The following is a 72,089-nucleotide window of genomic DNA, read 5'->3' as shown; positions in this document are numbered from 1 at the left end:
GAATAGCCAGGACCTCCAAAATAGAAATGGGTTCCATAGCCTCCATTAGTATTATTTGCAACTTCTACATTATAGCAAGATGGTTTTGTCGCATATTTTTTCAGACTTTGAGCCTCCACGTCTTTGAACTTGCCACTGTTATCCATGTATCCAATATTTCGAAAATAACTTGCTTTTCCATAGCCTTCATTCCCAAAATGGCCACTCCCCATTTGAGTCCTTGTATGATGATCGCCCAGTTCCGCATTGTAAACCTCTCCACCCCATTCAATACTGCTAGCACTACTCACTAAATAGTTGAAGATGGTGCCGGGCCAATATCCAAGCACCTGATCCTGAACTTGGAACCACCATTTTCCATTCTCCTGAAGCATAATAAGTTAAAGAATTTAGTGAACATGGCATGTACACAAAATTTTGTGGACTACTAAAACTCCTCTAGACATTGCCGGTTTTTCTTGGTAATGATTGGAATGAGATAATGGCTAATCATCAAAACGGTTTTACAAAGAGTCAAATTATTTTCCGTAAACTCCTTGGCTTAGCATGTACATAAGATATTTCAGAAAGAGTACTACTACTACTACTAGGAAATAATTTTTTTAGAAAAATATAATAACATATATATATATATATATATATATATATATATATATATATATATAAAGAGAGAGAGAGAGAGAGAGAGAGAGAGAGAGAGAGAGAGAGAGAGAGGGGAAAGCGGTCTGATTTTTTATTCACCTTATAATATTGTTCTACCCATCATAATTACATATACACCATAATCCCTTTAAATATTAGAACATATAATTACATATACAAATACAATCATAATAAATGCCTTATTTAGGATATATAGTTCCATATAATAAAGGTTTTTTTTTTTGAAATGACAAAGTTTGGCCACAAATTTGATTATAGACTAAGGTTACAACTCCACTCAAATATTTTTTTTATTGGATGTGAAATTTAACAAATCCACTATTGGATTACATTTTCTTCTTATATCCTCTTTACTTACAAAAATTTCTAAAAGATTAAAAAAATTATTAGCTATGGCATCAATTTTATGTTTAAATTTCAAGTTTTGTAATTTAAAATTATACATTAAAAAAAAATATGAATCAAATAATAAAAAACATTTTCTTGACTTTTTGATACGTGTGTTAAGAACATAAAGAATATGAAACCAAATGACTATATTTTCAAAATATGTAGTTCTATTAATTTTTTAAATGAGAGTTATAGCATTAGGCTATAACTAAACTTCGTCATTTTTTGAATACCTAGTTTCATATAAAGACTTGATCATTATAAATGTTTATTAATAACAATCATAATTATCAAATTTCATATTTAAGCACAAACAAAAAAGAATAGAAATCAAATTTATGTACATTCAATGTCTTATCAACTAGTTATTTTTATAAATATTGACTTGGTAACTTTTTATTGGAGTAATATAATTTTCATATAGTCCACACCATTGACATCACTTTATATTAATCATTGTATATCCTCTTTAAATAAATAAAAAATCTTTGTATCTCATTTTTATAATAGAAAAAATTGTTATTTTTTATATATATTAGAATATTTGTTTTAGGAAATAAATATATGTATTACCTTGTATATGGTTATCCCTATATCGAATTGCTGTGCAGAGTACCTGGAAACAGGTTCTATGGGAGAATCAAGGGAAAAATTCTTGTTTACTTGTACGAAACCAGGACATTCTAGATTGAAGCATCCCGTGCTTTGGTAACCATCACTCTTAATTACAAGGACAAGAATAAGTTAGTTCATGAAACACTTGCACGAAATATTTTATTTCTTACCAATTTTAAACATTGAAGGTAACTGACTTGATTTAAAAAGCCTGCACTTGATGATAGTAGGTGGATAGACTAGTTTTAAAATTCTAATGCAAATTTAATCTTTTTTTGGAAAAGAGTAATAAGTAAGCAAATTAACTTACAGTCCAAAATGTGAACAACTTTGTCTTGTTTTCTGGTGAAGTAACCTGAAACAATGAAATGAAATGCTTGTCAATATATTATTTATACCGCAAACTTCAATTTTCAAAACTAATACTAGTTTTATTAGGTACATTCAAATAGCACCAAGTTTCTAATCATATCAAAGTTGTTGGTTTTAATTCATTCAAAAAAATGGTTTTAAAATTTCACTTTTGTTCATTTTCTCTTGTACTCGTGAAGGAACAAACTCGCTTGCTACTTGGACCTTCTATTGTAATCGTGAAGGAACCATCCCTATCTCTTTAATTTTGCATTATGTGTTGGGGTCTTGTGCAGTAGATGATAACAGTTCGTATCTCATTTTGCCTTTTGTGTAATATGTCTTGTTTCATTGCCCAAAAAAGAAAAAACCTTATTTTCTGAAACTTACCTTCCATCCAGCTTCGATAGTGTTTAATTCTTCATCAGGACCTGCTAAAACCCATATTTGAGCAAGACTAAATTCTCCATCATCAACGAAAGGGTTCCATACATTTAATGATGCATGTGCGCCATAGATTTCGCCAAGCCCGAAACTAACAATGGCATGCTAGTTCAAAATAGAGTAATTCGAGTGTAATTAGTTTAAAGCGTACGATGCATCTTGATTATATATGTACAAATATCACGTCATTTGATAAAAATGATATACCTCATGATTACTGATATCATAAAAGCTGTGATTAAGTTGTGTTCTACGTGGTATCCATTTGACACCACGAGTGTATTCATCTGCTTGTGTTCGTCTTATGGGGACTGTTCCTTCTGGGCATTGTCCATTTTTATGCCAATTTTGGAATAGCTCAGCTTGATATGAATTCTCTTTTGGACTGCTTGGGATTGAGTTGGGTTTCATCTGATCAACCAAAGTGAAATTTACTAGTTTTAATCCTCAGTAATCGTAATGAAAAGCTAAAGCAAAGAATCATATATATGACCTAAGAAATAAGAAATTGCAATGTGCAGTTAGTACTTCTCTTCAGCTTCTGCTTTAATTTTCTTTCTTTATTATTTCGTTTCTTTTCTTTTTTAATAATCTCGCTCCCATAACTTATATCAAAGAAATGAAAAAATATATAAAGGAAATAATTAACTATCTGGTTTTTTTCACCCTTAATATTTAGCAAGGATGGCTATTTTAAAAGAGAACTATAAAAAAAGGCAAGATGAAATGTGTATGATATGCAAATCCATGTAAAATATATTTTTTGCTATGGATTTTCTTTTTCTTTTCTTTTCTTTGGGAAGCCGGGGGTGGTGGGGAAATAGTGGCAAATTCACCACGATACTATTGTTTTGAAATTTAGACTATTCAAATGACTGATAAAGTGAAAAGTTTAAAATTTTTGAAATTGGACCAAGATTCAATGAGGTTAAACCATAATGTATTATTTTTTTTTAGTAAGTATAATTCATAAATTGTCTTTATATACAATAATTTTTCAATTTTGACCAACACAAAGCTTGTGGCCCAATGGTTGACACATCAAACATGATATTGGCTACAAGAATGCAACTTCAAGCCGTGTACATTTGATAGAGGCCCTATTGTTCAGTTGTGTTTTCATTATTGGGAATAACTATTTTTAAAATGATAAATAATTATTCCTTATCAAAAGTTTTGAATTCCAAAAAGCCCTCGGTTAGTTGCTACTATCTCTCATCCTAGCTTCTTCTTCTTCTTCTTCTTCTCTCTCTCTCTCTCTCTCTCTCTCTCTCTCTCTCTCTCTCTCTCTCTATATATATATATATATATATACTGTGAATTCTACCACTTGCTGCAATCTAAAATTGTTTGCTACCCATGAATAAGGATTTTAGATTGGCATATTTTCTACAACCCCAGTAATATTTGTCCCTAATTTTTTGCAATCGATTTTTTCTGCTTTATTGTCTCTGCTTTAGCCATAATAGTAAATATCAAAATTTGAGCACATTTGAGGTCCTAAAGCCTATTGCTCTGATGCTTCGGTGATATTATATTGCTTTTAAAAATCATGATGAGTTACAGTGATATTGGAAATTATAATATATATTAGAATCAAGATAGGAATAAGATGTTAAACTAGACCCACAAAGTTTAATATAATTTCATAAGTGAGGGTGTTATAGGAAATTTGGTTTAAGCATGCTTTCATTCTACCTATTGAATACTGACCCAAAGTCCTACATTTTTACCAATCAATTGAATAGTAATATTGTATCAAAGTCCTATGCTTTCATAGGATGAAACTCTCTAAAAAAAAATTGAATAGTAATATTTATTCAATTACACCTCTTATATATTACTTGTAATATTTAGTTATATTCCTATATAATCACCGTTACAACGTATCAAACATAGTCTCAGTTTTCAGCCTCAACTTTTCCAAGATCCCAATTAAACTTAACATTATGTTTGGCAAAATGGAGGGTGGGAGAAAGGAAAAGAAATTGAGAGAGGGCAAAGAGAGGAAATGGAAGAAAAGAGAAAATTTTCATCCTTCATGTTGTTTGATTTCATTTTTTGAAAAAGTTAAATTTAAACTATCTATTTCATTCTTTTTCCCATTTCTTTCCAATTTGGAAGAAAATTAAATAGTGGATTTTGAGTGAAACAAAATCCTTCGGTTTCATTTATCTCCCCTTCATTTCCATCCAACCAAGCAATGAAAAGATTTCTTTTCCCTCATTTGTCCTTCAATCCCTTTCCCTTCTCCCCCTCTTCCCTTGAACCAAATATAGTAAAAAAGTCTTGAAGTGGTCCTCATTCCTCAACGACTTTGTTTTTATTCTTTCTTTCTTTTTTCTTTTTTTTAAATTACAAGAAAATTACGTGAAAATTGAAATAACCCTAAAAAAAGAACTAAAAAATTACAAGTTATATGAAATGTTTCAGTGAACAACAACAGTGACAGAATTAATTAAAATACTGAATAAATTAATTAAAAATCAAGTAAAGAAACCTGTATAATATGATTTTTGAGAAATGGATGATCAAAAGCAGGTTGTTGGTAAATATCAACACAATCAATGGTATCACCATCCTCGCCCTGTAAATTCATTAAACCTTAAATAAGATTGGAATATATGTATATATTGAATCAAAATAAAAGGAAATAGAAAGAAAGAATTATTTTGTATTCATTATAACCTCAATGGTTTTGACGATTCCTTTTTGCTTAATGAAGCCTTTATTTTTCATAGTTTCAATCCTTCTTCCATCAACAAAGCTATCACCTAACACAAAAGATAAAGCAAACAAAAAACACATGAAGCATTCTAGTTTATTGTTAACGACGGAAGCCATGGCAATCAAAGCTGCAAAAGTCACTTATTTTTTAATAACACTTCTGTCTAAAATTTGATACTTCCACATATGATACAAAATATTATGGAAATTAGGCTTTGAATAAACCACATGTGTGCGTGCTCACACGTCTATATATAATAATCTAGGATCTGTTGAGTGGTTTATGCCTTACCAAAACATGCTGATTCTCTTCAATTATGCCGATATATTAAATTATTATCATCTATTAATTATCTAAATTCATTTATTTTCATGTATTTCTTCTCCATATGTGGTGCACTAATGATTTATATAAAATGAACTTCAATGATTTTCTTTTTAAACGTCTATATATAATAGTTTAGGATTCTGCCAACGGGTACATTCCTTACAAAAACATGCAGATTCTCTTCATATAACTTTCCACCTCATTAACATCAAATATATCAATTTATGTCAATATATTAATTTATTATTATGCATTAATTAGCTTTCCTCCATACTTGCGAAATTTCAAGATGATCAATGTTCATATTTCAACTTTTTGAATTTAAATTTTGCATATAATTAATATGAGTTTGAATTGTAAATAACATTTGATTGATATAAAATTTAACATGGGCTTCTTTTTTTTTTTGGAAATTTGATACTTACATTGAGGGTAGGAGTATTTGAGTCCTTCATGTTTCTGTTGGAAAGGTTAGGAGGGGCCTGTTGAGCAACAAGACTCTTTGAAATTTCATGTGTGTTAAGAACCTAATAAACATGTCATTTTTTTATTGGTGGTTAAAGCCCAAGGCTACAACATGTTTGTAGCAAAACCTTTTCTTATTAAAAGAACAAAGTTTGACACCAAACATATTTGTAGTCAAACTATTCCATATATTAATTAATTATCATGCATTATTTATAAGTAATTAATTATCATGTATTATTATTTTTTATATAAGTAATTAATTATCATGCATTCATTAGGTAAATGCATTTTTTTTTTTCCATTTTTACCTTCCATTTATTTTCATATATTAATTTTTCATAAATGGTGCACTAATGATTTATATAAAAGTAACTTCAATGATTATTTTTAATAAAATTTTATAAGAACACTTATGTTTAATAAAATTCTATCATATTTAAGTCAAAAATAAAAGAAATAAAATTTATTTTATTTGAAATATGACATTTTTCTCATGTTTAATTGCTTTAGCAATAATTAAAATGATAACCATCATAACGAGACAAGTGCCATTTTCCTATTAGTCATTGAACTACAAAGCTCGTTAATTTAGAGTCAAATTATTTCCTTATATTTATTAATTATCATTCTTTTTTTTTTTCTCACAAAAAACTTTGTCCTTATTTTTTTTATATGTAATTAATTATCATGAATTACTATTTTTATATAAGTAATTAATTAGCATGCATTCATTAGGTAAATGCATTTATTTTCATTTGTTTACCTACCATTTATTTTCATATATTAACTCTCCATAAATGTTGCATTGATGATTTGAAATTATATACACACATATAAACTTAACTAATGTTATGCCACTCACTATGTCATCAATCAAATATTCATATTTCAAGTTTTTTTCTTTTTTTGGTAAACTACATATTTGATCCTTATCTTTTACAACATATTTCAATTTGGTCTCTAACCTTTCAATGGTGTCAATTTGGTTCCTAATCTTTTATTGTCGTGTCAATTTAGTCCATATTGTTATATCATAGATGAAAATTAATGACATTTCAAATGGCCAAAATAAAATTTTAGTGTATTGTCACCTCAACAAAAGCTGATTTTTTATTTAGGTCATTAAACGCGTCATCAATTTTCATCCAAAAAATAATAGTAATGACTAAATTGACACTGTACTAAAAGGTTAGGGACCAAATTAACATAACTGAAAGATTATGACCAAATTAAAACATGGTGCATAGAATACGCAGTTTACCCTTTTTTTTAATTTAAATTATGCATACAATATTTTAAATGCATATATTTTCATGTACTGATTATTTATAGGTAGTATACCAAATATTTATGTAAAATGAGTTTTTATGATTATTTTGTAAGATTTATATAAGAAAATATTGATTTAGAATAAAACATTATTCCTAAAATTTCGCTTCTTTGGCAAATATTAAAACCAAAAAAGAAGAAGATAAAAGCATTTTTTATTACATTCAATCTAGAATTTAAAAGATATATTTTTATAAGGAATTTTTTCCCATAATCATTTTTCAAAGGATTAGATAAAAGATAAGTGTACACTTAAATTAATGGAGTTAATTAAATCATTTTTAATTTACTGAGGCAATTGGTTCATATACCTTTTTTGTTTTTTAGCAAAATGGGGATTCATATACTTGATTATTATGTATGTGTGCGTGTGTGATTAGTTTACTTTTTTGGGTAGTTAACAAAGAATTTTTTAGAATAGACTTGCTTTCAGTTGTTTTTTGATTTAATTAGTTTTTAGCAAGAGATGCTTTACTCTTGACTGCTCTAAAATAATTTCCACTATAATGAGACTATTTAAAATATTGAATTGTGATACAAAAGGGTAGGTGCAAATAACCTGGTGGTGAATTTCCTAATACCAAAAAATCAGGCTATATATTTGAGATTGAGGAGGAGGCATATTCTCTATTATATATGTAATCAAGCCATCGAACAAAAAATAAATAAATGATATAAAAACCACTTTTGTAAATATATATATATATATATATATATATATATATATATAATTTATTTAGGATCTTCCAGAAGTAATCTACCTTGTATGGTTTGACCGCAGTATAATTGCTGATTTTGTATCTTAATTGATATAAAAAATAGGATGGACTTAGACAACATTAAGAAATTGTTTCTTTATTTGTATCAATTGTTGGAGTTGTGTCCGCCTATCCGATAAAGACATAGTTTTAGAGGAAATAGTATAGATTGGGAAGTGTTTTTTTTGTTGTATATATAGGTATATACATGAATAGGTTGTAATAATGATATTTGAGTTTGAAAAATGTTTTTTCATAAAAATGATAAAGTGAAAATTCAAGTTTTGAAATTTTCTAAGCGAAAATTCGAAATTCAGTATTTTTGATCGGTCGAATCTTTTGCTCGATTGATTGAAATGGTAAGGAAATATATCTTGGAATCTCTGCCTGTTTCAATTAATGCTCAAGTTTTGTTCGATCGATTGAAAAGAGCATTCAATCGATCAAAAGGAACTCTCAATAGATCGAGACTCGTAAAACTAAATTTTTTGCAGAATTTTCGATAACTATTCTGAACGTTTGAAAATGTTTCAAGCATTGTGAATGATTTTATAAAACATTTTAACTCTTCATATGTGTCTACCCTATGGGTATAAATAGAGGTTTATGTTCACTTAAAAAACACAAGAGATCATGTAGTCATTCTCCAGAATTACTATCCGTAGAAGTCAATAACTTGGTTGTATCCTAGGGACAAGTTTGCAATAACCCTTTAACAACAATAATGTGGAAGCAAATATTGCCTAAGGAAAACTATATTATGCCTTCAAGTTATCTATATTCTGTTTATATTTTTTATTGACATTGTTCTTCCATCATTACTTTGTGTAATATCCTCAACAATCTGAGACAATTTTCTTTTTAGTAGTAATTGCTCAGTTATGTGGAGCATAGTTTGTATTTGATCTGATTTGTGACCCGACCTGACATGAAAGCGTAAGGTACTTTATGATTTTAAATGAGAGATTTTATTAGGTTTAGTCCATGGAGTAGAAGATTAAGCCAACAGGGATAAAATAAGAAGGTGACAAACATGAATGAGACTATTCTAGAAGCCCGCACTGCACTTCTACATAATCTCCACCACGAATGAACTCATCTGCGCCAAACTTAAAACTTAGGCAATTCAGTTAATTCACTGACACAAGGTGACAAACTATGTGGCTTCCATGAACTTTGGCTCACAAATAAGGTTCTTCAATACTTAATCAACATTGGTGGGATTTTCTGTTTTTGTCTATCATGGGAAGGCTCTCTAGATCTAATTTGTATAGCACTTTCTTAAATAGAAAATCGTAATGGCCAATTTGGGCTGGAGCAATTTGTAAGAAGAACTAAGAAAGTAAGAAGGATGTCAAAGGAAGAATTGAGAACAGAAGAGATATCAAATCTAAATGATGTTCTTTGCTACAAGTGCTTATGCTTGCTGGTAGAAGAAAGTGTTAAAAAGTCAGATTCATTCCTTCATTAACTCTATCTTGCTGGTAAAAGGAATAGTTTTTTTCTGTTCTCGTTCACTCAGTTAACCTAATGAGGCTTCAATTTGGTTACTTTTTTTTTGGTTCCGACAGCAATTCCGGCAGTTTTGTTAATTTTGGTGCTTCTCAGTAGTCCAGAATTTGACTAGTCTGAAAATTTTGCCCCGAGCATATTAGTGAAAATATAATTGGACCACAAATAAAAATATTAAGTGATGACTGTGTAAACCAAAACGTTTTCACCATTCTGAGATCTCTCCAATATGTGAATTATTATTATTATTTTTTTTATGGGAACATGTGAATTATTATTGTTATCACAATGACTTTCTTTTCACCCACATGCTATTTTGCACATTGTGTTGAATACCCAGGACCCCCGAAATAGAAATGGGTTCCAAAGACTCCATTGGTATTTATTGCTACTTTTACATTATAGCAAGATGGTCTTGTTGCAAATGTATTCAGACTTTGAGCCTCCACATCTCTGAACTTGCCACTGTTATCGGTATGTCCAATATTTCGATAAAAAACTTGCTTTTCCACAACATCCTTTACTGCCGAAATGGCCATTACCCATTTGAGTCCTTCTGTGATTACCATTCGGTTCCGAGTTGTAAACCTCTCCACCCCAATTAATTTTGATAGCATTACTCGCTAAGTAGTTGAAGATGGAGCCAGGCCAATACCCAAGTACCTGATCTTGCACTTGGAGCCACCAATTTCCATTCTCCTAAAGCATATAATAAGTTTAGGAATTTAGTGAGCAAGGCATGTACCCCAATATTACATAGACTACAAAATCTCCCCTAGGCAATGTCAGTCTCTTTTTGGTTATGATTGGAATTATATAATGGCTGAGTATGAAAACGGTTTTATGTACATAGAGTCAGAAGCATTTTCCCCAAAGTCTTGTCTTAGCATGTACATAAGCTATTTTAGAAAGAGTAATGCTATGAAATAATTTTATTTAGAAAACTATGATAATATATATCGAACTAAGACCGTTTGATTTTTAACTCAGCGCATAATATTGTGCCACAGTCACATAAACTTTTGAGACAAATTTACTCATCACTATTCTATTATATATTTTTCAATTCAATTAAATTTATATTCTATATTTAAATTGTCCATTAAAATATTACTACAACATAATTTCTTTAAATAGTTGAACATATAATAATTATATGGAAAAAATTTGGCTCTAACCACCAATCCTAAATCCTTGTAATATGAATTGCAAATGATGGGACACATGTCATCTTTCTATTAGTGGTTGAAGTTAAGCACTTTCCTAATTAAATATAAAAACATAATCATAATAAATGTATTATTCTAGGATGTATAGTTGCATATAAGGATTTAATCATTACCATTTTTTTTTAATAAAACAATAATTATCAAATTTCATATTTAAGTGCAAACAAAGAGGAATAGAAATTATATTATGTTAATCACTGCGCACTCTTGGTGCAATGTTCACTTTACAAGTATAAATGTTTATTGCGTGTGAGAGTAAGAGTTGAGGTTCAAGTAAATCCTTATAATGTGAATTGCACATGATGGGACACATGTTATCTTTCTATTAGTGGTTGAAGCTAGGCACTTTCCTAATTACATATACAAACACAATCATAATAAATGTATTATTCGAGGATGTATAGTTGCATATAAAGATTTAATCATTATTCATTTTTATCCATAGCACATCCTTGGAGTGATGGTTACTCTACAAGTATCAGTACTTGTTGGGTGTCGAGGGTAAGGGTTAGAGTTCAAATTTCCAAGAAAGAGCTTCACACACGTATATTTACACTCTGTTTGTTTCGACAAATATTTGTAGAGGTAAAATATTTTACATGTAAAATATTTGCAAAAAATATTTCATTTTATAGTGTTTGGCTATATACATGAAAATACTGTGTAAAATATTTGCAGAGGTAAAATATTTTACATGTAAAATATTTGCAAGAAAATATTTTCATTTTACAGTGTTTGACTGTATACATGAAAATGCTGTGTAAAATATTATGTGCTTGGAACAACGTAAAATAGAAGAAAAAAAATATACTAAAATTTTAAAACATTTTCTTTAACTTCCAAAAAATTACATATCTTGGATAAATATAAAGCATCCATAACGTAGATAATACATCTATAATATAGATATATTCCTTCAAAGAATATATTCAATGCACCTGTAAACATATATATTTGCGGACCTGTAAACATATAATCTGAATAACAAAAAGACACCCATCATGCCCAAAAAAAAAATAACAAAGCATCGTAGGAATATATATTCAATGCACCTATAAACATAAATAACAAATCAACCCAAACATTTTTGTGCTTTGCATGACTTATTAACTAGTCATTTTTATAAATATTATCTTGGTAATTTTAAATGGAGTAATCTTATTTTCATATAATCCCTACCAATTTCATATATTCTCTTTAAAAAAAATCATTGAATATCAATTTAGTAGTCACGAAAAAATTGTGAATTTGTTTTATGTTAGAATAACTATTTTAGGAAATAAATTTATGTATTACCTTGTAGATGGTTATCCCTACATCAAATGAAAGGGTAGCACTGGAAACAGGTTCTAAGGAAGAACCAAGGACAAAATTTTGGTTTACTTCCATGAAACCAGGACATTCAAGTGAAGCATCCTTCATTTTGGTAGCCATCGCTCTTAATTAGAAGAACAACAATAAGTTAGTTCAATAAACACTTGCATGAAATATATCATTTTCTAACTGCTGTTAAATGGTAAATAAAGGTAACTATAATGATTTATAAAACATGCACTTGATGATAGGGAATAAGCAAATTTAACTTACAGTCCAATATGTGAAAAGTCTTGTTTTGTTGTCACGTGAAGTAACCTGGAACTAGGAAATGAAATGTTTATCAATTTATTAATTATATATACCGTAAATTCTTATTTTCGAAATTTATATCAATTTTCTTAGATACATTTGAATAGCACAAATTTCTAATCACATCAAATATTTTGGTTTTAATTCTCTTTAAAAAAAAAGTTTTTGGTTTTAAACTTTCATTTTTTGGTCATATCAGTTTTGTATCTTGTGTAATATGTCTAGTTTAAGAACCAAAAAAATATAAATTTTAGTTTATTGATATTTAACAATTTTGTAAAGAAAACCTTATTTTCACAAACTTACCCTCCATCCTGCTTCCACTATGTTTAATTCTCCAGAAGGACCTGATGCAAGCAAGACTAAATTCTCCATAAGAGACAAAAGGGCTCCATACGTTTAATGATGCTCGTGCTCCATAATATTGGCCACCCTCCAATTTGACAACGGCATACTACCTTGCTAGTTCAAAATATCAATCTCATATGTAAGAAAGAATTTTTAATTTATAAATGAAATAGATTAATTTCACTATACACACACACATATATATATATATAAAGCTTCATCTTCTAGCGTCCGTTTCTAATGATTGCACTTTTTATCATCAAATTAAAACACCAAATCGTTTTTAATGTAAGCGAGAATTAAATCCCAAATCTCTTATTTAACTATCAGAGATTTTATAAGTTAAACTAATTGGAACCCATAATTCGACTGTAATTAGTTTAAAGAATAAAAATATAACATAATTTTACGTATGTAAAAATATAATGTCATTTGATAAAAAAGGACTATTCCTCATGACCACTGGAATCATAAAAGCTATGATTAAGTTGTGTTCTTCTATGTGGTATCCATTCATCTTCTTGTGTTCGTCTTATGGGGACTGTTCCTTCTGGACATTGTCCATTTTTATGCCAATTTTTAGATAGCTCAGCTTGATGTGAATTCTCCTTTGGACTACTTGGGATTGAGTTGGGTTTCATCTGACCAACCAAAGTCAAATTACTAGTTTTAATCATCAGTAATCCTAATTAAAAGCTAAAAAAAATCATATTACCTAAGAAATAAGAAATTGCATTGTGGAGTTTTTTTTTGTGGAAAAGGACACTGTGGAGTTAGTGCTGCTCTTTAGCTTAAGCTTTTAATCTTCATTATTATTTCATTTTTTTATAATCTCACCCTTATAACTGATATGAACGTAATGACAAAAAATAGAAAGGAAATAATTAACTCTGATTTTTTCATCCTTTAAATTTAGCAAGTATGGTTATATTAAAAGAGGATTATAACAAGGGAAAGAAGAAATGTGTGTATGATATACAAATGCATGTAATATATATATTTAGTTGTAGATTTTTTCTTTTTTCAGAAGTTAGTTTTCGGCCTCAACTTTCACAAGAGCCTAATTGAGCCCAACACTATATTTGGCAAAATAGAGGGTAAGAGAAAGGAAAATAAATGGAGAGAGGGCAAGGAGAGAAAATGGATGAAAAGAGAAAAATCTCATCCCTCGTGTTGTTTGGTTAAGAGGAAAAAGAGGGAAGGAAATTATTTCATTTTTTTTAAAAGTAAAATTTAAACTATCTATTTCACTATTTTCTCCATTTAAATCCAATTTTGAAGGAAATTGAATGGTAGATTTGGAGTAAAAAAAAATCCTTCAATTTCCTTTCTCTCCCATTCATTTCCATCCATTCAAACAATGAAAAGACTTCTTTTCCCTCATTTTCCCCTCACACTCTTTCCCTTCTACCTCTGTACGTGCCCATGAACCTAATATAGTGAAAAAGTTTCGAAGTGGTACGGTCCTCATTCCTCAGCTGCTTTGTTTTGATTATTTCTTTTCATTAAATTACAAGAGCATTACATAAACATTGAAATAAAAGTCCAAAAGAAGAACTATCAAATTACAAATTATATGAATAAATGAATAAACAACAATGGTAACAAAATAAATTAATTAAAAATCAAGTAAAGAAACCTGTATAATATGATTTTTCAAAAATGGATGGTCAAAAGCAGGTTGTTGATAAATATCAACACAATCAATCTTATCACCATCCTCGCCCTGTTATGATTCACTAAAACCTTAAATAAGCTTGGAATAAAAAATAAATAAATAAAGGAAAAGAAAAAAAAGAAAGAAATATGTATTTAGTATTCATCATAACCTCAATGGTTTTGATGCTTCCTTTTTGCTTAATCAAACCTTTTTTTTTTTTTCCTAAGTCTCAATCCTTCTTCCATCAACAAATTTATCACCTAACACATAAGATAAAGCAAATAAAAAATATATATATGGAACATTCTAGTTTGTCGTTAACTATGTAAGCCATGGAGAAACAAAACTTCAAAAGTCACTCTTTTTTTTTTTTTTTTTGAATAAAACTTCTATCTAAAACTTAATACTTCCATAGAAAACGTGATAAAAAACTATTGTGGAAATTAGGTGTTGAAAAAACCACGTGTGCATGCTCACACGTCTAAATATAGAGATTAAATTCTATAAAGATGTGGTGTAAAACTTAAGTTACACCCTCTAATCTCAACATATCATATCATCATATCACACATTGAAGAATATGCATAATTACACCTAATCAATTCTAATACTTGTTTGAAAATCCAAACCAACTAGGATTTTATTAAGTCTATGGTAGAATATATTGAGTTTTAAATAATAATAAAAAGTCGATGTGACACCCCCTCTTTACCAAATGTAGACTCTCCTATATATAATAGTCTAAGATCCAGGTGGTTTATGCCTTGCAAAAAAAATGAGTGTAGGGAATTACCACGAAATTCCCAACTTGTGAAAAACAAAATATAGAGAAAAACACACGCCAATGAAAAAATAATCACACGCACAAGACAATATTTATGTAATTCGGCAATTTGCCTACGTCCACGGAGTTGCAGGGATTTCACTATTATCAAGGAAATATACAAAGTGCAGCTACAGTCTTTTTTCTCTCTCTAAAAAACGACAACAACAAATCCTAATCACAAAACAGCGTTTTCTACATCCTGCGCTCCGGCTTGGGCCTGTCGGCCCAAGCCTCCACTCCATGGACTAAGCCTCAGAAAATCTCTCATTAAAAACCATGCAGCATTATTTGGGTCGGGTCGGGTCGGGTCGGGTCATCAACCGGATCAAACACAACTAGGCTCCACAAAGCCCAACAATGAGCACTCTCTTCATTTAGTTTTCCACCTCATTAACATCAAATATATCAATTTATGTAAATAAATTAATCTATTATCATGCATTAATTAGGTAAATGCATTTATTTTCATATTAATTTTTGAAAAATGAAGGTATCCAAATTTTTTTGAGTATCTGACAATTCAATTAGATTTATGTAGCCCTTTCATCTCACATACACCAGGTTATTACATGGAAAAATCCCATGAAATGACCACTATGATGTTGGCGAGAGATTTTAAACCCAAGATCTCATGGCCTTAGAAACCATTGAGAGACCTTTGAAGTTTATTTATATATTAATTCTCCATAAATATATAGTGCGCTAATTGATGATTTATATAAAAGGAACTTTAATGATTTTTTATATAAAATTTACGTAAGGATACTTATTATCAAAAAGAAAAAAATATATATATTTGATTTGGAATAGGAAAATGTTTTTAAATGCTCTTGTTATTAAATATCTTTTTGTTTATCGATGGTTTTTGTTTTAATTTTTTTGGATGTCATATTTCAAAGTACAAAGTTTGTCTTCAATCTCTAATAGAAATATGACATATGTCCTATCATGTGTAATGCATACGACTCATTTGGTTAATTAGGTTAAGTGAGTCATTTGGAGTCAAGGTTTCAACAATATTTGGAGCCAAACTTTGTCATTTTAGAAATATTAATCGATCTAATCAAAAGCAATTAGGTCATACATAACTAACATTGTAGTAACCAAAATTTAGATGCATTTATTTTCATGTGTTAATTATTTATACGCAATGGCGGCTCTGATTTTTTTTAGGGGGTTAGTAAGAAGATGAATTTTCAATCTACATGTTTTCCTTATTACAATTTCTCCATAGTATGCATTTGCAAGAGAATAAAAAATATACTTTCATTTCATTTGGCATACTATTTCTTAATAAAGATAAACATACTAATTATTGATACTAATATTAAATTTTGGAAACCATTTATTGTTTCTAAATATAATAAACATATTAATTATGACAAATGTTACATTCAAAATATTTTCACAACAAATCTTAGGTAGTAAGTTGTTTTTTTTTTTTTTAATTGCTTAGGTGGTAAGTTGTTAATTGTTGTTACTGGTGGGCAAAAAAGTAATTTTAGTGGTGGAGTTAAGTTAAAAGCTCATAACAATCTACCACTTAAGATTTATTATAAAAGTATTGTGAAAATGTCGTGGATGTAACACTTCTCTATTAACTATTTCTGTTTAGTAAACTGCAAGCTAGATCTAAATACAATAAACATTTTATGTATTCTTTCTTTCAAATTTGTTTAGATGTAAATGGGCTTTTTATAAGATTTAAGATGACAAATTTCCACTATTGTTCTTAGGCTATTTTGTTTATGTTTAAAAAATCCAAGATATTGTTAAGAGAACTGTGTTCAAATTTATGATCAATGTCTGGAGATTGACATCTTTGCTCAAGCTCTTACACCTTTGAAAATTGAAATCTTCTCCTTAATGGGCAAAACTTAGGTCCAATGTCTCTAATGAACATAATTAGTTACAAACAACCAAAAGTGGACAAATAGAAAATTTACAACTAATCAAGTGCATTGGACCCAAGTCATGTCCCTTCTTAATTTAATGAGGGATCACGCAAAAGGGGTTTCCAACTCAAACCCACTAATTCCACTCAAAAATTCTTACTACATTGGCACAACTAATGCGTGAGAGTGCCCGACGGTGGCACTTCCCAGCTCTCAGGCACTTGAAATCAACTCTTTCACTCTAAAAAATGATGACCCACTAAGCACCTAGAATTTGGAAATTTATGGACTTATCTTTATTGTAAAAGAATAATAGTAAAAATATAAGAAATTTTACAAAATTATTTACAATGATTGAGTTAACAATCTTTTATTTGTTCTTATCTATACTACTATTTAAGAGGCTGTCCCTGTTTGGATTCCACATTTTGGATGCCTAAAGTATCCTCATCATATCCACTTACAAGTTTTCAACTAACAAGGATAAATATGTAAATTAAAACTCCTACACTTTAAAACCCACAAACTCACGTACGCTTTGCAGTTTCTATAACACTTTCTATTTCTCATTCTTCTTCAGATTGAAGACATTTAGTTTAGCTCTACATCCTCATTTTTTTTTCTTCAGATTAAAGATATTTATTGTCAGAGGCTCCAACAAATTTCCAGGTTCTATCTTTTGCAAATTCCTTTTTGTTTTCATTTGTTTGGTTTATGATTGACTTACTTTCAGCTCTACTTTTTAAATGTAATTTTAAAATGAATGGTTCATTCATATGCTCTACCACTGTACTTCTTAATGAATTGTCATTTCATGTTGTAGGTATTGTGATCCAAAAACAGGGCTGTCTTATGCTACAAAAGAAGCAATCAACCAAAAAATTTTCAGGTTCTATCTTTTGCAAGTTCCTCTTTGTTTTCTTATCTTTAGTTTATGAATGACTTTCATTAAAGTTTTTAATTCTAAAAAAATATTTATCTTCTATTTCCTCAACTTTTTTTTCCCCTCTACGTTTGTTTTCCATTTTTAAGAATTTTTTTTAGCTTTCTATTTAGTTTTTTAAGAAATCAATGACGTTAAATTTTTTTTTTTAATCTTTTTTTCCCTTCTACGTTTTCTTTTTCTTTTTAAGAAAAGCTTTCTATTTAGTTTTTTAAGAAATGAATGGTGTTAAATTTTTTTTTTGTTTGCAAATTACGTTTTTTTTTTCTTTTTAAGAAATATTTTTTAGCTTTCTATTTAGATTTTTAGTTTTTTAAGAAATGAATGGCGTTAAAGTTTTTTAGTTTTTTTTTTTACCATCATTGTATATGTTTTTGGTGTTAAATTTTATTTTTTCAATTTAGTTATTTATTTAAATAGTTGATGATGTGGGGATTAGATTTTAAAGAGTCCATGATAGAATTAAATTCTAACTTTGATTTGTTGATTAAATTTTTTTTTAAAAAAAAATACTTGGTTTAACCCTAATTCTTTTATTTCTCTCAGGTTCACGTACACACAAATTTTTTGGATTGTATTGAGGAGTCATTGGAATGGAATATTAGATAAGTTCGGGTGAGAGACTTTACAAGAATTATTATATGTATTAAACCTCACATAAAGTGGTTGTTATCTAAAAAATTATTGTAAAAAAATTTCTTTCGTAATAGAAACTATATTTATCATTTGTATAATTTTATGTCAAATTCAATTTCAAATTTTTTTCATAAGTACTAATTTACTACTTCATAAAAAATGTTACGTACCTTTTTCTCAGATTTAAATGTTGTTGATGTCTTTCTCAAAAAAAAAAAAATTTGTTCATGTTGTTGATATATTTGAAATTTAAACTACCACACAACCAAAACTACCCCCACCTTCTATCAAAAAAAAAAAATCCCACACGTTCCTGACAGTCCTATCTTAAAATAACTACCACACAACCAAAATTACCTCCACCATCTATCCAAAAAAAAAATATCCCACAGTTCCCTGACAGTCCTATCTTAAAAAAACTACCACACAACCAAAACTACCCCCACCTTCTATCCAAAAAAAAAATGTCCCACACGTTCCTGAGAGTCCTATTTTAAAAAAACTACACACAACCAAAACTACCCCACCTTCTATCCAAAAAAAAAAAAAAAAAATCCCACACATTCCCTATGTGCTGTGCGTGAACTCACCTATGATAAGCCAACAATCTTGCCTACAAAACAACTTTATCTACATCACCTATGTGCTGTGCGTGAACTCCACAATTGGACACACTGTCAACAAATCAAGCTTGAAACCATCCCACATTCTAAAAAAATAAAAACTACCCCATTCTCATATCAAAAAAAAAAAAAAAAAAAAAAAAAAAACTAAGCAAAAACCAAATTCAACTGCCTGTAAAATTATGAAACTAAATTTGGCCTTTTATTTTCTTTCAAAATCAGATATGTTAGTGCCTAAATATAAGGATAAGGATGGAGAAGTTATAGTAGTGATTTTATAGTAGAAGTCTTTTTTTTTTTTTTTTTTGGTCAAAAATATGGAAGAGATTTAAAAAAAAGAAAAAGAGATAGAGATAGAGAGAAAGCTATTTTACTTAACGGTCAGATCATCTTCATGGGTGTGCCAAACCTCCTTAGATCTCATTGGATTGCATACTCCATTAAGTGAAAGGAAGAAATGCCAAATATGCATGAACTATATTCCGCTTTCCAACTTTCAAGCCCATGCTTAAACTAACTTGGAGAATTGCATTGGTTTACAAAATATTTTTTGGAATTTTTTAATCAGAAAAGTTTAAAGAATTTTTTAGGAAATATCTTTAAAAATATTTTATTGAAAAAAAATTTTTAAACATCAATTTAGATGTTGTTCCTACTGCTATGACCTTAAACTACATTTATTTTTTTTTCTTCTTAACAAACAATCATGAAGTTTTTATACAATTTTTTTTCAAGATACTTCAATCATTAATTCCCAATTGTATTAGCCTTTTGTTAAGGATAAAGCACCATTTAATACTTTATTTAAAAAAATCTCAAAATACAATTGTGGTTTTATACAATTAACATGTATCTCTTGCCATAAAATTTTCAATTTAAACTTTTATTTACTTATGTTATGGATATGTAGTAAATGACTAAATTTTAGGATTAAAAAAACTACATTTTAGGATTAGACAAAAAATGGTAATTGTCATACATAAAATTTGAAAAAAAAGAACAACATCAACAATACTAGAAAAAAAAAAAAAAAAAAAAGTTGATGAATAGTTACTAAATTTTAGGATCTTTTTAGGAACATTTCCTTTAACAAAAAGCTTATTACTTTACTATTCCATAGAAAACGTTACGTACCTCATAAAATACAACATAAGTATGGATAATGATAGTCTGTCAGTTTAAAACTCATCAGATACTCACTAATGTAAAAATTAGTAGAAGCATCCAAATCCCAATCCAAAAATGCAAGCCATGTATTTTTTTTATGGATAATTAATGATTTTGTGAAATAAAGTAAACATTTTGTAAATAATATTGTAGTCATATTGATCTTACAAATCATTACCTAAATTTAAATATATTCTCAAAACTTCTACCTCAAATAATAATTTAATAATTTTAAGAAGTGTAACTTATTTCTCCTATTTTACTAAAAATTTATTACAATTACACATATTATTACAATTCTTACATGTGATTAATTTGTTCAAAATTAGTTCACTTTTTTGAGGTTTTAATACACTCTATTTGTGACAAGGAAAAATCTATTCATTATTGTGTATGTATGTGCAACAACCACTATAAATTTTATTTAATTCTATGTAGGAATGAGTTCGCAAAATACAGCGATGGTGGATACCGATGACATAGAGCTTCGTTGAGAACAATGGAGATATTATGCTCGCTTGAGAATACAAAGAGAAGACAATGAAAGCAGAAATATTCGATTGGCAAGACGTCGTGCCAATTATGCAAGACAAAGACAACAAACTTTGGGTGGTGATCACATTTTAGTGGGAGGCCCAACAAATTTTAGTGAAGAAGATGTTGTACATTCTAATTCAACATCAACAAACCCATCACTAATACCGCCTAATCACGAGGCTGGACAAAGTTGTCGTCTTACACATATCCGTAACTTGGCACGCAATATGCCAGTCTTCAAAGATAGGGCTATGCAAGAAGTTAGTTGTGATATTATACAAAATTCATATTTTTTTGCATGTTAGTTGTTTGTCAATGTATACTAAATTACTAAGTTAATGTTTTTAATATTAAATTTAGGTCTCCCTCCAACCTATCCAACTATAATGGCAAATGACTTTAGGCTGGACCAAGTCATATAAATTCGATGTTAATAATGGTAAGTTTTATATAATATATTTATAAAGCTTTCACCATTATTTTTTATATATAATTAAACCAATTGAGCATTTTATATTATTACATTGTAGTTACGGAAAGAATTGAAGGAGCTGAAAATATTGTTGAGCAAAACCAAGGGGATGCCTACAGAGAACAAGGTTTATTACTCAATGCCACCATTTTTATTTTCATTTTCATATCCTTCTATAGAGCTTTGACCATAATTTTCTATATATAATTACACCAATTAAGCATTTTCTATAATTACATTGTAGTCAGAGAGAGACGAAGAAGTTGAAAATATAAATGATCAAAATCATGGGGATGGCTATAGAGAACAAGGTTCGTCACTCAATGTCACCATTTTTATTTCAATTTACATGTTTATCCTTATCAATTTTATTATTTGTTATCAAGCTGCATATTCGAAACATTATTAATATTTTGCTTTTTTCACAACATAATATTTGGTACAATTTTAATATTTTCTTTCATAACTATCATGACATTTTATCACTAATTTTTTCCTCAAAATAAAAATTAGGTGTTGACAACACATTTGATGGTACTGCACATGTAATAAATTGTATGCGAGGCAGATACAATTGTGCAAAGAATTTTAAAGAAGGTATAGAGACCATTAGGTACCAACTACCACAACCAAAGACATGTCACTTTTGTAATGCCCGTTTGTTCCATCGAGAGACATCCTCAATGTGTTGCAAGGATGGAAAAATATCCTTTCCCAATATACCAATTTGTCCTGAATTTATGGAACTCATTTGTGAGCAAACACCACGGGGCAGACATTTCAGGCAATATATACGGTTTTACAACAACATGTTTGCATTTACCTCAATGGGTGTGCATGTGGATGAAAGTGTGGCCTCAAATAGTCGAGGAATATATACATTTCGTGCCCAAGGTGCCATCTATCATAGAATTGGTAGTCTTTTACCACATACACCTCTAAGTGTGCGGCATCTACAATTGTATATCTATGACACCGATCTTGAAATACAACGTAGAATGTCTCAATCTATAGAAGCTCATGAAGATATTGTGCGACTTATTCAAAGGATCTTAGACATGCACAATCCATTTGTGGAGAAATTTCGTCAATTATCTCGAAATCCAAATTTACATCAATGTAAACTCCTCATTAAAGAACAACCTCTAAACCAACCTCAATATTGCCTTCCCAATGCTTCCCAAGTGGCAGCTATTATTGTAGGAGGAGAAGAAGCTGGTCATTTAAGTGGCAGAGAAATTTTGGTTCAAACCTTTGGTGGTAATTTGATCAATGTTCAAGATACAGCAGGATTTTATGATCCATTGCAGTACCCAATACTTTTTCCATTTGGAACATATGGATGAGATATCAACACACGTGACGCTAATAGAAATAAAGTGTCATGTCGCGATTATTATGCATACATATTTCAGGTAACAATTTTATTATTTTCAATCTATTACTTCGAAATGCCGCTTACATTACAAAATAACTAAACATACATCTATTTTTACTAATGTCGAAGATTCGCGACGATGCTTTATCAATGATTTGGCTTGGAGGACGCCTTTCCCAACAGTATGTTGTTGATAATTATGTAAAAATTGAAACACACAAACTTAGGTGGTTTGAGCAAAATCAAGATTCTATTAGGGCAGATCTGTACCAAGGCCTACAAGATGCTTTCAATGAAGGAGAGAGTGATACTGGTAATGTAAACTTTACATTTGAAAGTTACATTACTTTATTAATGGCGAATTAGTATCAATATTTATTAGTGCCCCAACTTTTTCATCTTATATATAGGAAATGTTGGACATAGAACCATTCTACCTTCATCATTTGTGGGAAGCCCGCGTGATATGATCCAATGATTTCAAGATGCAATGTCATTGGTTCAAAAGTTTGGGAAGCCAGATTTATTCATCACAATGACGTGCAATCCAGGATGGGAAGAAATCCAAAATGAGCTTTTACCTGCACAAACAGCACAAGATCGTCCAGACTTGCTTGCAAGAGTTTTCAAATCGAAATTTGAAGAATTGAAAGATGATATCGTGGTCAAGGGGGTTCTCGGAAGAGTTATTGTATACGTGCAGGTCTTTGAGTTCCAAAAAAGGGGTTTACCACATGCACACATGCTTATAATTCTCGATGAAGATGATAAATTGCATAATCCAGATGATTACGATCGAGTTGTTAAGGCAAAAATACCATGTAAAGAGGAACAACCTCAGTTACATAAAGCTGTATTGAAGCATATGATACATGGCCCTTGCGGAGTACAAAATCCAAGATCACCGTGCATGAAAAATGGGCGATGTAAAAAAGGATACCCAAAGCCTTTCTCATCAGAAACATACCAAGGCAATGACTCATATCCTGTTTACAAACGATATGATACTAATAATCCCGTGCCACTGAATGATCATTGTAGGATTATGGTAGACAACACTTGGGTTGTTCCATATAATCCTTGGTTATTGCTGAAATATAATTGTCATATTAATGTTGAAATATGTTGCAGTATCAAGAGTGTAAAGTACTTATATAAATATGTGTATAAAGGCCCAGATCGTGTCTCTATGGAAGTTAGGCCAGGCCCAAATTATGATGAGGTCCAACTGTACATTGATGCAAGATGGGTATGTGCTCCAGAGGCATGTTGGAAGACATTTTCTTTTCCTATGTATCGAATGTACCCTGCTGTTTTTCGTTTGCAAATTCATCTTCCAGATAGACAACAGGTACGCTTTAGATTACATGAACCTATTGCTAATGTTTTGGAGCGAAGTAAAAAGACAATGCTTACTGAATTTTTTTATATGAATATGATTGATCATGATGCACGAAATTATGTATATAGAGAGTTTCCTGAGCATTATTGTTGGGATTATAAAAACAATATATGGACACGAAGAAGATCTCATAAAAAAGTAGTGGGCAGGATATATACTGTTTCACCATTTGATGGAGAGAAGTTCAATCTACGTGTTCTTCTTAATCATGTCAAAGGGCCAAAAATAGATTTGATGATTTATTGACCGTTAATGGGATAACCTATCCAACTTTTAAGCAAGCAGCTGAACAAAGGGGTTTACTAGAGAATGATAACAAGATACGACAAGAAATGCCGTTGAAGCAAGAGACATTAGAATGCCGTCAGCTTTAAGAAGATTGTTTGCAACAATATTGGTATTTTGTCTACCAACTGGAGTAAGAGAATTGTGGAATGATTTTACCCATATATGGTAGAAGATTATCCATCAACATCTATTACAACAGAGACACGTCGTACAAATAAACTTCTCAAGGATTTAGGGGCGTTACTCTTGCAACATGGAAAGCACATTACAGAGTATGATTTGTCGATATCGACTGGAGAATGTGACAATGATTCAGCTGTACCTAGACTCATTCTAGATGAGCTAACTGTTCCAAATGTAGATGAAGAACTCACTTTAATTGAAAAGTTGAATAACGACCAGAGAGTTGCATATGAGAAAATCATGACAGTTATTGATCGTAAGGAAAGCATGATATTCTTCGTTGATGGGCCAGGGGGAACTGGGAAAACATTTTTGTATCGCACAATATTGGCAACCTTGAGAAAAGCAGGTCACATTGCAATTGCCACAGCCACATCTGGCATAGCAGCAACATTACTCCCTGGTGGAAGAATAGCGCATTCCAGGTTTAAGATTCCTTTAACTCCCGATGCTTCATCTACTTGCTCAATAAGTAAACAATCAGACTTAGCTGAACTTATTAGACGTGCCACCATAATTATTTGGGATGAAGCCCCAATGGTAAATCGACGTGCACTTGAATCTTTAGATAGAACATTTAAAGATATTATGGAAGTAAATTTACCTTTTGGTGGGAAGGTGCTAATTTTGGGTGGAGATTTTCGTCAAGTACTTCCGGTTGTTCCAAAGGGGTACAAAGACAATAAATGATTGTTGCTTGCATAGTCAAGTCTCCATTATGGAAAGATGTCAAAGTGTTACATTTGAAGCAGTAATATGAGATCTATCAACGATGAAGAGTTTGCTCGCATATACAACGCATTGGTGATGGGAATGAACCATTTATAATGGATGATTTGATTAAACTACCCTCTTCAATGGCAATGCAATGGGAGGGTCAGCATTCTATATACAACTTGATTGATCAAGTTTTTCCAAATTTGCAAGAACATGCCAATGATGCAAGGTATATGGTTGATAGGGCTTTGCTAACACCTATCAATGATGATGTTGAACAGCTTAATGCAAAGATAATTTCTCAGTTCCCAGGAGATGAGTTTACGTTACATTCTTTTGATGAGGTTGAAGGAGATACGCAACATCTATATCAACAAGAATTTTTAAATTCTATATCTCCAGGGGGTTTACCACCACATATATTAAGGCTAAAAAAAGGTGCTCCAATTATGTTGCTGCGCAATATAGATCCAAAAGCCGGATTATGTAATGGTACAAGATTGATATGTCGTGGATGTTTTAACAACGTAATTGACGCTGAAATTTTGATTGGACAATATGCGGGTACACGTGTTTTCTTGCCAAGAATCCCTTTGAAGACAACAGAAAATGTACACTTGCCATTTGTAATGATCAGACGACAATTTCCGTACGTTTAAGCTTTGCACTTACAATAAACAAAGCGCAAGGTCAGACAATTCCAACTGTTGGAATTTATCTTCCTGATCATGTTTTTAGTCATGGCCAATTATATGTGGCGTTGTCAAGGGGAGTCTCTCAATCCAACACAAAACTATTGGTGCAAAAAGGAACAATACCTGAGGAGGAAGGTGTTCACACAAGAAATATTGTGTATAAGGATGTTTTGTTCCCTTCCTCATAGGTATTAATTAACAATTGGAAAGAATTGTCTTACATATAAATTTATTTTAATAATTTACAAATTTTAATGGTTATGCGGTCTACGTTTTAATATTTTATTTCTTGATCTTTTTTATGTATACAATTAATTGGTAACAAGAAGGATGCCCAACTCAAATGTGAGGATTGAGTCCACTATGCTAAGTAATGGAGTGCATGCTGTTCCTACTACTCATTGGGAAAATTGGAAGGATGAACAATCATTATTAAACATGGAGGCCATTGATAACAAGGTATATTTCTTTTTAATGAAATCTTTAATCAGCATCATTTTCAATTGTTTTATCAAAATTAATATTAAAAATGTCATGCTGCATATGGGTTAGGTTCGCAAATTGGAAATTTATTCACCTGGTTGGGGATTCACTATTCCAGCGGACAAGAAAGAGCTTTGGAAAGAAGTGAAACGAGTTTTAGAGTCACAAAAATTGGAAAGGTTTGTTACGGTATTTTTTAAAATAGGAAAATAACTAATTGATAGTCTTAATATACAAACAATTTTTTTCTTCATTTTGAAGTTCCAAGAACAAAGACAAAAAACAAATCAATGTCAAGAAGAGCAATGAGGTGCGCAACATCCATAAGAAAAAAGACAAAGGAAAAATTAAGGACGATGTGATCTCTAACACTCATGCCAACAGAGACAAACGGAGAATGAAAATCAAGGACAATGTGGTTTCCAACATCCAGGAGAAAAAAAAGATACGAAGAAAAAAAACCAAGGACGATGCAATTTTCAAGACCCAAAATAGTAAAGAAAAACAGAAAATGAGAGTCAAGGACGATGCGATAATAAAGCAGGTACAAATCATTACCACATCTACTTTAAAAAAAAAAACTTAATTACATAGTTTTTTTATATATATTTTTAAAATTTTTGGTAATTAAATGATAGTTCTTCAAGTCCCAAGTTGAAGTAGATCATTTCACATACATGGAGCTATGCAATATCATCACAAGGTCAATTCAAATATTTCATTTAACAATTTTATGCTTGATATTTATTGTGCTTATTATTATTATGTACGTTTTAAACTCTTTATTAATAACACAAGCTAACACATTTTGTATCATAGGTTCATGGCAAATGCTGCTGGAAAGCAATTAGAATGTGGAACAAATAGCATTGCTCCACCAACTTCTCTACTGTAGCCGGCATAATATTAATAAGTTACTATATTCACATTTCAGATGTAGTGCATTATTTTACAATTTTACCTAATGTAAATATTTCAGTTTTCTACATTGATCCATCAACTTCTTCATAATTGCTTTTGTAAAGGTCATCACATGTATTTTATAAGTAGTTTTATTGTTACAATTTTATTATGCATTTTTAATATACATTATTTATAAGATTTATTCAGAGGATCTTTTTTTTCTCCCCTAAAGGTTAATACTAAATTATTGCATCATCTTCCAATCAATAACATGTTGATTACTGCATAAATAAAATTGGCAAAAATGGATAATAGTTACGGAATACTAGCCTCTGAGCACGCGCTCACGCGCGTGCTAAGAGGCTCTTCTATTTTTTGGGAAAGGGTTAATGTAAAGTATTTATTATAACTTGGAATTACTACTTTTTTTCAATCACAAAAAAAAACCTAGGGGTGTGATGAAAAATTATTTCACCGCACATAATACTCATTTTTATCATAAAACCCACAAACTCACATACGTTTTGCAGTTTCCATCTCACTTTCTATCTCTCATTCTTCTTCAAATTGAAGATATTTAGTTTAGCTCTACATCCTACTTTCTTTTTCTTCAGATTAAAGATATTTATTGTCAAAGACTCCAACAAATTTTCAGGTTTTATCTTTTGCAAATTTCTCTTTGTTTTCTTTTCTTTGGTTTATGGTTGACTTTCTTTGAGCTCTACTTTATATATATATATATATATATATATATATATATATATATATATATATAGATATTTATATATATGTGTGTGTGTATTACGTTAACTCTTTTTTTTTTAAATGTAATTTTGAAATGAATGGTTTTTTCATATACTCTACCACTGTACTTCTTAATGAATTGTCATTTCATGTTGTAGGTACGTATTATAATCCAAAGACATGGCTGCCTTATGCTACAAAAGAAGCATTCAACCAACAAATTTTCAAGTTTTATCTTTTGCAAGTTCCTCTTTGTTTTTTTTTCTTTGGTTTATGAATGACTTTCTTTGAGTTCTACTTTATTTATATATATATATATATATATATATATATATATATATGTATCACGTTAACTCTTTTTTTTTTTTCAATGTAATTTTGAAATTTTGATTAATGATCAATTACTATTTCCTTTTATTTCCTCACTTCTTCTTTTTTTTTTTCCTTCTTCGTATTTTTTTTTAATAATTTTTTTTATTCTTAAAAAAACCTCACGTTGAGTAAAAAAAAAAAAACACAACTAAATAGTAAAATTTCTAATATTTTATTCTTAGAAAAAACCTCACGTTCAGTAAATAAAAAATAAATAAATAACTAATGAAATACCCTTATTTTAATAAACTTATCTTTATCTCTAAACCAAAAGAAATTGTTTAAAATCTTAAATTGATAAAAATTGAAACAAAAAACCTAATGAAAAAAGCCACGTTGTATCAAAAAAATTATTTATCACGTTTCTATATATTTTTTTTAAAATCCTACGTTTTGTAAAAAAAAAAAACCCGGCCGCTACTTTTTTTTTAATTCAAAAAAAAAAAAAAAAAACCTTAACACGTTTCAATTCCACTCCCACATTTTACTCCTAACAAATTGCTTGAATGCCACGCTTCCATGTTTTACTCCTAAGAAACTGCTTTACTATCAAATTTAAAAATTTGAACTTCCCTTTAACTTCTTTTGCTTATTCAGTTTTTTTCTATCTATCTCCTCCCTCTCCTCCACGTATTGTAACATTCCCACCATTGAAAAAAAAAAAAAAACACTTGCCTCAAATCCACCACGTTCATTCGCATAACAACTTCGAAAAAAACTAAAGCAGTTATAAAAATTCATGTTGTCATTTTAATTTTTAACGCAAGGGGTGAAGGTCTTGCCACTGTTTGTCATCAAATATGATGACTACCCAGTAACCACATGTAGTGGATGGCATGTGTAGGTGAATCTCTTTTATAAACAAGATCATGGTGGCCCTTCATATCAAAGGTCAGAATTTTTATTTATTTATTTATTTTTCAAAAAAAAAATTCGTTAAATTATGTTTCTCTTTTTGATCTGTCTTTTACTAACTCACCAAATTCTTATCCTCTTAACCTTTCTGTTTTTGACAGACTTATCCTTTGAACCTTAAAGGCTACAATTCCAATGAAAACTTTTCATGCAAATTTTAACATACCAGAAGGGAGGCAAACATGGCTCTGCACATTCTCTGGCACGTCCCAACCTCAAAGCCCAATTTTTAGAAGCTCCTATGTATATGGCTTCAGGATATACCAGCCTCCATTGCAAATGTTATTTTATTTTTGGATTGAGTCATTGTTACGTTGGTTTTTGATGCAGCAATAAAATTATTCATCCTCTTCTTTTTCTTTTTTCAATTATTAGAAAAGTAGGCAAAAGAATAGAAATGAAGTTCCAAGAAGTCAAGAACATAGAAAAAAGGGAGGAATTTGTCTCTCTTTCAGAACCCACGCATCGTGTGGGATACCGAATATGTTATCAAAGACAATATTAGCCTAAATATTTAGGACTTTTTTAGATCTCCTTTAGGTTTTTTTTTTTTTTTTTTTTTTAATTTTATTTTAAATCTTTGTTGTATACCAGAGTTTGGCTTACTTTCAGTACTTTTTCAAGTAGACATGTCATTTTATTTTAAATATACAACTAGCCTCTAAGCACGCGCTCACGCGCGTGCTCAGAGGCTCTTTAATTTTTTGGTAAAGGTTAATAATTTGCATCTATTATAAATTGAGATTACTACATTTTTCAATCACAAAAATACCTAGGAGTGTGATAAGTGTTATGCATGAAGAAATGTTAATAATTTTAATATTTGGTACAAATGCATAACACTCATCACACTCCTAGGTATTTTTGTGATTGAAAAATGTAATAATCTCAATTTATAATAGATGCAAATTATTAACCTTTACCAAAAAATTAAAAAGCTCTGAGCACGCGCGTGAGCGCGTGCTTAGAGGCTAGTTTAGACTAACTACTATCTAAATTTTTTTAGTTACCATTAACAATTTGCCAGCTTAGCCGGGTGTAAAACTTTTAATCAGATTTTTGTATCTATAAACTTTCACCCGTAAAAGCATTTAATTAGTTAGAATATTAACTTGCATGTTCCAATTATTCACCTATATTTAATAACTGACCCTTTTTCCACTTGCCAACCCAACACCCGGTCAATATTCTTCAATTCAAAACAACTCTTTTTTCTCTATTCTCTCTCCCTTTCCCTCCAAAATGAGCAGAAGAGAGGCACCCACCTCTCGCTCCAATGATAAGGATCAATCATCCACCATCACCAAGAATTCAATCACCCCATCTGGAGCAACACCGAAGCTTTGAATCTCATCTAGGATCAATGATAAGGATCAATCATATAATGGTTGTTTGTCCACCCTTTCTCGCCCCTCGAACTCCAAGGCTGCCCGTGCCTCCGTACTCTCTAAATTAGTTGAATATGACCCTGATTTAGTCCTTCAAGCCATTAGCTATGCACACGAAAACTCCACCGACCCTATCGAAGAAAATGACTCGGACTTTCCCAAAGAGTACCAAATTGAAATTCGTTAACCCTATCTTGCTGGTAGAAGGAAGAGTTTTTCTGTTTTTCTATTAGGTTACTTTCTGCGTGGTTCCAATAGCAATTCCGACTCTTTTGTTAATTTTAGTGCTTCTCAGTAGTGCAGCATTTGGCTTGTTGTCTTAGTCTGGTTTGTTTATAAAGTTACAGATTCGTTAAAAAAAAAAAAAAAAGATAGAAAATTGTGCCTCAAGGATATTATAGAAAATATAATTGGACCACAAACAACAATAGTAAGTCAAACGATAACTGTGTAATTGTGTAAACCAAAACGTTTTCACCTTTCTGAGATCTCAACAATATGTGAATTATTACTTTGCACATTGTGTTGAATAGCCAGGACCTCCATAATAAAAATGGGTTCCAAAGCCTCCATTGTTATTATTTTCTACTTTTACATTATAGCAAGATGGTCTTGTTGCAATTGTACTCAGACTTTGAGGCTCCACATCTCTGAACTTGCCACTGTTATCGGTATATTCAATATTTCGAAAAAAACTTGCTTTTCCACCGCCTTCATTGCCATAATGGCCACTCCCCATTTGAGTCCTTGTGTGACTACCATTCGGTTCCGAGTTGTAAACCTCTCCACCCCAACTAATTTTGCTAGCACTACGCGCTAAATAATTGAAGATGGAGCCAGGCCAATACCCAAGTACCTGATCTTGCACTTGGAGCCACCAATTTCCATTCTCCTAAAGCATATAATAAGTTCAAGAATTTAGTGAGCAGGGCATGTACACACAAATTTTATAGACTACAAAATCTCCCCTAGGAAATGTCAGTTTTGCTTGGTTATGATTGGAATTATATAATGGCTGAGTATGACAACGGTTTTAGAAAGAGTCAAAAGTATTTTCCCCAAAGTCCTTGTCTTAGCATGTACATAAGCTGTTTAGAAAGAGTAATGCTTTGGTAATATATTTTTAGAGAACTATAATACTATATAGGGCAAATTATAATTTACCTACTTGTGATTTGATCAAAATTTTAGTTATCAGCCTGAAGTTTGAAATTTGATACTTTACTAACTTAAGATTAGCTCAATTATATTTCCTTAACCCACTTTTGTTAAAAACATGGCTAAATATATAATTTTGCTCCATTTTTATGTCTCTTTTCTCCAAAAACACAAAAAAAAAAAAATACAATATCAAATAAGATAAAAATAATCCAATGGAATACTTGCATTATGGGATTTCAAACCACAAATAGGCAACTTAAATTTTGGACAAACCTCGAGTAAATAAAATGTCAAATTTTAAACCGCATGTAAACTTAAATTTCAGTCAAACCACAGGTAGATAAATTATAATTTACCCTAGTATATAATTTCCCCTAAGTCCTTGTCATTCTCACATGCGGAGGAAGAAAAGAAGAAGAGAGGCCATTCGGCCATTTTTGGTTATTGAGAGCTGAAGAGAAAAATCAGGTAGATAAGTTATAACTTTGTAATTTTTTATTGGAGTAATATCATTTATTCATTTTCATATAGTCCTCACAATTTTCATATATCCTCATAAAAAAAATCATTGAATCTCATTTTAGTAAGAAAAAAATTGTGAATTTGTTTTGTATTAAAATAACTGTTTTAGGAGATAAAATTATGTATTACCTTGTAGATGGCTATGCCTATATCAAATTGAAGCGTAGCGTTGGAAACAGGTTCTATGGGAGAACCAAGGACAAATTTTTGGTTTACTTGCACGAAACCAGGACAATCAAGATTGAAGCATCCTTCATTTTGGTAGCCATCGCTCTTAATTACAAGAACAAGAATAAGTTAGTTCAAGAAACACTTGCATGAAATATATATATATTTTTACTTGCTAACTGCTGTTACATGGTAAAGGTAACTATTCTAATGCAAATTTAACATCTATTTGGAAGGGAATAAACAAATTAACTTACAGTCCAATATATGAAAAACCTTGTTTTGTTGTCACGTGAAGTAACCTGAAACAATGAAATGAAATTTTTATCAACTTATTAATTATAAAATTTATATCAATTTTCTTAATTGCATTCAAATAGCACAAGTTTCTAGTAATATCAAAGTTTTTGATTTTAAACATTCATTTTTGGTCATTTTGTGTTGGGTTCTCGTGAAGTTGATGATAATAGTTCCTCACTCATTTTGCCTCTGGTGTAATATGTATTGTTTAATTAACAACCAATATATATTTTACACCATAAATTTACAAACTTACCCTCCATCCAGCTTCCACAGTGTTTATTTCTGCAGAAGGACCTGCTGCAACCCATATTTGAGCAAGACTAAATTCTCCATAAGAAACAAAAGGACTCCATACGTTTAATGATGCTCGTGCTCCATAATATTCGCCACCCTCCAATTTTACAGCGGCAAACTAGTTCAAAATATCAAACTCATATGTAAGTAATAAATTTTAATTTATAAATGAAATAGATTAATTCGACTGTAATTAGTTTAAAGAATACAAATATAACATAATTTTATATCATATATTAAAAATTGAGTTTAGAAGTCGTAGTTGCGCCAAGTGGCTGCACTAAATTGCATAATTTTTTTAGGAATTTTAAAAAAATAAATATAATTTGTTTTTTTTGTACTTATCTTCTTCTCCTATAATTTCTAAATTGATAAAATTTTTAATTTGATTACAATCCAAAATCTTCATCTAATCCTTATATTATTATAATTTATAAGTTGATAAAAAATTTTAATTTGATTACAACTCAAACTCTTTGCTCTATCAAGGGTGGAGAATGGTTCAATGCACAAATTCTTTGCTTTATCAATGTTTCAAAACAAGGTATTTACCACGTTCATCTTTCCTTGATGCCAAAGAATCACCAAACTCCTCATATGTATGGAGAACCTTGATGGCTGCACTACCCATTATCAGATCCGGGCATTGTTGGAGGGTGGGGAATGGACTTTCAATTAATGTCCTCAAAGATAAGTGGATTTCCAACTACCCAACAAACAAAATTTTACATACAGTGCGTGGGGATGTGAATGAAATGATGGTTGCGGATTTGATCAACCCGGATTTACATATTTGGAGGAATGAGGAAGTCATGGTTATTTTTCACAGGGTGGAGGCAGAAGCTATTTGTCAAATTCCATTGAGCCGTGGAGACGTTAATGATGCTATTATTTCGCTGCATAATTCAAAGGAATTGTTCACAGTCAAGTCGGTTTATCAGGTGGCTAAGAAACTTGGCAATCAAGTAGGAACTTCAGGGGGCTATGCTGAAAGGAAGATTTGGGCTGCAATTTGGAAACGAAAACATCCCAAAAAAATTAAAATATTTGGATGGCGTGCTTGCCATGATATACTACTGATTGCAGGGAATCTAACTAGGAGGAAAATAATCCAGGAAAACAAATGCCCATTATGTATGAGAGAGGTGGAATCAAGGGTCCATGCTTTGTCGCACTGTGTAGCGGTTCAAGACATCTGGGCTGGTAGCATCCGAAAAGTGCAAAAATGCAGGCACTGGCAGCTAGACATGAAGCAGTTGATGGAGGATTTATTGGAGTGGCTAACGTTGGATGAAATGGATTTGTTTTGGGCATAAGTGTGGCTCATATGGAATCAGAAGAATGGCGTGGTGCATGGAGGCAAGTTGAGGGACCCTAGCAGCCTAAATAAAAGAGTAGAGGAGTTTGTTGATGAATTTAAACATGCCCAAAATAATCTGTCAGTTCATCCTAGGCAGCAACTTAGTGGGAAAGTTTGGCAACCTCCCTCACATTTGGAATACAAATTGAATTTTGATGTAGTTACTTTTCAGACTTGGACAGATCAGGCTATGGTTCTATAATTAGAAATGACAAGGGAGAAGTGATGGCTGCCATGTCTGCTAGTGGACCGAAGGTGAGTACAAGTGATGAGGCTGAATTACATGCTTGTCGAAGAGCCATTGAATTTGCCATGGATGCTAGGTTTTCAAGGTTGATTATTGAGGGAGATAGTAGTAATGTTATCCACTCTATCTTTTCTCCTTTAGAAAAGTTTTCACTGTTTGGGAATGTTGTTAATGATATTAGGCATTTGATTGGGGGGGGCTTTAGTGGACTAGAGTTTGCTACGTTAGGAGAGGAGCAAACAAGGTAGCACATGCATCAACTGAATATGCTAGGAATTCTTTAGATGAAGATTTGTATTAGATGGAGGATTCTCCCCCACCAGCCCTAGAAGCCTTGTATAATGATTTTTTATCAATATAAATGAATCATCATTCCCCCTTCAAAAAAAAAAAACTCTTTATCTAATCCTTTTTTATTTAAATTATATTACTACGTATAAAAAAAAAATACACAATACACGTAAAAAAAACAATAGCAATCTTCATCTATTCCTTTTTTTAAAAATTTAAATTATATTATTTTGTGTAAAAAAAAAAAATATTATTTGTAAAAAAAAATTAAAAAAAACAGCAACGTATTTAATAGCAAAATCTTTCTCTTCACACGTGACCTTTTTTTAGATAATTATTGTTTATACAAATTTACCAAAAATGTTTTTGGATAAAGTTTTAAAAAAAATTGTAAATAAGGTAATAAGTATTTAAGTTTAAACTAAACACCTTCTCTTTCTTCTCCAAAAAAAAAAAAAAAAAAAGAGAGAAAAGTATCTATATATAATAAATGTTTGTTTTGGTTCTAAAAAAAAACTTTTTTTTTTGGTTATAAAAGAAAAGTTTCTTTTTTCCATAAAAAATGTTTTCTTTTTTCTTTCTATTCATATGACCTTTTTTTTATTCCACTTTTTATGTGATTTATGAGATAGCAACAAACAAATTGATTAGAAATCTTAATTCCAATTGGATTTAAATTCTATATCAAATGAAACTCTCTCTCTCTCTCTCTCTCTCTCTCTCTCTCTCTCTCTCTCTCTCTCTCTCTCTCTCTCTCTCTATATATATATATATATATATATGTGTATATATCCTCTACAATAATTGGTTCAAGTTTTAGTTACATACTCACACTTTCATTTTTCAAAGTAATAGAGAAAACGAACAAGTTTATTTTTTGTTCTTTTTCTAAATTTATTTCTTAACTTATAATTTGTGTTAATTTCTTAATTTTAAATTATGAATAAGTTTGATTATATTCTTTGTATTGAATGTAAATTGTTGTTTATAGGTTTTTGGTTGTGTTTTATTCTTCAGAAATAAAAGAAATAAAAGAGTTTATATAAATTTGGCAACAAAGCTAAATAGATAAGCCTAAGAAATGTTTACTAATAATAGTTTTATTAGTAACTTTTTTATTAACATGATTTGAAAAAAATTAAATAGAGAGATAATTTATTAACATGATTTAAACTCTACTAAAAAAATTTTAGGGGATTTTTTGAAAAAAAATTTCAAAGTAATTTTCTAATTATAAACTACTATATGATAATTTCTAACTACCAAAACCTACAATTGAAATACTAATATGTATCTCCCTCACATTAGTATTTCAATTGTATGTTTTGGTAGTTAGAAATTAGCACATAGTAGTTAATAAGCAAAAACCTTGGCATGTAGAAAAGCAGTGGAGTTTGCAATTGATACGGGTTTTGCTGAGCTAATAGTTAAAGGTGATAGCATAAATGTTATGAGAGCACTTTCTTCCTCAAGTTCGGATTTGTCAGCTTGTGGGAATGTGGTGGAAGATATTCAATGACTCACCCGTGGGATTAGAAGGGTCTCTTTCAATTGGGTTAAGAGGGATTGTAATAGGGTAGCTCATGTTTTAACTAGATATGCTAGTACCTTAAATGAGGATTTGTACTAGATGGAAGATGCTCCTCCAGTTGCTTTGGAAGCTATGTATCAAGATTCAATTTTACTGAATGCATAATGGATGTTTTCGCTCTCAAAAAAAAAAAATACTAATCTGTATGAGATACCACTTCCAAATATTAAAATCTTAGCTATTATATATTATATGCTGACTTTTTTTTTTCTTCAAAAGAAGCATTTTTCTCTCTCTCCCCGCAAAACAAATGGATTATAATAAGAATTAACTAAACAAAGGTAAGACTACACCACCTATTTTCTACAATAGATGTTAAATTTAAATCATTTTTCATGCATATACACACGCTACACAAAGGGATTATAAGAAAAATTAGCTAGATAGGAGTAAGACTATACCACCTATTTTCTACAATAGATGTTAAATTCAAATAATTTTTCATGCATATACATATACATGTAGCATGCAGCGCATAGGACTTAAACTTTAAGTTTAAACTTAAACTTGGTAAGGTAAAACTCACTCAAGTTTCAATATCTTCTTCTATGCTTTCAAGAACAAAAATTAAATTCTCATGTGAGTCTCTCTACTTCAAATTTTTAAATGTTTAATAATTTAGATTGTTCTTAATTATTAAATTGAGGTTTCTACTTAAACATGATTTCAATTATTGTTTTGAATAGTTTTTAACTATTAAATTTAAGGGTTTTTCATTTAAATATATGTAATTATTTGAGCCTTAAAATTCAATGTATTATTGAAAATCATTTTATATATTTTTTTTAGGTACCTCTATTATCGTCCATTCAATTTTATGTGTGTGTATATATGTATATATATATATATATATATATATATATATTTATTTATTTATTTATGATACTTTAGTCTCACAAAATATGCATTCATTATGTAACTTAAAAGTAAAATATTCATTTAATTTTATTATTTATTTTAAGTCCATTAATAAAATAGTTATTTACATATGAATTTTGAATAAGCCGTATATTGCACGGGCATAATGCTAGTATGTAAAAATATAATGTCATTTGATAAAATAGGATCATACCTCATGACCACTGGAATCATAAAAGCTATGATTAAGTTGTGTTCTTCTATGTGGTATCCATTCATCTTCTTGTGTTCGTCTTATGGGGACTGTTCCTTCTGGGCATTGTCCATTTTTATGCCAATTTTGAAATAGCTCAGCTTGATATGAATTCTCTTTTGGACTGCTTGGGATTGAGTTGGGTTTCATCTGATCAACCAAAATCAAATCACAAGTTTTAATCCTCAATAATCATAATAAAAAGCTAAAACAAATATTCATATGACCTAAAAAATTGCATTATGGAGTTAGTACTTCTTTTTAGCTTTTTTTAGTCTTCATTTATTTTTATTTCTTTTTTCTTTTTTCAAATAATCTCACCCTTATAATTTAAATAAACGTAATGACAAAAATAAAAAATAAAAAGAACATAATTAACTATCTGATTTTTTCGACCTTAAAATTTAGCAAGGGGGGTAATATTAAAAGAGAATTATAAAAAAGGTAAGATGAAATGCGTATGATATGCAAATGCATGTAACATATAGATGAAATGTGTATAATATGCTATAGATTTTCTTTAGAGTGGCGAATTCGCCACAATAATTGAGAACTTAGTTTCTGGCCTCAATTTTCGCAAGAGCCCGATTGAGGGTAAGAGAAAGGAAAATAAATTGTCAGAAGAAAAGGATAGGAAATGTAAGACGAGAGAAAAATCTCATCCTTCAAGTTGTTTGGTTAAGAGAAAAAAGATGAAGGAGTTGATTTCAAAAAATTTTAAAAAACATTTTTTTAAGTAAAATTTAAACTGTCTATTTCACTCTTTCTCCATTTACTTCCACATTGGAAGGAAATTGAATGGTGGATTTGGAGTGAAACAAAAACCTACATTTCCTTACTTTCCCTTTCATTTCCATACATTAATACAATGAAAATTTTTATTTTCCCTCATTTTTCCCTCCACTTCTCTGCACAAGAACAGAATATAGTGGAAAAGTTTGTCCTCATTCCTCAGCTGCTTTGTTTTCATTATTTCTTTTCTTTAAATTACAAGACTATTACATGAACATTGAAATAACCTCCAAAAAAGAACTATCAAATTACATACAATATGAAATATATAAATAAACAAAAATGGTAACAAAATTAAGTAAAATACATAATAAATAAATTAAATCAAGTAAAGAAACCTGTATAATATGATTTTTCTGAAATGGATGATCCAAAGCGGGCTGTTGATAGATATCAACACAATCAATTCTATCACCGTCCTCTCCCTGTAAAGATTCACCAAAACCTTAAATAAGCTTGGTGTGTGTGTATATATATAACATTATGAATCAAAATAAAAAAGAAAAGACAGAAAGAAATAAAGAAAGAAAGATGTATTTGGTACTCATTATAACCGCAATGGTTTTGATGCTTCCTTTTTGCTTAATCAAGCCTTTACTTTTCACTGTCTCAATCCTTCTTCCATCAACAAATCTATCACCTATTACATAAGAGAGAGCAAACAAAAAAAATATGAAACATTCTAGTTTATCGTTAATGACGTAAGCCATGGAGAAACAAAACTTCAAAAAGTCACTTAATTTTTAATAACACTTATGTCCCAAACTTAATACTTCCACAGAAAATGTGATCCAGAATATTATGGAGATTAGGAGTTGAATCAACCACATGTGTGCGTGCTTACATGTCTATATATGGAGATTAAATTTGAGTCTGAATTTAGTAAAGATAGGATGTAAAACTCATATTTTACATTATCCATTCACTAAGAGATTGTCATATCAGCATTTTACTTAAAATTTAATAAATCTTACCACACCTAATAACATTTCAATAAACTTCTAATTTGGTTGAATTTATATATGGGTATTAGAATTGATTGAATATAGTTGTGCTTATTCTTAAATATGTGATAAGATGACATTGCATGTTGGGATTTGAGGGGAGTTTTATGCCATATCCTTACAGCATTTAATCTAATAAATATTATAAGGATGTGATGTAAAATCCAATTTTTATACCCTCCAATCCTAACACGTTATATCATTTTACCACATATTAATGAATAGACACAATCACACCCATTCAATTCTAATATTTATTTGAAAATCCAAACTAATTAGGAGTTTATTAAGATGTAAAAAAAAAATCTAATGCTATAATCACATATCGGATAATGTAAAAGATGGGTTGTACACTTTATCCTTACCAAATTCTGATTAGGCCTGGTGGTTTATTCCTTACAAAAAAAATGTGCATTTAGCTTTCCACCCAATTAACATCAAATATATCAATTTATGTAAAAATATTAATTTATTATCATGCATTAGTTAGGTAAATGCATTTATTTTCATATATTAATTCTCCATAAATAGTGCACTAATGATTTATATAAAAGTATCTTCAATGATTATATATATATATATATATATATATATATATACAGTTATTATCAAAAAGAAAAAATATTTGATTTGAAATAGGAAAAAGTTTTGCTCCAAGCATGTTTAGAGTCTTGGGCTCTAACCATCATTAGAAAGATGACATACTCATTATGTTCCTAATACGCATGTCTAATTACCAAGAGTTTCCTTGCTCAACTAGCATCTTTTGGCATTTCCAACAAAAATATCTAGGGTTCAAATCGTCCAACCCCATTCTAACTTTCAAATTATTTTAAAAATAAAATAAAAAATGTATAATGCACTAATGATTTAAGTCAATCAACATCAAATATCAATTTATGTAAAAATATTAATTTATTATCATGCAATAGTTAGGTAAATGCATTTATTTTCATATATTAATTCTCCATAAATAGTGCACTAATGATTTATACAAAAGGATCTTCAATGATTTTATATATATAAAAGAATACTTACTGTCAAAAAGGAAAAAAAAATATTTGATTTGAAATTGGAAAAAGTTTTGCTCCAAGCATGTTTAGAGCCTTGGGCTCTAACCATCAATAGAAAGATAACATATTCATTATGTTCTTAATACGCATTTCTAATTGCCAAGAGTTTCCCTGCTCAACTGGCATCTTTTGACATTTCCAACAAAAAAAACTAGGGCTCAAATCATCCAACCCCATTGTAACTTTCAAAATATTTTTAAAATAAAATAAGATATGTATAGTGCACTAATGATTTAAGTCAAAAATAATATTATAAAACTATCATTGAAAGGATTGAGAAAATGTAAATTATTATTTCAACTAGAGGCAAAGCTAGAAAATTTTCTTGAGGGGGGCATGCCCAATCTATCATTGTATTCCAACAGCTATAACTCTCTCTATATAAATGAGTGTGACTTTATATTTGGAAAACAATAAAAATCTTGCTAAAGAGAATTACTTATTTATTTTTATTAACTTATACTTTAAATGCTCCTAAAATTAATGACTTATATATGAAAAAAAATGTTAATATTAAAGGAAAATAACAGAGACAACAATAAATTAAAGAGCATTTATACTTCTTCTTTTTTTTATTTTTTAGAGAGTTTCTTTCTTTTTTTTTTTAAATGAAAGGATGTCTTCACCTAAAATTTACTCAATATTTAAAGCTTTTAACATTAAATAGAGGGGAAGGGGGCATTTTTGGAAAATCCAAGGGGGTCATGACCAGGGGTGTTAATTCGGGTTAGCGTGTCAAGTTCGTGTCGTATCGAGATAGAGGTATTCGACTAAATGGCTCAACCCGAACCCGACCCCGACCCATTTAATAATCGTGTCATAATCCTTCAACCCTAACCTGACCTGTTAATAAGGTGGGTTGACCTAACCCAACCCATTTAACACGCTTAATAAATGAGTCGTGTTGGGTTGACACAAATGTAACACAACCCATTTCAACCTGCATAATATTAAATATAACATCCATCTAGAAATAAAATGTTTTACATCCCAAAAGGAGTGCATATACTTCAAGTCTTCAACCCATATTCAAAATAATATAATTCAACAAAAATATAACATTCATCTAATAATAAGTTCTTTACATTCCAAAAGAAGTGAATACACTTCAACCTAAATTCAAAATAATATAATTTAACAAAAATAAAATAACATAGTTCAACAAAAACAAGTGGGCCATATCATGCAATCAAGAAAAACACGAGGCACATGGGTTCAAAGTTTATTGTATAAAAGCATTATGCAGAAAAAATAAACACATGAGAGAGAGAGAGAGAGAGAAATAACCGGCTTGAGAGTTAACACTTTGAATTTGGAAATTGGGCATGAGAAGAGTAATACGGCTAAAATTAAATTTAAAAAAAAAAAAAGATATTTATATGAAGGTTTAGAGATTTGGGGTTTGTAGGGTTTAGAGATCTAGCGTTTGTAAAATTTCAATTTCTAATTATATCGCTTGTAAAATTTTGTAATTACTCACTTTTCTTTTTTAATTTATAATATATGTTGGATTTAAAAGGTATTTGATAAATCTAAAATAAGATGAATATTTATTTGTTATACAAGTTAAATAGGTTGTGTTAAGTGGGTCATTTCGAGTTAACACAAATAAATTGGTGTGTCAAACGTGTCTATTGCGAGTTACACGGGTTGACCCGCTTATGACACGTTTCTTACCGTGTCGCTTTCGGGTCGACCCATTTATGACCCAAACCCATTAAGGCCCAACCCTAACCCGAAAAAATCCGTGTTAGGTTCGTGTCGTGTTCGCGGGTTAGGTCGAACATTGACACCCCTAGCCATGACCCCCTAGGCCCCCTCCTCTGCCTATGATTTCAACACATTTAATATTAAAAAATTCAATTAATTTAAGCTTACAATTTTTTTTAATGCACTTGTTATTAAATATGCTTTTGATTTCTAATGGTTCTTGTTTTAATTGTTGCTAAGCAACGAAATATGAGAATGAATGTCGTATTTCAAAGAACAAAGTTTGGCTTTAACCACTAATGAAACATATGTCCTATCATATGCAATGCACATGACTCACTTGGTTAGTTATGTTAAGTGAGTCATGTGCATTTCACATGTCAAGGACATATTTAATCTTCCTATTGGTGGTTGTGGCCAAACAATTTCTTTTTTGAAATATTAATCTAATCAAAAGTTATTAAGTTGTACGTATATCAAACTAACATTATAGTAACCTAAATTTTTGTTATGTAATTAAATAGAATATTAGATGCATTTATTTTCATGTGTTAATTATTTGTAAGTAGTAGTGGCTCTAGGAATTTTTTTAGGGAAGTCGGTAAAAAGATGAATCTTCGATAAAAGATAAATCTTTTGATCTACATGTTTTTCTTGTTACAATTTGTTCATAGTATATACTAGTAAGAAAATAAACAAGACTATTAGTTCATTTGGCATACTGTTTCTTAATACAATAAACATACTAGTTATTTTTACCAATATTACATCTTGGAAACCATGTAGTGTTTCCAAATACAATAAACATATTAATTCTTGTTACTATGTAAACTACAAGCGAGATCTAAATACAATAAAATTTTAGCTATTGTTTATTTCAAATTGTTAAGATCTAAATAGGCTTTTAAGATGAACAAATTTCTACTTTTGTTCTTAGGTCTTTTTTTTTTTTTTTTTTTTTGTCTAAAAAAACCAAGATATTGTCAAGAGAATTATACTCAAGTTTATTTTAGCTGGGCGTAAAAAAATTGTAGGTCTAAGATGTTCAATTTTATTTTTAATTTTAGGAGGGTCAAGTAAAAATATATTAAAAATTATAGATAATTATTTTTTGGCCAGCTCAGGGGGTTCACCAAGACTATACTAGAGCTGTTCTTGTTAATAGGTGGTACGTAAATTAATATTTAGATAAAAAAAAATGAATTTTTATGATTATTTTTTAAGATTTGTTCAAGAAAATAATTTCTTTAGAATATGACATTATTACTCAAATTGAGTTTATTTTGGCAACAGTTAAAAACAAAGTGATGTAGAATTTTAATATTAAAAATGATATTTTAATACTTTAATGAACAATAAATTTGCAATTTTAATAAAAAGATGTGAGAGTTTGATACGGTAAATGAATTAGGGTCTTGCATTCTAACTCCTAATTTATTTTAGAAGCTCCAATCATGACATAATAAGTATAAAAATTACGTAAATAAATGGGTTCTAACTTCCATTGTGTAATGAGGAGCCTTGTATCAAGAAAAGACTTTTGTTATTTACGAGGGTTTCTCTATCGCTAAGAAAGCTTTGGGTTTCCCAACTTCTCTTAAGCTATAGAATTTTGGTTCCTTCTAGTAAGGATTGTTTGTCGCTAGGGTAACACTATTACTCTTAGGCTTTCTGGTTCTCTTTCTTTCAGGGTCCTTGGGAAGCACGAGTGTGAGTGGTGTACTTTCAACCCATGCCTTCCAAATTCTACAATCCATGGAATCACTAACAAAACATTGGAGCAACTTATCCCTGAACGATAAGGAGGGTGGTAAGATGGCGCTTAGGAAAGAAAAAAGTTCTGCTGAGTACATTATTGCTACCAAATTTTTGATTAGCAGGGCTTTGAATATTGATGCTATTATCAGAACATTCAATCCATTGTGGCGTACAATAAATGGTTTCAAAGCTCGTAGTGTGGGGGACCATGTTATCCTGTTCATTTTTGATGATGAAGAGGAGGTGGAGTAGATTTTCTAGGGAGAACAGTGGAGATTTGATAAGCATTTGGCAGTTCTCGAGAAATATGAGAAACACTTGCCTGTCCATACATTGAGTTTCTCTAAGGTATCTATGTGGGTGTAGATCCATGACATCCCTGTTCATTTCATGAACAGAGAAGTGGCAGAAGAGTTAGGCTCAGTGATTAGGGAGGTTGATAAGACTACTGAATTGGCAGAGTTGGAGGGAGGAAGTTTTATAAGAATCAGTGAGAATTGATATTACCCTCCCACTATGACGAGGCAGAATCATAGCTCTTGAGGGAGGGTCCGAAGAGTGAGTGAAATTCAAATATGAGAGATTACCTAATATCTATTATTGGTGCAGGTGTCTCAATCACAGCGACAAGGACTGCGACCTAGGGATTGATAGCAATAATATTCTATCCCTTAATGATTAGAAGTATGGTCCTTAGATTCGTGCCTCATCCACTCCAAATCAACGGTGGTCGTTAGTGGTAGTACTAGGATATTATGCAGCAAGGAAAAGAAGTCTCAGGCAACTAAGTCTCCATGCAAACCTCCATCCACGGTGGCTATTCCAGGGGCTGAATCCTCATCGGCGAATTAGGTGGAAAACATGGACGTTACTGATTTGAGGGTAGCCTTAAATGCTGATCCTCTAAATTTGGCAACCAAAAATAATGAGGAGTGTGATTTGAGTAAACCCTTAACTCAATATTCAAACGTTCCTCACATATATCCAGCCTGTCTTTCATGAGTCCAACTATTCAAGAAGAGATTTTTAATGCTAAAATATCGGAGATTGACCATGATCTTGGATTTTCTGATAACTCAAAAAAAGAAGTCCACGCAGAGCATTCAATTCCTATCCTTGAGAGGTTAAGTAAAAATCCTATCTCATGTGCCTCCACAAATTTTCCATCCCAAGCACATGCCCCCGCGTCAGTCCTAGAAACTAAGCTCCGAGAGTCTATAACTATGGTTGAAAACACAAGACAGGCAATGTGGAAAAGAATTACAAGGCCGGGAACAGAGGTTGAAAGTAGTTCAAAGCTCCTAGTTCCTACTAAACAATCAGGTGAGGAAGAGATTTATGATGATGTACCTGTTAAGCGCAGAGGAGTCCCAAGGCAGGATGGCAAAAACATTCCCTCAATGGCGGAGGCTGCTGTGCAGCCCGCCAAGACCAATGAGTCTGTTATGTTGGAATTGTCGTGGGCTTGGAAACGCACAGACAATTCAAGAGCTCGGTGATATAATTCGAGCACAAGATCCTGCAGTCATGTTCATTGCCAAAACATGGCTGACTGAAGCTAGGCTAATGAATTTCTTGAAGAAACTGAATTTCAGAGACATGCATATGGTTTCAAAAATTAATCAGGGAAGGGGCTTAGTGCTGCTATGGAAAACTGACCTTCTTCTCCAGGTTGATTCATCCTATCTTAACCATGTTGATGCTATCATTGATGAAGGTAGGGAGAATTCTTGGCGGTTTACAGGCTTTAATGGTGCGCTTGAGACTCATAACCGTCATGTATCCTGGAATCTTTTGAGAAGTTTGAATTCAAAATTTAATCTCCCTTAATTATGCAGGGGTGATTTTAACGAAATCTTGAAATCTCATGAGAAGGTAGGAGGGAGACCACGACTTGTGGGGCAAATGCAAGGGTTTAGGGATGTCCTAGATAAATGTGGCTTTATGTATATGGGCTTTTTAGGTAATAAATTTACGTGGAACAAAATTATTGTAGGAGTCACGGTGTGGGAACGTCTAGATAGAATAGTTGTTAATAATGATTGGGCATCACTCTTCCCAGCCTCCAAAGTTTATCACTTAGAATGTGAGTGCTCTGACCACAAACCTATCATCATACATCCCCTTGGCATCCCAATCTGACATAAAAAACCATGGAGGTTTGAGCAAGTCTGGTTACAAGAAGAGGACTGCCATGAAGCAATCAATTCGACCTGGACATCAACCCACTCGGACCCTTCTCCAATGGTTCGGACTGAGAACTCACAAAGCTACCAAGCTAGTTTGAAATTATGGAGTAAAAATTCTTTTGGAAATATTACACAGTAGCTAATTGAGGTACATAAAAAATTAAAAGAAGCTGAGATGGTGGCTATTAAGGGTGGATCCATGAATCGGTTTCTTAGTCTCAAGAGTGAACTGAGGATTCTCTTAACCCAAGAAGAAAAATTATGGCAGCAGCAAGCAAAATTTGCATGGCTAAAAAGATGAGATCAAAACTCTAAATATTTTCATAGCAGGGCTTCCCAAGGTACCGGTGGAATGAGGTTAAAAGATTAATAATGGAGGATGGGTCGTGGTGCGAAGGAGAGGATTAGCTAGTTGGGTTGTTTGTCGATTATTTCTAGCACCTGTTCTGCTTTTCAAACCCGGTCAGTGAACACATGGAGGCTATCTTGGCTGATATACCACAACTAGTCTCCTCTGAAATGAATCAATCTTTGTTAAGTGAGTTCACAAAAGCTAAAGTGGACTTGGCACTGAAGCAGATGTCTCCCCTAAAGGCACCTGGCCCGGATGGGATGCCGCCAATATTCTATCAGCACTACTAGGAAGGAATTTGAGGTGATGTGTCCTAAGCAATCCTTTATTGCCTCAATTCAGTATTATCCCTCCCAATCTTAATCACACATACATCACCTTAGTTCCAAAAGTAAACAATCCCCAAAGAGTCACTGATTTCCGCCCTATTGCACTATGTAATGTCTTATATAAACTTGTGTCTACGGTGTTGGCCAACAGACTTAAAATTATTTTACCAGATATCATTTCAAATTCTCAAAGTGCATTTCAAGCAGATAAAGCAATTTCTGACAACATCCTGGTGGCTTATGAATCCTTACATCATATGAAAAATAAAAAGGCAGGAAGATCGGGTTTTATGGCCATGAAGCTTAACATGAGCAAGGCCTACGATAGGGTGGAGTGAGATTTTTTATGTGAAGTCATGAGGAAAATGGGGTTTAATGAAAGGTGGATTAACCTAATCTATGGCTACATAAACTTGGTGTCTTACTCCGTTTTGGTGAATGGTGAACCAAAGGGAAATATTGTTCCTACAAGAGTAATTTGACAAGGAGATCCATTATCTCCCTACTTGTTCTTATTGTGTTTCGAGGGACTAAATGGATTAATTCAAAGGACAGTGACAGAAGGGGATATCAAAGGCTTCTCTCTTTGTAGGAATGGACCTAAAACTCCTCTTCTGCCGTGCTGAATTAAGGGAGGTTCAAGTAATCAAAAATATTTTGGACAGATGTGAACTCGCTTCGTGGCAAAAAATAAATCATGAGAAGACGACTATCTTTTTTGGAAAATCTGTTTCCGTAAGCTCCAAAGCAGCCATAGAAAACTTCCTAGGTGTACTTGAGATAAAGGAGTATGAGAAATATCTAGGTCTATCAGCGGTGGTGGGGAAGAACAAAAGGAAAGCTTTAATTACATAAAGGAAAGAGTTTGGGTTAATTTGCAAGGGTGGAAGGAAAAATTGTTGTCTCAGGCAAGGAGGGAGGTCATACTGAAAGCAGTGGTGCAAGCAATTCCCACATTCACTATGACTTGTTTCAAGCTCCTTAAAGGCCTTTATCATGATATTGAAGCTATGATTCGCAAGTTTTGGCGGGGGCAACGTGGAGATAGGAGGAAGATTCACTGGAAAAATTGGGAAACGATGTGCAAGCCAAAATCAAAAGGAGGGATGGGGTTTAGAGAGTTGGAAAAATTTAACGAAGCAATGTTAGCAAAGCAAGTGTGGCAGTTAGTTCATGACATTGATTCTCTATTCTACAAGGTGTTCAAGGAAAAATATTTTCCAAGGGGGACTGTGTTTGAGGCAAAAACAAATTCGGGTTCCTTTGCTTGGAAAAGCATTTTAGAAGCAAGGAAGTTTATATCCATGGGAGCAAAGTGGAGGATAGGAAATGGGTTAAGGACAAAAATTTTCAAGGATGTTTGGCTGCTTGGAAGTGGTTCTGGTCGGGTGCTTTCGTCAATGTCAGTTCTATCAGAGAATGCCACTGTAAATCAACTCATTCATAATGAGAGTGGGTGGTGGAACTCAACCCTTATTGATGAAATTTTCATACCACATGAGGCACATAAAATTAAATCTATTCCTATTTGCGTCCTAATTTGGCAGTTCACAAAAAATGGCTTGTACTCGGTGAAATCTAGATACAACCTTCTCTGCGAGGCTCAGAACAGTGAGGAAGCTTCGTCCTCAGGCATGGAAAGCACCAAGAAGTTCTAGTCAGGTTTGTGGAAATTAAGAATTCCAAATAAAGTCAAATGTTTCATGTGGAGAGCATGCACTGAATCTCTCCCGACTATGTCTAATTTGAGTAGAAGAAAGATCACCAACTGTGCTAGTTGTATCCACTGTAAGTCAAGCGAGGAAACCTCACTCCATGCCCTATGGCACTATCCAATGGTTAAAGAAGTTTGGGATTCAGGTTTGCTTTGCTTCCATCACAATTTTATCCTGTTCATAGCTATGCAGAGTTACTTCATCTCTTTTTTAGCTCAAACTTTGACACTGTGATGTTTGCTATGATAAGTTAGGTACTTTGGACTCGAAGAAATAAGGTAAGAGTGGGGGAAATGATAGTGCCGATCAATAGAGTTGATGAGGAGGCTCAGTAACAGCTCTAGGAATTTCACAAGTCTTGGCCAAACCCAAAGATGAAGGTGAGGAAGACTAAAGCCCTGTGGAAGCCCCCAAATTTTGGCCAAGTTAAATTTTGATGGGGTGATGTTTGAGGAAATTAATGCAGTAGGTATTAGAGTTGTAGCTCGGAATGAAAGGGGTGAGGTCCTAGCAGCGATGACAGAGAGAATTCCTATACCAGAATCTGTGGTGATCCTCGAGACTGGCAACCAAGCGTGTAGTTCAGTTTGCACTTGAAGTGGGCTTCCTCAATGTTGTTTTTGAAGGAGACTTAGAGACATCGATCAAAGCCATCCGAAACCAGACTTCCATGTACTCTTCTTTTGGTCATATTATTAGAGACATTTGGTCTTATGTTAGCTCTTTTCAGAGATTTTCTTTCTCTCATATTTGTAGGCAAAGTAACACATTAGCGGATGCCTTTACTAAGAGAGCTAGGTTGTTTTCACCTTTTCTAGTCTGGATGGAGTCTATCCCACCAGACCTTTATAATTGTTATTTGGCTGACTTTTAAGCATTCCAATAAAGATGGCTTCATTGGCCGGTTTCTCAACAACAAAAAAAAAAAAACTTCCATTGTGTAAAGAGGGGGCTTTGGCTATCAAGATGGCTTAAATCTACTGAAAGAGATGAAGAGTCACACCTCAATCTAGTTGTCTTGGGATTCTTCAAATAAATTATATTTGTAATCTTTATATTTCTCTTGTGTTTTTTATTGTATTGCACCAACAAAAAGTATAACAAAGGATAAAAGTTTGTTATAAAAGCAATTTTTACTAACATTTAATCAAGATTATAAAATACTTATTTTTAAGAGGAATATAAAAGATAATTATACGCTTAAATTAATAGAAATTATTAAATATTTATACGATTTTCTGAAGCAATTGATTCACATCCTTGACTATAATTAAATTTTATAAATATAATAACATATATTAAGTATCAAACTTACCCCACTAACGCTAGCTAGGAACAAGGCACCTGAGGCACCCATGAATGCTCAATCCCCCCCCCCCCCCCCCCTCCTCTCATTGCCATCACTGCATGAAATGGTGTATGTGCATCGTTATGAGATTCATTCTTTATGTGATTTCCATTCTTATAGGATCAATATTCACATCCTTGGACTTGGGACCAACAACACAAACACTCACCATATTTAAATCCAAGCTGCTACCAATCAAATTTGAGTCAACCACCTTGCCGGAATCTGTTTGCAGTAGAGGACGTAAGGTTTGGTTTGTGTGTTTTGAAGCAATATGTGGGATGGATGACAAAGGGAGATTTGATCTTGAGGTTAGACACTCCATTTCACAACCTTAAAAATATCACATTATGAGCAAAATATTGTGCAAGGGTAAAATCACCCATTTCATTAAGTTTAAAATTCCAAAATTGACGTAGGGTGGAATTCCATATCATCATGAAATTTAACTTAAAGTTAAAAGCAAAGTTTCTTATACGAAAAGAAGTGTTACATCTACAACATTGTTTTATAGGAAAGTCGAATGCTTTATTAATCAAATCAGTTCAACAACGATACATCATGGTGAAGAAATTGCTCAATAAAGTAAGGGTTCTCTTCCAACCAAGCAATAAAATTAACAATTCCAATAGCATGTTTTGCTAACAGATGCGCTGGTTTATTACATTGTCTATGGATATGTGAAAATTCCACATGACGAAACAGGCCACACAAGACCTTAATACCTGATACAACTGCTGCCACTGAAGAGGGAGATAAGGTGTTACCACAAAGAGCGTTATATACTGTAAAGGAATCTCCTTCAATGATAAAGTCCTGGATACCAATTTCTCTTGCGAACTGAACTCCTACTTCAACAGCCTTTGCCTCAGTTTCCAATGGCCCCAAACGTGCACTGATCTTCTTACTCAACGCTACTATTACCTGACCACGGCAGTCCCAAATTAAGACACCTACTCCTGCTACTTTCTGGGACTTGAAGACCGTTTCATCCACATTGATTTTATATCTATCCGTCAGTGGGGGTTGTCCAAGTCATTACTTGAACTACTGGAACTGTGGCTGGTTGCTCATTTGCTACATAATACTCCTTGAGGTAGCGAGAAGTCCACTGCACTATGTCACTGCCAGACTTCTTTCTACCCCCATTACGCACTTCATTCCTGTTACCCTATATTGCACATGCAATTATTGCAACCAAAGCCACCTTTGACTCATCATAGGTCCCCTCCAAGATTATATGCCACATTAAATCAAAGCAAGAGTGAAAATTAGCTGTGTCAATACTAAAGTGGATCTTAGTGCAACTCCATAGCTCCCTTACTCTTGGGCAGCTCCAAAATAGATGACCTGATGTCTTGGGTTCTCCATGACACTCACTGCAACGGTCATCTTGTAGCACCTGCCTTCGTACCAAATTCTTCCTTGTTGGTAAAATGCCGCGGCATGCCCTCCATATGAAATGCCGAACCTTATGTGGTGTTGGTATCTGCCATAGTAGCTTCCAGAATTTTTTTAGTTTGGCTATCATCTGAGCTAGAGCCAGAATTGGTAGGCCGAGAGAGAGTCATTGCTAACTTGTATGCGCTACGGACACTAAATAATCCATTTGCACTTTCTATTCATATAAGTTTATCCTCAAGTGCTTGTATACTCAGTGGTATGATTTTAATACACTCTACCTCGTGTGGAAGGAAAAGTGAATCAATCACATGTGCTTTCCATTGAGTATAATCCTATGCAAACAATTCACACACCTTTGTTTCAGCACTAAAGAACAGTCTAGGAGATACTACTTGGTATGTCGATGTAGATGGCAGCCATTTGTCTCCCCATACCCGAATGGATGTCCCCTTACCTACACTCCACCGAATCCCCTGCTTCACCAAATATTGAGCCACCATGATACTCCTCCACGCATAAGATGGATTTGTACCAAGTGAAGCATGTATAAAATCAGTGTGAGGAAAATATCTCACTTTAAAAAGCCGATATAATAAGGAATTCTGCATTGTTTGAAGCCTCCATTCTTGTTTGGCAAGAAGTGCAAGATTGAATTGTTTTAGTTGACGAAAACCCATTCCACCAGCTATCTTAGGTTCACATAGTTTGTCCCAAATAATCCAAGCCATCTTCCTCTCATTTTGTTTTTGACCCCATCGAAAATTGCGAATCAAACTAGTAAATTCATCACATAGAGAGTCGGGTATTTTAAAACAATTCATAGTGTACGTAGGTTGAGCTACGGCCTTAATCAGCACTTCTTTTCCTGCTTTTGACAAGAATTTCTCTTTCCAACTTGCCAATTTTTTACCAAGCTTTTCTTTAATTTCCTTGAAAGAATTCCGTTAATTTCTTCCCACAAGAGACGGTAATCCCAAGTATTTCTCATGTTGTCGAATGACTTGTGCCTCAAATCTATTTTTTATTTCTTCCTTCACTTCTTCCGAAGTGTTACTACTAAAAAACAATGATGTTTTGGCTCTATTCAACTGCTACCCAGATGCCTTCTCATAAACTGCAAGAATTTTTTGTAAAACATTGCACTCTTCAAGTGTGGCCTTGCAAAAAATAATGATGTTGTCTACAAAGAAAATGTGTGAGATTTTGGGTCCATTTCTGCAAATACTTAAACCCTCTATCTCTCTATTATCCAATGCTTTCTTAATTAGGGCCGATAAAGCTTCTGCACATAAGAGAAATAAGTAAGGTGATAAGGGATCTCCTTGTCCTAGCACCTCAAGTCTAACCTTTTTTTCTTTTCCTTTTGGGCCCCTCCTTCTGCTCTAATGTTTCCTCCTTTCCCATTGCCGATCTACTAATTCTAGTCCATGTTCCTTTGATCCGAGCCTTTCTTCCTACGTGGTCCTATTTAAACCCACGTCAGCACTTGATGTTTTCCTTTTCGTCTGTCTTTTTCTACACTTGTTTGCTTTATCAGTTTCCACCCAACCAATATTAAAGCCTGATTGCGTGGAATCCCCATGCTCCATACGTTGCTAAAATAGTGGGATAACCTTTTTATCAGCATATTTATGATCCGTAATAGTTGCATTGTTTTCCATAAATTCCATATCCATCACCTTTCCATCTTTGGCCTCCTTTAATTTACTTCAGGTTGACTTACGTTTGGGCTTTGAGGTCCGAGATTCCCATGGATAGCCTCATCAATTTCCTTTAATGTTTCCATAAAAACCGCCAGAGATTGATTCCCCTTTGATTTCATGGCCTCGCCTAAAACGGCTCTACCTGAAAATTCGTCGCCGGTATGCTCCTTCGTTATCCTCATCGTCTGTGATACCTTTTCCTTGTCCATCACCTTATGATTCCCCCTAACCTTCTATTTTAGTGCTGCACTTTCTTTTTCATACCCTTGGACTTCCACCACTGTCTCTTTCATTGGGTTATATTGGCTAGCTCGAAGCCACGGGCCAAATTGTTGGTCAGTTGGTGATAAGGATCCTCGACTCCTCTGCCATAAACTACAGTCCTTATCATCATGTGTGAGGTGACCACACCAATAACATAGATTAGGTAGCTTTTCATACATAAACGACACCCATCCTTCCTCGTTCTCATCAAATTTAACCTGACGACCCCTAAAGAGTGATTCAGAGACATCAATGGCAACTCTAACTCACAGAAAATTTCCAACTCTTAGTTCAGTAAGGTCTTTTGGCATCGTGACCTCGCTTAATGTGTCACCTAAACTACGAGCCACCTCGCTTGATAGTAAGGAGTATGGCAGATTATGAATCTAAATCCAAAACGAAACCCTATTAAACTGAAGGTCCTCAATAGGAGTATACATATCATATCACTGGAAAACCACCAAGTTTCTGTCGAACGCCCAAGGTTCTCCCATGAGGACCTTTTCAATATCCTCATCAGATTCAAACGTAAAGAGTAGTATATAATCCCCTGCATTGCTGACTTCAAACTTTCTTCTCGTATGCCAGAGAGGCCTGAAGGTTTTTGCCACCGCCTCAATGTTCACAGAGCGGCGAGTAAAAAATTTTGTGGCTAGAGTATACGTCTGAGCTTTCTTATTCCTTAACAAATCAAACTTATTATCCTCCTTACTAGATAATGGCAATTTTTTTCCAATCCTTTGTTAGTTCCTTCATACCAATCCTACTCACTGTATCCCACACCTCACGAAAAAAAAACACCTAGCCCTCCTAGCGACGCTATCACTAGAGGGAACTCACCTTCCTCCTTGTAACAAGGAGGGCAACCACTATGCTACAATATGGAGAGGAGAAGTGATAAGTTATTGTTGGTTTTTATTTGAACCCACTATTGAAATTATTTTTTTGCCCACTAATAACAATCAATAACATGTTATATAAAATTTGTTGTGCACATGTTATGAACATAGCATTTCTTTTCTAATATAGAGTATATATATTACTAATCTCAATGCCACAATTACTTAATAACCCTGTTTAACAAATCTTTCTTCTTTTTTCTCGGTTTGTGAACTGGATATCACACTAAAGCTTTCCCATATTATTTTAAGAAAAGGCTTTACCATATTAATTTTTTTTTCTTGATTTTTTGGTGGAATTTTATCTGTATTCATATGGGATTAAAGATAACCCTTTGGCATCTCAAAGCTAAGTTCCTTAAACTCCTACAACTCCAAAAATATGTTTATAAAACAGGGAAAATTTTTTGCCTATAAATTAGGGAACAATTCAGAACAAATGAATCATTCGTTTCCTTCAAAAGCTCAGTAGAATTTCTCTGTCACCATCTCTCAAAGCACCAAAAAGAACATGAAATTCCCAGAGAAAAATCTCTAATTTCACTTTACAATACAAATAAAAGACCTAATTGATCTGAGCACACTATTCATCAAGGGGCATGCATCCTCACATCAAGTATGGTTGTCAAAGCATATTTACTTGGCGGACATCATAGGGAAGGCTTATGAATTAGCGATTCGAAAAGGGAATATAGTGATCATTAAATTATATTTTCATTTTAACCAGATATGAACTATTTTATAATTCATTATATTGGAGTGAGGGAATTTAAACCTTGATAACTCCGCTGTAAACACCCGGAGATGTTTACCAAATGAACTATATATATATATATATATATATATATATATATATATATATATATATATATATATATATATCTTTTGAGAAATCAACTTTAATAAGATACAAAAGTTAGTGCAAATAACCTACTGCTGAATTTCTTAACATCATATATTCAAGTTAGGCCAAAAAACATAAATACCTCCATGGAATTTGGATTAGTTGCAAACTGATCTTTCGGGATTTCAATTTTTCCTTATGGCTCATTAAAGTTTACTTATTCGTAAAATTGACCTTTAGACTAACTTTTGTTTGCTCTTAGTGGTGGAAAAGAATCAACTGATTTGCTTTAAAGGAAACACACATAATAATAAAATAAAATACAATATAATGAATATGCTTTCTTTTTGTGAAGTTTTTTACATAATTTACAATTTTAATTAGTATCTAAATAAATAGCTTTTAATTTTTTAAATTGGTCTCAAATATTATATATTCACATGGTATGTGTAAATATTGTATCATAGATAAATTTTGCCCCACCCTCCTCCCCCTGCCAACTCAAATCCTTGCTCCGGCATTGCCTAGGTGTAGTGTTTCTAGCCATCACCGCCAAAGGATCAATGTCTAGAGATTGACATCTTTGCCTAAACTCTTGCAACCTTAAAAATTGAAATCTTCTTCTTGATGAGCAAAGCTTGAGTCTAGGGTCTCAAGTGATCAAAACTCATTACATATAGCAAAAAGTGGACCTTACAATTAGCAAAATCACCATGTCACTAGATCCAAGTGAAGTCCGTCCTTAATTTAACGGGGATCGTGCGAAAAGGAATTCCAACTCAAACCCACTAATTCCACCCAACACTTCTTACTACATTGGCACTAATAATGCATGAGAGTCACCGACTGCAGCACTTTCCAAGCACTTGAAATCAACTCTTCACTCTAAAAAATGAGGACCCACTAAGCACCTAGAATTTGGAAATTTGTGGACTTATCTTTGATTGTAAAAGGGCAATACTACAAACATAAGAAATTTTAAAATATTTTTCAATAGTTGAATAAACAATCTTTTACTTGTTCTTACTCGGATTACTACTAACATTATTTTTTTTAAGCTACTATTAACAATTTGTTTTTAAGAACAAGGATTACTACTAACATTATTTTTTTTAAGCTACTATTAACAATTTGCCATCTTAGCGTGTGTGAAACTTTTTATAAAATATTTTTGTATCTATAAACTTTCTCTTGTAAAACGATTTATTTAGTTAGAATATTAACTTCAATGTTCCAAATATTAACTTCAATGTTCCAAATATTCACCTATATTTAGTAACCGACCCTTTTTCCACTTGCCAACCCAACTCAGTCAATATTCTTCAATTCAAAACAACTCTTTTTTTCTCTATTCTCTCCATTCCCTCCAAAATGAGCAGAAGAGATGCACCCACCTCTCCCTCCAATGATAAGGATCAATCATCCACCATCACCCAAGAATTCAGTCAACCCATCAGGAGCAACACCGAAGCTTTGTATCTCATCGAGTCCACCCTTTCCCGGCCCCCGAACTCCGAGGCTGCCCGCGCCTCTGTACTCTCTAAATTAGCCGAACATGACCCTGATTCTGTCCGTGAAGCCATTAGCTACGCACGCCAGACTGTCTTCGTGGACGAAGAAAACGCCACCGACCCTGTCGAAGGAGATGACTCAGACTTTCCCAAAGAGTATCAAATTGAAATCCTCAGAAAGCGACGCAGAACCCTCAAAGCGCAAAGGGAGAATCTCATCTTTGATAAATATTTGGTAAACACAAAGATTAAGATTCAAGAACGACAAGGCAGAAAGAAAGAGATTGAAGAGAGAGCTATTACAGCTTGGAAGAACTTCGAAACACCAGACTATGATAAAAGAAAGCTCAAGAAACATGAGTTGAAAGTTGTCGACACGGTAACTACACGAGTCAAGGCTTATTGGAAAGACTCCATGAGTATGGAGCTAAAGAAAGAGTTGTTGAGGATTCGAATTGAAGACCTTATACTGCATTTAGATAAGATTATTAAATCATCGAACCTCGTAGAAACGGTGATGGACACGGTGGAGTATGTGAAGGTTGCAAAGAAGTGGAAGTTTTCAATGTGTTGTTGTTGCGGCCTGAGGTTTTTTGATGCCAAATCGAATGTGGAGCATCTAAAGCGTGCCCATTTAGGGACTTTATCTAAGAAGTTACAATCCATCACGCAAGAAGTATTTGATTTGGACCACAACGCCATTGAATTCGGCGAAAGGAGACCCGCCAAGAAAACAACGGAAGAAGATATGTCAAGAAAAGTGTTTGAGTTCTTGGATTATCTCAACAATTCATACGGGCTACAGAGTGTTTCAAACGATGAGGCTATAGGCGTGCCTTGTGTTGCAAATTATGAAAAGATTGTTTTCAATGAGGACTTCTCTTGTGTAGTCTTTGACAAGAGAATGTTGAGGGGAGAGCTTGTAGTGCCGAATGATGGAGCTGCTGTTACTTCTAGTTTTGCTGAAGAAATCAAAATAAATGATGAAGAAATCGTATCAAAAGATGCTATTGTGGATTGGTTATTGAAGGGTGGTACTAGTATTGGGGAGCAATTAAAGCAATGGGCAAATTTTAGAGAAACCAGTAAAAGTCAAGCGATGAAGTTTTTCAAGATTTATCGTGCTGAATTTCACCTGATACAGAGCATTTGTAAGAAAAAATTTGAGTGTTTGAGAGACCTTATGCTGTGGCAGAATTTAGAGAGAATATGTGTTAAAGAAGATAAGAGAAGAGAAGAGTTTGTAGGGTACAAACCATTGAGTTACGAGTCTCTCTTATTAGAGAGACAGAGGGAGATTAAGAGCACAAATGGTTATAATTTTGAGTCAGATATGATATTTGATATTTTGGGAGAAGAACAAGTTGAGGACAATGAAATAAGATTGGTGATCACAAATCAGATTAATATGATGGCTGAAAAGGTATGCTATAGCCAAATTAATGAACATGTGAAATTTTCCAAGAAGTTTGTTGTAATATTAAATATGTTGCTTGATGAACTGTTATATTCAATAGGATGATAAAATCTCAGTTGTTTGTTGTTGCAGCTTTGCAAATTTGATGCTATTATCAGGACGGCTACCATTGCAATGCAGCAGACTGGGAAGAAAATCGAGTCAGTAACTGCTTATGACTACCGATTATATATGGTGCCCCTGCTGAAGTCATTCATGCGGGTTTGTGTTGGATTCTCTTTGCTGTTTTGTTGAAAGTTTTGAAAGTTTTTATAAAGTTACTTTCTTGCCTGTCTATGATTTTATGCTTTTGAAATAATATTTTTTTTTGATAGGCACACCTGGAGGATCTGGCTTACAAAGATGCTGAAGAGAAGTCTAAGGCTGCAACAGAAGCATTGTTGTCAGAACTTGATCTTAGTGACAAGAAGGGCCCTGACAAAGGAGGTGGTAGGGCAAGACAAAGACAGGGAAAATCCAAGGATAAAAAGAAGAAAAAGGATCACAGAAAGGCAAAGGAACTAAAGGTCTTAGTTATTGTTCTGTTTCTTTTTTATGGTAGTTACAGTTGTCTAATGCTCAAGGTGTAAATTCACCGGAATAAATACATAATGGGCAGGAACTAAAAGTGGTACACATGTTAAACATTAACATAAGATGACAAATTAAAAAAAAATATACTTGAATTGAATGCTTAAGTCTTAAGAAAAGGATGAACTAGAGTTAAAAGGCAAAACAAAACCAGAAGAGTGTAAAAGAAAAGGGAATTTAAGAGGAATCCAAGTTAGGAAAATGAGGATCAAGTTTAGTAGAATTGTAGTATTTAAGGATCTGAACTGTGAAAGAGTAAGAAAATGAGCAGTCTAATACATTTGAGATACAACAGACATTGAATGCAGGCACTTACTGAAAGAGATTGTCAGAACAGCTAGTCAATTGCACATAAACTTTGCAGAGAAGTGTAACAACATTTAATATCATTTTTTGTTAATAAGGAATGGAATAATTTGATATGACTAGTAAATTAAGAAACCAGAGACAAGAATGCAGCTAATATCATACCTTTTTGAAATAAAACGAAAGAGAGATATAAGATCTGCAGAGAGTTCCTAGTTCCCACAAAGTATAGGGACTCTATCATGCAAACTAATGTCTCCAAAAAATGCAATTTGCTTATTGTAGGCAATTGGATGTGGCAAGGAGCAGCAGGAAAGTGTGGTGCAAATGTAAGTCTTTGTTTTTGTTCATACTTGCACATTTGCATGGACTAAAACACATGTAAATTGTGTAAATTTGTAGTCGTATGTGAATAAAGGTCATTGTGTGTTCACCTGTGCTGTGCTTCAGTTTCTTTACGGCTGCACAAGGCAGAGATGATCCTCCTAATCCTGAGATTGTTGGTCTCGTACCCATTGTTGAGTTGGAGCAAGAGGAATGGAAACTTATGCTTGAACAGGAGAGGGAGCAAAGAATGCTTGAAGAGCATTTGCAGTACCAGAGGCAGATTGAGAATGATGCCAAACAAAAGCACCTTGCTGAGCTAAATAAAGCTGGAAGCAGTGCAGGAAATATGGAAAAAATATGCCTTAGGCGCATCAACTTTGATGAATTTAACTGGAAATATTTTTATCAAGCTCAGGGTGTCAAATCAGATGAGAAATGAAGCAAATTTGAAGAGTAGCACCCCAGAGAACTTATCTGTCTAGACCCAATTAGAAGTAATAAATTGTCTTGAATGAAACACCATCAATATTTGAAGAAAGGATCTTGATGCATGTAATTAATCTTAGTTGGCATTGTCCCCTTTAAATCTTAGTTTGCATCCTGTTCAGTGCTCTAACACCCTTGCAACTGGCAGCAGACACTAAAGAGAATACAGGCATTGAAGTTCAATTTTTTTTTCCACAGAGGTACAATGAGCTTGCTATAATATGCTATTCCTACTTGTTTGTGGGTCAATAAATAATGCATCATTATACAAAAGAAATTTATATAAGAATAATTACTATCAAAAAAGAAAAAACAATTGATTTGAAATATGACAGTGGTCCTCATGTTGATTTAGTAGGGACCTTTTTGATATAAATATCATAAGGACCAAAATAAAACATTTCAAAGGATAGAAATCATTTTGAAACTTGGGACAAAGGTTGAGGACTATTTGTGCACTTAACCTTAAGAATGATATGAGATGTATGAAATGAACAACAATAAGGTACTGATATTAAACAGAGAAAGAAATATTTAGTACTCATTATAACCTGAATGGTTTTTATTGTTCCTTTCCCCCCTAATCAACCCTTTTTTTTTAGTAGTCCCAATCCTTATTCCGTCAACAAATCTAGCACTTAACACGTAAAATAAAGCAAACAAGAAAAAAAAAATGGAACATCCTAGTTTATTAATAATGACGTTAGCCATGGAGAAATAAAGTTGCAAAAGTCCCTTATCTTTGAATAATACTTCTATCTAAAAAAATTTATTTCTATTGAAAGTATGATATAGAAATATCACTTCCTCGGCCTTATCCTTAAGTTCCTTTTCCTCTTGATTCTAAAATAAATAAATAAAGGTTCCTATTGCTCTTGGTCATAACAATCTTTGCCATGTGCAGAAGGAAAGGAACTAAAGAACAACACAGATGAAAAAACATAGAATTTAAAGTATGCAGAAATTGGGAGTACATAATGATGTGTACATGCAATGATGTATAGAATAAAGGCAGAAAAGATTTTATACGGTATTGCTCCCTATATTTGGATCCTCTGCCACTATGAAAAAATATGTGCAAGTATTGTTGTTGCAACAAAAATGAGAGCAAGTGAGAACAAATTGGTCACTGACACAGTTTTTATTTATTTATTTTAGTTCATCTGAGTATGGATATATGATTCAATGAATCAAATGCCGATACGTAAAATTACCAAATTTATTCAGAACTAGCAGGATCCAATTGAAATCAAATCATTTTTTTTTTTTTTTTATATATAAGTAATGAGAAAACTTTATTAGAATATCAAAAAAAGTGTTGCCCAAGTATGCAGGAAGAATATAGTGGGAACAAGAAACAGTCAAACACAAATTACAAGCATCCATCAAAGAAAAATCTGAAAAAATAGAATGACCGCCTACTACAGACAACCAATCCAATAAGGTTTTGAAGACGAAAAGTTTAAGATCAGGAATTGTCCTTTCAGAATCCTCTAAATGAATATACCACAAATCTAATAGAAATAAAGTGACCTTGCTACTTTGATCAATTCAGTTAAGGTGCAACTAAGAAAAAATGCAATTGGATAACATGACATGACTATATGGTGAAAAAACTCTCTCCTAAATGTTGAGTAGCTTTGTGCCCAAATCTAATCTCTATTGATTTTAAAGTTGGATGTGGAAAGTATATTCTTTTGGTTCCAACAGTCAATCTACATTAACAAGCAATTGAAAATTATGATAAAATAGGAAATTAACATATAAAGCAAAATTAATTAAACAGGGGACTAAATGGAATATTTTGCTCGAAAAGCAGTATAGATCATGACCATCAGCGGTGAGTTTTGATCAACCTTTCAAGTCACCAAATTTCATGTGGTTCCATCACTAACTCTGTTGATTTTAACTAGTTATGTTATTTTTCAAAATTCTAGTTGTTATATATATAGTAAGATAGACTTCTACTACAGAGCAAAGCAGTAGGGAATTGACTTTTGCTGCCAAACCCGAAAAAGTTATCATATATTAAATTAAAAAATTTTAAAAAATAATAATAAATAAATAATAAATAATAAAAAAAACCGAAGACTTGCCTTTGCTGACCATAAATTAAGCCACGCAATGCTGATGTGGCAAGCCACTGACGGAGGTGGGCGACTGCGGAGGTTGTCGGAGGTGGGTCTGGGTGACTATGATTGGATTTGCAGTTCAAAATTGATCAAACTTGGGAAGATGAATTTTCGTGGGAGTGTTTTTATATTGATTGATCCAAATCCCACAAGGATAGGCAAATTTTAGTGGGAGAGTTTTGGAATTGTGGCGGGAGTCCGCCAAAAATATATAATTTTTTAATTTATTTTTAAAAGATTAAAAAACCTTTTTTTTTCTTAGATAAATTAAAAAAAACCCTATTTTTAATTAAGAATTTTTTTTTTTTTTTTTTTTACATTCTCACTTTTCAAAACATCCTCAATCTCATTCCTATAAAAAAATAAAAAAATAAAAAAATAAAAAATAAAAAAGCATCATATTAAATTATCTATTTTACATTATATTTAATTAATATATCAATTTTCGAATTTTCTAATTATTTTTCTTTCTTTACACGTAACAACTACTATACACCCTTTTCCTCTTTACATATAACAACTACTATACACCATCTTCCTTTATCATCGGAATACATAAAAAAAAAAAAAAAAAAAAAAAAACCAATACAATATGAATCATTCTATCAAAAAAAATAGTATCAATTAAAATTTACATAATTACTGTAGCAAATTTATAAATTTACACAATTATGCATGCATTAAGGTATGTCATTTTTAAGCAAAATTTGTAAATTTTACATATTTTTATATTATACACTCATAGCCTCATAGGCCCACTAATGCGAGTGCTCATAGGGATTTTTTTAGATGCATTTATAAGACTGCTTCAAAAAATATATATATATATATATTTTTTTTTTTTGAGAAACAGTAGGATTCATCGTAATAATGGCTACAATAAAGTATAAATTTATTTTAGTAACATTTTCTAAAATCATTGCAATATCACTATATATATTAAATTCTTATTCAAAATGTAATATAATTTAAACTATAATTTTCATATGATTCCAAAAAAAAACTATAATTTTCATACATATGTTAATTAGTTGTAACATTTTTATCAACTTCTCTCTCCTAGATTTAAGGGATAGTAGACTTTATTAATGAGCACTAAATTCAAGTCACTCTTGTCAAAGAGGCAGAGAGATATTGAGAGGAAAAATGGTGATTGTTAAGTTATGGTTTTTCACATAACATTTATGTTAGCTTTATTCCATAACAAAAAATTTGTAATTACATTAATTTATTTCCTTATATTTTGTGGGATTTATGATATTCATAATAAAGACATTTAAGATTCAAACCCTCCTCTTCTAACTCTTGAATTATATTTAAAAAATTTATAAAAAATAATAAGGCCTATATCCCAAAATACTCAAAATCAACCTAAAACACCCTAAGTTAATTAAATCTACATACCGAAAACCAAAAACAAATACATCTTATGCAACAACCTCTCAAATGCCAAAATAACCATATCAATTAAAAAATTTGAGCTTCTTAAATGCAAAAAAAGTAAACAAAATTGCTAAAACCACAACTTGCCCACATGGTAAACTGTGAGTGGTAGGGTAAAAGCGATGGGTCTATGTAAATTTATAATTTCACCACTCAAAACTTACTATGTGAACAAGTTTTGGTAAAACTGTGTCAAAAGTTGTGGTATTTGCATTACTCAAAAGTAAAACCCATATCAAGAATGTTGGTATGACATCAAATATTTTTCTTCTCGTCCCTCTTTCTCATAGTTTTTTTTTTTGAAATGTGCCATTAGATTAAGTTAGGATTTAGTTAGTATTTTTGAAACTATATAGTTTAATTTATTATTTATACGAATATCCTTAATTTTTCCTTGAAATTAATCATCTTTAAAACACAAAATATAAAAGTTAAACTAAATGTACTGCATTAGTTTATCCCTCAATTTGGCTTTTGTGGGTTTTAGTTAGCTTATTTGACAAAGTCTCTCATTGAATAAAAATCTAAAGTTCAATTAGTCTGATGATAAAGAATAATCATTGATCTCCGTTAGATTGAAAAAATGCACTATCCTTTTAAATGTGGTCAAGGAATTCGATATGGCATAAGGCCTTCATTGAGATTGGTTAAACTCCTTTTTCCGCATTTGGGCCTTTGCTCTTCATGTCATATATATAGATTGGGCTCCCTCACTTTAACTTTCTTCATAAAATCAATTAGCTAGATTCAAACCACTCTTCCCCCTATTCTCGATTCCCCTCCAAAATGAAGACCAAGAAGAAACGCAATGCACGTGCACCCCCATCACTCTCCAATGTTGACGATCAATCACCCGCCATCACCAAAGAAGTGGAAGACGCCATGAAAGAACACCAAAATGGAAACTACACCAAAGCCTTGAAACTTGTCGAGGCCACTCTGTCCCGCCACCCAAGATCCGCTCTTGCTCTCGCTGCCCTCAGCTTCTGTCACTTGAAATTCGTGTTTTTAGCCAAACACTCCACCACTCCCGTCTTATCTAAAGACGGTCTCATCCAACTCGCCGAAACTTTCAATCACGTCACAGAAGCCGTGGACTTATCCAAGCGAGCCGTGCACTTATGCCCCAACTCCCTCGCCTGCTGGTTCTTTCATGCCAACGCACTCTACAAGTTAACTGAATATGACGCCAATGCCGGCTATGAACCTGTGATAGAAGCTTGCGATGCTGGTTTAGCCATCGAATTTGGCCCAGAAGATTTGGCCACAGACCCCCGAATTGAAGAATTCAGAGCGTATCTCAGACTCTTCAAACTACAAAGCAAGTATCTCATAGACACTAAATACTTGGAAAATTTAAAGAGTGAGATTCAAGAACTACAAGAACGAAAGGAAGAGATCGAAAGGAGAGCTATAACAGCGAGTATGAAGTTCGAAACGCCGGAATTGATGCCTTTGCCAGAAAACAAAAGAAAGATCAAGAACCTCAAGAAAGTAGCCGTGTTGGATGTCGACACGGTGGAGAGACGAGTCAAGACTTACTGGAATGACACAATGACTACGGAGAAAAAGAAGGAATTGTTGAGGATTCGAATCAGAGACTTTAAAAACCATTTTGCTGAGAACAAATTGGCCATGGAGGTGATTAAACAGGCGGTGGAGTACGCGACGGGGGCGAAGAATTGGAAGTTTTCGTGTGACGCAGAGTGTTTTTGGTGCGGAGAGAGGTTTTTCGATGCCGAATTGACTGCGGATCATATGAATAGTGTGCATTTAGGTACTTTTACCGATGAATTAGATTCAGTCCGTCCAGAATTTTTATTTGATTCAGTCTGGGACACTGTTGAATCAGGAAAATGGAAACCCGTGAACGTGGTCGAAGCTAAGAAAATGTTGGAAGATTTGTCAAGAAACGAGGGTGGAGATAAAGATTTCATGAAACAAAAGTGGCCTTATTGCGACGATAGACGGCGTGAAGAGATCATTAACAAAATTCGAGCAGTGTTACGCCTGTTCGTGGGTATAAAATGTTTTTGTTCTAGTCATTTTTCCGCGTTGATGAACTTGATATTGGAAATGCTGAAGAAGCAAGTCCCGGAACAGTTGCTTATGGAATATGGGATAAACAAAACCCTGCTCTCAGTGTGCTTTCTTGACATCTCTGAGCTTAATCTTGTGTTCGAGTTCTTGGGTAATCTTGCCAATATTTGCGGGTTACAGAGGCTCGTCTTGAGTCTTGGGACGGAGCAGGCAATAGGTGAGCATAGTGTTGCCAATAATGAGAAGATTGTTTTCAATGAGGACTTCTCTTGTGTAGTTTTTGACAAGAGAATGTTGCGTGGAGAGCTTATGGTGCCGAATGATGGAGCTGCTGTTTCTTCTAGTGCTGATGATGAAATCGAATTAAATGATGATGAATATACAGATGCTATTTTGGATTGGTTATTGAAGGGAGGTACTAATATTGGGGAGCAATTAAAGCAGTGGACAAATTTGAGAGAAGCTAGTAGAAGTCAAGGGAAAGAGCTTTCCAAGATCTATGAGGCTGAATTTCACCGGATGCTGAACATTTGTGAGAAAAAAGTACAATATTTGAGAGACATTAAGGTATGGCAGAATTTGGAGAGTATATGTGTTAAAGAAGATAAGAGAGGAGAAGAGTTTGGGTACGAACCATTGAGCTACAAGTATCTCTTGTCAAATCAGAGACAGATTGCAAGCACAAATGGTAATATTTTCGAGTTGGATATCTTATGGAATATTTTGAGAGAAGATCATGTGGACAATGAAATAAAATTGTGGATTAAGAAGCAGATTGATGAGATGGTTGCAAAGGTATGATACAGCCAAATTTATGAACCTGTCAAAATTTTCCTAGTTGTGTGTGATATTAAAGATGATGCTTGATGGACTTCTATAGGATTGAATCTTAGTATTTTTGTTGTTGCAGCTTTACAAATTGGATGTTATAATCAGGACAACTACAATTAACATGCAGCAGACAGGGAGGAAACTTATTGCGGTAACTGGTTATGACTACCGATCAATTTTGGTGCCCCTGCTGAAGTCAGTCATGCGGGTTTGTGTTGGATTTTCCTTGCTGTTTTGTTGAAGGTTTTCATATGTTTGTTCTTACCCATCTATGATTTGATGTTTTCGGTGTACTATTCCCCTTTTATAGAAGCAACTGGAAGATCTGGCCAACGAAGATGCAGAAAAGAAGTATGAGGCTGTAAAAAAAGCATTCTTATCAGAACTTGATCATCTTGATAAAAAGAAAAAGACTGACAAAGGAGGTGGTAATGCAAGACAAGGACAGGGAAATTCCCAGGAAAAAAATAAGAAAAAGGATAAAAGAAAGTCAAAGAAATAAAAGGTCTTGTGTTCTGCTCATTGTTCTGTTTTCTTTTTATGGTAGTCACTGTTGTCTAAAGCTACACATTTATAAATTTACCAGAAAAAAATGAAGACGGGCACAAACTAAAAGTGGGTAAATAAGAGCATCTAACATGTTAAATATTAGTATAAGATGGCAGAATTTGGACAAATTTACTTGAATTAGATGCTAAAGACTTAAGATATGGGGGAGCTAGAGATCATTCAAGGTGAAACAAAACTGGAAGATAGATTAAATGAAATGGGTATTTTAAAGGTAGCCAAGTTAGGAAAATGTGGATCAAATTTACTAGAATAATAGTTTTTAAGGATCCGGACTCTGAAATAATAATAAATTGGGCAATCTAATACATATGATATACAACAGATTTTGAACACTCGCACTTACTGAAACAGATTATCACAGCAGTTAGTTAATTGGATATAAACTTTGCATTTTCTCAGAAAGAAAGAAAGATATAAGATCTGCAGAGTGGTCCTAGTTTCCACAATATATAGAAAATCTATCATGCAAAATAATGTCCTAAAAATACACAATTTGCTTATTGTAGGCAACTGGAGGTAACAAGGAGCAGCAGGAAAATGTTTAGCAAATGTAAGTCTTAGGCTTAAATAAAGCTCAATGTGTTTTCACCTGTGTTGTGCTTCAGTTCCTTCCCTGAAGCACATGGCGGAGAAATTCCTCCCTGTAGCCACTGATGAATTGGGGCAAGACAAATGGAAACTTTTGCCTGTGGAATGTGGAGGAGAAAGATCAAAGAATGCTTGATGAGTATTTGGAGTACCAGAGGCAGATTGAGAAATGGGACCAAACAAACCCCTCAGCATTTGTGTACTTTGAAACATTCAATGCAAATGCAGTAATCAAAACTGGAAACTGATCCTCATTTTAATAGATTCATTTCATGTTTTAGAATAGATATTACAAAAGCTAATGGTATAATACTTCTTTGTCAGAGATCTCAATTTGCATTACCAGAGAAGATCAGTTTTAATTTTGGTTTGAAAATTTTATGTTATTCTTTGTACTATGTACGCTGATAATTACATTTAACCAAAATCTAGGTGGCAGTGTTTTTTTTCATCAATCACATTTTTTGCACCGGCCATGATTATATTTTGTAAATACGTTATAGGCAATCAAATATTTCATTTTCTGTTGTTTATAACGATTTTTCACTTAATAAAGTTTGAGATTTTAAGTGATCAAAATTTATACCTGAAACTTTTAGTAGGCACTGATGCCATCTTCTCTTTTCTCAACATGCTCACTGTTGTAATCCTCGCTTGATCAAGCTCAAAGATTTCCTATTGGAGTAATGTTTGTGGAAAATGCCATGGAAAAGAAAAATTCATGAAAGGTTGAAGGTCTTATTATGGAGAATTGTTGTGGGGGCTTTACTTTCAAGTGTTGATTAGTGGATATTAGCTGCTGTTGTTGTGATTTGGAATATGAGACAGAGGTCCATTTGTTTCAGAAGTATAGCGTAGCCAAGTTATCATAGTTTGGTACCAAGTGGAGATTGAAATGCTACCTCTTTGTTTTGCAAGTCTAGATTGATTGTAATGCTTATCATTTTCTTGCTACCCTTCATCCCTGACTTCATCATTTTCTTATGATCACTCTCTTCAGTTGCCCTCTATGCCTTTTAGTTTCTATGGCCTTAAGTAAGCCCATTAGCTATCTTCATAAGAAGTGCCCAAAATTTTCCCAAAGCCTTTGAGTTTTCTCATAGTCTATTCTAAGGTGTTTAATTCGCCCATGGTAGTACTACCCAACTCTTCCCCTGTGTGTGGGGCTAGTAATGGGCTAATTGACTACCTTATAGTTATGATAAAAAATTGTGTTCTTAGACTTTCTCTAATTTTTAAGCTACTAACATAAGCTCACATTAACACAAGGGAAAGAGGATGAAGCAATAAAAAGGGGAAGAAATTAAGGTAATCGATCCAATCATGTGACTATCTTTACAATACAAAACAATTGTATTGTATTGAAGGTCTGACTATTGGCGCATTTTGTTTTTAAGGTGAAGTTTGGATAGCGTTTTCAATGCTTGCGTTGCACATTTGTGTCTGTCAGTGGGTCTCGTGCACTGTTCACAGGACTCACAAACCTCTTTTTTCAGCCAAACTTTCATTAAAAAGGGTTCTCACGGCATTATTCACACATTTAAAAATTATTTTGCTACAATATTTTCAGCTTTCAGTAATAAGCGGTATCCAAACAGACCCTAAATACTTAAAAATATACACATTAATATGTTGCTAATCGTGCAACTTGCACCCCTCCCCTCTTGTCTTTTCTTCAAACTTCTAAAAGTATTGTTAATAAACTCCTATCATATATAAATGCAACAATCTCTACTCGTAGTATATAAAAGCAAAATGCCCATTATACAAAATATCCCATGGCTCAATACTAAAGAGCGAATCATTTAATTTGTTCCTTCACACAATAAAAAAGTGATATAATAATAAGAAGACATTATATAAACACACAGAAAAGTGGGCAATTTTTCTTGTCACGTTATGAAACACCTAGACAGAAGAGTATAGACTATAGAACCCGTTAAAATCAAGTTAAGCTATTTTCTTTCCTGAATATAAAGGATATAGAGTCAGATAGTCTTGGAGATTCACAGTAGCCATGGTGAATATTATAAAAATAAAATAAAAATAAAAAACAAAAAATCAGTCCTCCATTATTCCGTATTGTAGAAAAGATATAATGTTACTGCTCAGTAGCAGAGTCAAAATTTTAGTGCAAAGGAGGCAAGAATAAAAGAAAATATTAAGAAAATAACCTCTATATATATATATTGATATTAAAGATATAATAAATAAACAATTGTAAACAACTCCATCTTCAAACTTAATTTCTATCATTAGGATTGTAATTAGATATTTTTTTAGTGTGTGTTTGGATAGCATGTCTTGCACGTTATCGAGTGCGGTTGCGTTTTTCTGTAGGTCCTATGCACTGTTCACGGGACCTACAAGTACAGATTTTAGCAAATTTTTCTTTAAAACTAGGTCTTATGGCACTATTCACATAGGAGTATTTAAAAATTATTTTGCTACAGTATTTTTAATTTTCATTAATAAATCGGTATCCAAATAGACCCTTAATGAATTTTAAAATCTACTTAATAATCTCAATTAACTACAAATATACTTTTCATATAGTAAAAAAATAAATAAAAACTAAATTAGCCAATTTATAACTAATAACCATCAAAGTAAAATATTAATCTAAATGCATAAAATTTATACATCCAATTTGATTCCTTCAAATAAATCAAGCTAAAGGTATTTAGACTTCAAAGTATAACAATATACATGTAAAGTTGTATAATCTCAGTGCCTTGAAAGCTTTTAACAAATCTGTAGGAATCAACATTTCTTTCTATGTTCTTCTCAATGGTGAAAAACTACAATGAGAGTAGTACAAGTGGTGTGGTAAAAACGTGTAACAGTGGCTAAAGTCTAATAACATTTCCATCAGGTGTTCTATAAATATATCATTTTGATACATTAAAAAACTTACTTTATTATTTTAACACACCATTTTACAATTTACTATTCATTACATCTTCTATTTTTCAATTCTATACATTAAAATAATATTTAAAAATATTTAAAAAAAAACCATCAAGATAAAAAAAAAATACAAAATGAAAACCCACTACCATACACAAACACGAGCACAGAACTATAACAAACCCACCACTATACACAAGCACAACCCGCCACCACCAACCATAGGTACAACCTACCACCACAACCCAATACTACTTAAAAAAAATCCCCAAAATCAACACAAAACTCTCAAAAAAAAGAGAAAAAGAAATGAAGAAATGAGTCAACTCCATTTATACAACCCAAATCACATGGAATCAACCCAACTCCACCACCACCCACAATCACATGGAATCCACAACCTAATAAAAAACAATCCAAACTTACATGCGATCCCCACCAATTAACCTCAACGGTGAGGCCGAACTCCACAGCGACGGCGAATCTCAATGGCTACGGTTTAGGCAGAGAAAAAAGAAGAAAGAGAGAGAGTGTGACAAAAAAAGAAAAAAAAAAAAAAAAGAAGAAAAGAGAGGTGCAGAGAAAGTGACAGAAAATAAAAAAGAAAATAAAAAGAGAGAGAGAGGTAAAGATTCTGGAGAAGAAAGAAGAAGAAAAAAGGAAGAGAGAGAAGAAAGAAAGTCATAGAGGAAGAGAGAGAAAATGTATAATTTTTTTTAAGCATTTTTGTTCGTACCGTTCCAAAAATGAAACGGTAGTGTTCATGTGTGCCAAATGTTATAGCATTTAAAACATTTCATTGGAGAAGTTTTTTGGTATTTGGTATATGCCAAATGCCAAATATAGAATATTTGGCACACCTAATGAGAATGCTCTAATAAAGTGAAAGTATGGTGATTATTTTTTAGGTACCAAAACTGTTTTTTTTTTTTTTTAAATAGAAGAATGGCCAAGCTGGTTTTAAATGGGACACACTTTGTTTCCAATGTAATTGAAGTCAGGAGTGGTTATGGTGAGAATTTTTTTTTTCCTTGTGCCAGAAGGGGTGAGTTTTAAAACTACTGGTCATTTTTAAGTAGTAAAGGACATTTTAGGACTAGTCAGGGGCAGTTGGCCCCTCTCGATTCCCTGGCTCAGCCCATGTTATGACTTATCAGACCAAAATGAGAATCAAGTGCTAATTGGCTTAAATTTAACCTGAGAAAAATAAAATAATTATCCCTACAAACAACATGAGTTGTTTCGACCCTTTTTTTTTCCAAGGGTTACTAAAATTTGTCCAAATAAACACTAAAATATGACTATTACTAGATTTATTAAGGACCACCAAAATAATTAACACAACCCTTGAAATAAATATATAAAAAAGTGGTTAGCACATAAAATAAATAAAAAATGGTTAGTTTTGTCACTAAAGTGTAAATCCTCTTAAATTCACAACCCCAAATAAA

General features: G+C 32.4%; 5 protein-coding genes and 1 pseudogene across 5 annotated transcripts; 5 read left to right on the top strand and 1 right to left on the bottom strand.

Moving 5' to 3' along the window:
• Positions 1-22,374: 22,374 nt before the first annotated feature.
• Positions 22,375-22,893, top strand: LOC142634771 (uncharacterized). The gene has a single exon (XM_075809036.1). It carries the CDS (start codon positions 22,375-22,377, stop codon positions 22,891-22,893), a length of 519 nt encoding a protein of 172 aa, XP_075665151.1.
• Positions 22,894-23,460: 567 nt separating this feature from the next.
• On the top strand, positions 23,461-24,701 carry LOC142634770 (uncharacterized). Its single transcript, XM_075809035.1, has 2 exons — positions 23,461-24,276; positions 24,606-24,701. The coding sequence occupies exons 1-2, from the start codon at positions 23,461-23,463 to the stop codon at positions 24,699-24,701; spliced, it is 912 nt and encodes a 303-aa protein (XP_075665150.1).
• Positions 24,702-24,777: 76 nt separating this feature from the next.
• Positions 24,778-26,398, top strand: LOC142634769 (uncharacterized; annotated as a pseudogene).
• Positions 26,399-31,523: 5,125 nt separating this feature from the next.
• LOC142634768 (protein neprosin-like) lies at positions 31,524-34,094 on the bottom strand. The gene is made up of 5 exons (XM_075809034.1): positions 34,005-34,094; positions 33,423-33,581; positions 33,124-33,168; positions 32,828-32,971; positions 31,524-31,907 (listed from the first exon to the last, which is right to left on the bottom strand). Exons 1-5 carry the CDS (start codon positions 34,092-34,094, stop codon positions 31,524-31,526), a joined length of 822 nt encoding a protein of 273 aa, XP_075665149.1.
• A 127-nt stretch (positions 34,095-34,221) lies between these two features.
• LOC142634767 (uncharacterized) lies at positions 34,222-36,880 on the top strand. The gene is made up of 3 exons (XM_075809033.1): positions 34,222-34,748; positions 34,985-35,314; positions 36,742-36,880. The coding sequence occupies exons 1-3, from the start codon at positions 34,222-34,224 to the stop codon at positions 36,878-36,880; spliced, it is 996 nt and encodes a 331-aa protein (XP_075665148.1).
• A 27,605-nt stretch (positions 36,881-64,485) lies between these two features.
• Positions 64,486-67,864, top strand: LOC142634766 (uncharacterized). Its single transcript, XM_075809032.1, has 4 exons — positions 64,486-66,534; positions 66,650-66,778; positions 66,881-66,998; positions 67,746-67,864. The coding sequence occupies exons 1-4, from the start codon at positions 64,486-64,488 to the stop codon at positions 67,862-67,864; spliced, it is 2,415 nt and encodes an 804-aa protein (XP_075665147.1).
• Positions 67,865-72,089: the final 4,225 nt, after the last annotated feature.

Source organism: Castanea sativa, chromosome 5 (assembly GCF_040712315.1).
Source record: "Castanea sativa cultivar Marrone di Chiusa Pesio chromosome 5, ASM4071231v1".
Classification (NCBI taxonomy): Eukaryota; Viridiplantae; Streptophyta; class Magnoliopsida; order Fagales; family Fagaceae; genus Castanea; species Castanea sativa.
The sequence above is the reverse complement of the archived record's forward strand: the minus strand, read 5'-3'. Positions and strand labels throughout refer to the sequence as shown.

What these genes read in the sequence shown, in the direction of transcription:
- LOC142634771 (XM_075809036.1), top strand. Translation starts at nt 22,375, where the DNA reads ATGGGTGTGCATGTGGATGAAAGTGTGGCCTCAAATAGTCGAGGAATA.
- LOC142634770 (XM_075809035.1), top strand. Translation starts at nt 23,461, where the DNA reads ATGACGTGCAATCCAGGATGGGAAGAAATCCAAAATGAGCTTTTACCT. An exon ending in ATCTTCCAGATAGACAACAG is followed by an intron (nt 24,277 to 24,605) that starts GTACGCTTTAGA and finishes CCAACTTTTAAG; the next exon opens with CAAGCAGCTGAACAAAGGGG.
- LOC142634768 (XM_075809034.1), bottom strand. Translation starts at nt 34,094, where the DNA reads ATGGGTAGTGCAGCCATCAAGGTTCTCCATACATATGAGGAGTTTGGT. An exon ending in ATGAACGTGGTAAATACCTT is followed by an intron (nt 33,582 to 34,004) that starts GTTTTGAAACAT and finishes ATTTTGAACTAG; the next exon opens with TTTGCCGCTGTAAAATTGGA. An exon ending in TAGGCATAGCCATCTACAAG is followed by an intron (nt 31,908 to 32,827) that starts GTAATACATAAT and finishes TATATGCTTTAG; the next exon opens with GAGAATGGAAATTGGTGGCT.
- LOC142634767 (XM_075809033.1), top strand. Translation starts at nt 34,222, where the DNA reads ATGGTTGCGGATTTGATCAACCCGGATTTACATATTTGGAGGAATGAG. An exon ending in GATTTATTGGAGTGGCTAAC is followed by an intron (nt 34,749 to 34,984) that starts GTTGGATGAAAT and finishes ATTTTGATGTAG; the next exon opens with TTACTTTTCAGACTTGGACA. An exon ending in TTAGGAGAGGAGCAAACAAG is followed by an intron (nt 35,315 to 36,741) that starts GTAGCACATGCA and finishes CTTGGCATGTAG; the next exon opens with AAAAGCAGTGGAGTTTGCAA.
- LOC142634766 (XM_075809032.1), top strand. Translation starts at nt 64,486, where the DNA reads ATGAAGACCAAGAAGAAACGCAATGCACGTGCACCCCCATCACTCTCC. An exon ending in TTGATGAGATGGTTGCAAAG is followed by an intron (nt 66,535 to 66,649) that starts GTATGATACAGC and finishes TTGTTGTTGCAG; the next exon opens with CTTTACAAATTGGATGTTAT. An exon ending in AAAGACTGACAAAGGAGGTG is followed by an intron (nt 66,999 to 67,745) that starts GTAATGCAAGAC and finishes GTTGTGCTTCAG; the next exon opens with TTCCTTCCCTGAAGCACATG.